The sequence below is a fragment of the Equus quagga genome, unplaced genomic scaffold, assembly GCF_021613505.1.
Source record: "Equus quagga isolate Etosha38 unplaced genomic scaffold, UCLA_HA_Equagga_1.0 268.1_RagTag, whole genome shotgun sequence".
Lineage (NCBI taxonomy): Eukaryota > Metazoa > Chordata > Mammalia > Perissodactyla > Equidae > Equus > Equus quagga.
Genome location: NW_025799869.1, coordinates 1,209,451 through 1,281,539, shown reverse-complemented (window position 1 = coordinate 1,281,539; position 72,089 = coordinate 1,209,451). Strand labels below are relative to the sequence as shown.

General features: G+C 44.6%; 1 protein-coding gene across 2 annotated transcripts; it reads right to left on the bottom strand.

The window, feature by feature from the left end:
• Window positions 1–40,541: 40,541 nt before the first annotated feature.
• On the bottom strand, window positions 40,542–68,112 carry LOC124233855 (GTP-binding protein Di-Ras2). Of its 2 annotated transcripts, none has more exons than XM_046651108.1 (2): window positions 68,074–68,112; window positions 40,542–41,177 (listed from the first exon to the last, which is right to left on the bottom strand). In XM_046651108.1, exon 2 carries the CDS (start codon window positions 41,139–41,141, stop codon window positions 40,542–40,544), a length of 600 nt encoding a protein of 199 aa, XP_046507064.1. In that variant the 5' UTR covers window positions 41,142–41,177; window positions 68,074–68,112. The 2 variants fall into 2 exon arrangements, with proteins under 2 accessions (XP_046507064.1, XP_046507065.1); XM_046651109.1 differs by lacking the exon at window positions 68,074–68,112 and adding an exon at window positions 67,869–67,975.
• Window positions 68,113–72,089: the final 3,977 nt, after the last annotated feature.

Genomic DNA, 72,089 nt, shown 5'->3' with positions numbered 1-72,089 from the left:
TCCTGAGGACCTGTCCAGCCTTGGCTCTTCAAGATTGTACCTACACGTAAGGGAATGGTATTCAGCTTTAAAAAAAGAAGGAACTCCTGCCGTTTGTAACAACATAGGTGGCCCTGGAGGGTATCCCGCTAAGTGAGGTAAGTCAGAGAGAGAAAGACAAGTGCTACACGACACCGTTTATATGGGGAAGCTAAGATAGTCCAACTCATAGAAGCAGAGAGTAGAACGGTGGTTGCCAGCGTTTACGGGGAGGGGGACACAGGAGGTGTTGATCAAAGGGTACAATGCTTCAGTTATACAAGATGAATAAGTGCTAGGGATTTGCCTAAAGCAGAGTCCCCACAGATAAGGATATTGTATTGCACTCTTAAAAACTTGCTGAGGGCAGGTTTATGTTAAGTGTTCTTATTACAAAAAATAATAACAATAACAATAAATAAGAGGGCAGGAGGAAACTTTTGGAACTGATGGATAGATTTATGGTATAGACCGTGGCAATGGTTCAATGGATGAATACACGTCTCCCCAAAGGACTTGAATATCTCTGGGGCCATTACTCAGCCTGCCACACTTGGTTTCATATGAACCACCCCCAAGCTTGTGGTCCCTCCTCTTCCCTACTCATAGAGATGATCCCTGAGGATGTATGTATAAGATAGATAGATAGACAGATAGATAGATAGATAGATAGATAGACAGACAGATAGATAGATAGATAGATAGATAGATAGATAGATAAACAGATAGACAGACATATATGCATACATATGCACACACATACATACATATAAACTATATACTATATGTATATGTGCATATAAAATTGGGGAAAGAGAGTTTTCTATTTTCAAAAATACAGTTTTAATTTTTAATTTGAAGACCAGAAAGGCTTTCCTTCCTCCTCCGAATTCTTCCTCTTTCTTATTTAGCTAGGTGCATATTTGCAGGAGGAGTGTCAGAGACTGCTGCACACAGCGGAAAGCTATTCTCGTGACCTCATAAGTTCAGAAATCATTATTTTATGTAGCGCCTCGGTGAGAGCTGTGCCCATCTTAGGTGATAATGTGTTTTGGGTCCTTTGTTTGTTTTTCCCAGATATTGCTGACCAGTTCCTCTGAACCAAGTGGACTTCTGGCTGAAAAAAGTTGTTCATATTTTGAGGAAATAAAGCCATGTGACTTGCTGGAATCTCTGTCCCTGTAGGTCTCTGAGTTGGGAGGCGTCATTTCATTCAACCTGCACTTTCGGCCCAGCCCTTGGTCTTCGTAGAACTAACTTATCCCTGGAGAAAGCGATGGAGGGGATGCTGGAGCTTGTGTATCCTGCCCCTTAATCACAGGCTTCCCTCCTCATCATGATGCTCCTGCCTTCTTCCTCTGGGCAGGATCGCTCAGCACCATGGCCAGCAGCAATCAATACCAGCTAGGAGTCAAGCAGGTGGGCTGCTCACCTCTTCTTTGTAGGAATCTGCTTCCTCCAGGGCTGAGGTCTTGCTTCGCAGAAATGGAATTCTATCCCTGAAACCCAGACCTTACATACAGATTCTATAACCTGCTGGTTCTGTCTCCCACACTCTTCTCCACACCTGGGATCCCCCTGACCACCATCTTTGTCTCTGAATACCCGCCTAACTTCCAGGTCCTGGAACTCTCCAAACTGGTCCCCCCGCCACTACCTGAGCCCCACTTTGCTCTGTACCACACAGAGGGTTATCAACCAAGATGTCTTCTCCTTTGACATTCAGCTGTCGATATTATTGAAGGATGGAAATGCACGTTCTATGCCTTGGGCAGTAGGCTTTCTGCCCTTCAGGGGGAAGAGATGTGTCTGGAATTGACTCTGTGTGGAATCAGGCATAGGGCCATGGTGGCAGACCAGAGGCAGGACAGGAGGAGGTCTGGGCAAAGGGAAGATGATGCTGGAGGAAACTGGTGTGGGATCTGCCCATGTGAGCACACTATAAAGGTCAGGATCTTAGTTATCATTTTACCCACTGAGAGTGAGGATTGATAAATGCTAACAGAAGGGGACCCTCTGTTCTAGTCATCAAGGTTAGTCACTGTCTATAATGAACCCATTACATATGAACTACTGTGTAAGGAAATACGCCTTCAGTGTTTTCTTTCATTGTTTTCCCACAAGTGTTGAAAATGGAACCAGTATCACGAGAGAGCTTGGTTCGAGGCCTGTCTTGACTTTATTTACTCTGTACCTTCGTTCTCTAAGTGAATCAGGTGACATAGTTACTTTTCTTCTCTATCTCAAAGAGGTTTAAGAGTCACAGTAATATTTGTCAACTAACTTTGTGGAATGCAAACTGCAACACAAATAAGTCCCTGCTAAAGAAGCAGGGAGTGGAGGGGTCTCCCCAGCTTGGTCTCACCCCAGCGAATGAAGGGGTGCTGGCGCTCGGGGCCTCGGGGCCCTGGGAGTTTGGTTCAGAGCAATCCAGCACTCTGGGGAGCTCTTCGGAAATGCCGTTGCTGTCACTAAGGACGGCCATCACACTGCTTCAGCCCGTCTCCTCAAGCCTTCATGCAGCTTGCACGGTGCCACCAGCCTGGTGAGGATAGAGGAGGTGAGGATGTGAAAGTTAACAGGGTCTATCTCAGGACAGCCAGTGAAGCCCAGCTTTACATTGAAAGAATCCGTCAGGGGGTGTCTGCACAGGCTCCAGTGTCATTGTTTCCTATGCAGAATCATATGTGGTTTCTGGATTAAGCAAATAGGCTCTTTGAATCCTTGTCTGTGAAACTGGCTGGAAGGAGTTGTAGTAACCTCATCTTCCAAGAGGGGAAAATGTAAGCAAATGAGAAGTCGAGGTCGTGGAAAGATGAGGTGGTATTTAAAAGGGAAAGGAGCCATTTAAATCACTACTGTGGTAATAAACTCAATTTCAGAGATTTAAAACATAACTAGTGAGCCATGCAAAAAGTCCAGTTGAGAGAGTTAGCTATAATCTTGATTTAAATAAATAGATTCCTGCCTTTTCTCATACCTAAACTATATCGGAAAGGTTTAAATATGAAAAATGAAACTGTGAAAGAACCAAACATTTTTAAAATCTTAGGCTAATATAGCCTTCCTGAGCATGAAGCCAAGAAGGAAATAACGACTAACAAACTTGAGGAAATGAAATTCACATACACACAATAAAAGGCGGTTGAAACAGTTCAGAGGCAAAGAATATGGGGTATATAAACTGACGTGGTAATATTCTTAGAACACAAAAAACCATCCTACAAATCATGAAGAAAAAGCCAACAACTGAATGAAGAAATGGACAAAGACTACAAACCAAAATTTCAAAGAAGAAAAATACTGGTGGCTAATGAACATAATGGAAATAAGGAAAAATTGCTCAATGCCACTAGTAATCACAGAAATGGGGCGCAGATATCTCTTCGAAGTAGTGATTTCATTTCCTCTGTGATCTCATTTTTCTAAAAGTGTGTATAGGATTGTATGTGCATAGGGAAAATCCATAATGTTATATATCAACTACAAAAAAAAAGTGTATCCTGGTGCATTAGTCAGGGTTCTCCAGAGAAACAGAACCAACAGGATGTATCTATATACAGACAGAGATACAGAGAGAGAAAGAGAGAGAGAGAGATTTGTTATAAAGAATTGTCTCCCATGATTGTAGCGGTTTCATGACTCCGCAATCTGAGGGGGCAGGCAGGCTGGAGACCCTGGGAAGAGCCGTAGTTCAACCTGGCAGAGGAGCCAACGCTTCACCCGCCTCCACTGAGTCTCCAACGGGGCAGGAGGAGCAGGAAGCACTGGAATCATGAACCCAGACCTGAGCACAGGGACCAACAGGTGCCGGGTAGCCAGCAAGGATCTACTTACTAAACCTGCCTTCCTCCTTCCCCTTCTTGCAACATTAAAAAAAATTCGTGTATTTGTGACGGGATGGAGATGTTAGCTAACCACTACCTAAATGTATCAAATCAACATGTTGTGCATCTTAACCTTAAACAATGTTATATGCCAACTATATTTCAATTAAAAACTGAGTCTATTTTTGGCCATGAAAATATGCAACATCACAAATGTAAAACTCAATCAGTTTGAGAAACTTCCTTTCAGCCACATTGATTAAAAGGAGATGTGAAAGCACAAGGGATCAGAAGAAAAGATTTTGTAGAAGAAAAACATAATGTTAAATTGCTGATGCTTTCTGTGGTTCTCTGCATTTCTTGCCTAAAGTCCTTTTACTGTGTTATAATGGAAGTGCTTTACGTGTAACAGCGCGAGTTATGCTAAATATACTAGGTAAGTGCAAACATCTTCAAGGGCTCTTCATCAGTGGTACAGCAAAGAAGTGCACTGTTCAACCTCAACAGACCAAAACATGGTTAAAACCAGCCAATCTCTCTGTCCTTTAACAAATATGGACAGTAGAAAAAAGGGATATTTCTGGAAGTCATCCTGGCTCAGTGGTCATTGTTTCATAAAGCTGACGTGGGATGAAGACCGTTTGCCATCCTTGACCTAGAGGTGGGCTCACACTCTTTCTGAGAGGATGGAAAATTCTTGTGGATTCATAAGGAGGATGAGGAAAAGGAGCTATATTTATTGAAAGTTTGCTAAGCACCAGGTATGATTCTAAATTCAGAGAAGTTAATTAACTTTCCCAAGGTCTTGAGACTATTAATTAGCAAATAGGAGACCATTTGCTCTGCTGATTGTGGTAACCAAGCTGGCTTAGGCTCAGTTCAGCTGATTACACTAAAGAGTAACTAGGTTTTCTGGATGAGCTTTGACACAGAGATCAACTATTTCATCCTGATGGGGATCATTCCTAAACCTTTACAATAACTATCACATTTTTTTCCCAAGTTCCTCTAATGGCTTCCTACTTTTACAGGAAAAAGCCTAAGTTCTGTAAAATTGCTTTAGCCAAATTTTTCGGCTTTCACTGTAGCACAAATTCTCGACTCCGGGCTGCCTGGTCTTTGTATCACCCTGACCTTAATAAAGTGCATTGATTTTACCTCTTTCTCCCGACAGGGACTTAGAACTAAAATCCAGTACAAATTCCAGTACGCTTTTCGAATGGTTTCTGTAGAGATCTCATGTTGATTTTTTTAACTCTTTAGTGGCACAAATAAATCATGACCTGGAAAAATAATTGCTAAAAAATCATCCAGGTGTTAAAGGTATCTTTTGGAAGTCACACGTTCTTTGTTGATGACATTAAATGTCCTCTGGCTTTTTCATAAGACTACAACTTTTTAAATATATATATGTGTGTGTGTGTGTGTGTGTGTGTGTGTGTGTGTATAACTACGTTACATCATCTGGCAATAAAATGAGATGGAACAGAAATAAATTCTACAAATTGTCACATCAATTCACTTTCTTTCCTGAGCAGAATGCATTCCTAGACAGGGCTGGAGAGCTGTTTGGCTCTAGCAAAGCGTTGTCATACACTGTAGAGAATGTTCTATTTTTTAACTAAGTTAGAGTCATTTTATTAGTTACTGTGAATAATACTACCACGAGTATATATTTTTTTTCTTACACAGCTTTCTTAAGAGATTTCGGTTTTATTTCATTTTACCCCCGGCAATAACGTCAGTGTTTGGACGCAGGAGTGACAGAGAACTGGCCCAAGATGGCAGAGTAACTGAGTTCCTTCCTTCCGGATCCACTCAATGCTCCAAGTTTCTCACTCTAAGGTTTTAGCCAACTTTGTTTAGTGTAGCTAAAACTCTTATTTCTTCCCGACTAATTTCAGATTGAGGAACAGCCTAGATCAGCCTCCAAGAGACAGATTGGGGCAGCGAAGATGAAACTTCAGGCTCTCAACCACTTTGGTGGTGTTCAGAGAAAACTAGAGAAGATGAGTGTTAGGGACTGAGAGTTTGGGTCCCTTCAAATTTGTGTGTTGAAGTCCTACTCCCTGATGTGATGGGATTTAGAGGTGCGGCCTTTGGGAGGTGATTAGGTCATGAGGGTGGAGCCCCACGATGGGATTCTTGCCATCAGGAGAAGAGGCCAGAGAGCTCCCTTGCCCCTTCCACCACCTGCGGATACAGCAAGAAGGTGGCCATCTACGTGCCAGGAGCAGTGAGGAGGGTGGCTGCCAGGGAGGGCTCGGGGAAGGATACCTGCCCGAACAAGACTGGCCGGGGCCAGGAATATCAGCTCATTGCGTGGAAAACATCAGCCGGGGGAGTCTCCCATCCGGGGTCTCAGGTTAGCCGTGTTGTCCGCCATCTCAGGACCAGATGCCAATGGTGGCGTTGGCAGCACAGGGATCTCCCACAACCCGTCCTGGAGCCCTCTCAGCTCCTCCAGCCTCTCCAGTTCAGTGCTGGGCCACCAGGGACTCTCCTGGTGCACATCGAGAAGGAAAGGAGCAGGTCGTCAGAGCCCCCCCCCAGGGGAAGGATGGTTGGAACTGTCTATTGGGCCATGCCCAGAGGATCCCCTTCCTGCATCTGTTTCCTATCGCCACTACGACAAATTACCACAAACTTCGTGATTAAAACCACACACATTTATTATCTGACGGTTTGTAGGTGAGAAGCCCGTTAGGGTCTGAAACCAAAGTGTCAACAGGCCTGTGCCCCTTCAGGGGTTCTAGGCGAGAATCCCTTGCCCTGGGCTTTCCCACCACTGGAGGCCATCGCATGCCCTGGCTTACAGGCCTTCCTATGTCTTCAAAGCCAGCAAGGGTGCAACTCCCTGACCGTTTTTCTGCAGTCACATCTCCCTGGGACCACAACCAGGAAGCAAATGTACTCTTCTGAGGTTCCTCGTGATCAAGCTTAGGGCCCACTCAGGTGATCCAGGATGGTCCCCTTCTCAAGGCCCTTAACTTCATCACATCTGCAAATCCCTGTGGCCGTAGAAGGCGACACACTCACAGGTGCCAGGGACTAGGATGTGGACGCCTTTGGGCGCCATCTTCCACCTACCACACTCCCCAAATGAGTAAGACTTCCCATCGTCAGGACTGTCATTTCAATGAGAATCTAAAGGAGGATGCATCCAAAGTCTCCTCCTGCAAAGGGACAGTGAGAGAGACTCAGCGTGTCCTCAGAAAGGAGACAGGGCTGCATGCGCCCAGACCTCGACCCTGCAGGGGACAGCCAGGGCTTCCTCTCTGTGTCCTTCACAGTGTTGACCTTCTTGCTCATTGAGAAGAGATGACATGTGCACTTGGACAGCAGGCACATTTTCCACTGGGAAAGAGAAAAAAGAGGCTGCAAGTTGTCACAGAGAGCTCTGTCTTGGAAAAAGAAATGTCCTCCCCTTTCCTCTGGCTGCCCAAACTCCTTGGTGTTGGTGGCGGAAAATACCAGCAACTAGGAACACGGTCTCAGAGGTCATGAGTCCTCACACCCATTTCCCTCCATTCTGAAGCCAAATGCAGGCTTTAGGAAAACATTTTATATAATGTGATCTGTTTCACCTGAATGTCAGGTTTCCTTTTCGACAGCTGGCATTTGTGGCAACAATGATTTATTGATTTCCTCATACACTCCAGCCGGAATGCCAGGGATTTTATGGGTTTATTTAGATTTTCGTGTAGCATTTTCTACAGGTTTTGCAAACATTTCATTGGGTCCTTTCGACCTGTTGAGAGAGAGCTAACAAGCACAAATGTCAGCTCTATTTTACAGATGAGGCATCAGAAGCTAGTAGAAGTTAAGTGTCACTTGAGGAAATGAAGTAATAAGTGAAGCCAGGCACCAAACTCTATCTTGTCATGTTGAATCCCAAACGTCCCCCATGGTGGCAGAATACTGGGCCCCAAATGTGTCCTAATACGTGGGACCTGTGAATCTGTTGGTTTACATGGTAAAAGGGACTTTATAGACGTGATTAAGCTAAGATCTTGAGAGGGGGAGATGGTCCTGCACGGTCAGGTAGACCCAACGTAATCACGAAGGTCCTTGTAAGAGAGAGGCAGGAGGGTCAGAGTCGTTGGAGAAGGAGATGCGCCAATGGAAGTGAAGATCCCAGTGATGTGGGGCCAAGGGCCGGGGAAGGCGGGTGCCCTCTAGAAGCTGGAAAAGGGATGGAACTAGATTCTCCCTGAGGGCCTCCAGAATGAGCGCTAACTTGCTAACATGTTGATTTTAGCCCAGTGACACCCATTTTAGACTTCCGATCTCTGGAACTGTAAGAGAATAAATGTGTATTGTCTTAAGTCACTACATTTGTGCTAATTTGTTACAGCAGCAATAGGAAATAATGCACCCACTGTCCCTTTAGTAATCCCAAATCCTTAATGTGCCTCTAGGTCAGACCTTGCCTCTAAGGCCAGGTCCACAGAACAAACAGCCATGTCCACTTTGGATGACCTCAAGAATATCATACCCGACATATCTCTAAGTTCTTCTAACTTTTCCCTGCCCCCAAGAAATCTGCTACATTTCCTATGACCACCATTTCCATGAAGGCTACGTCTGTTCACCAAGCAAGACCAACGAGCTCATCCCAGATTCTCTCCTTTCACTCACCCTCACATGTGTGTATGAGTGTGTGTGTGTATATATATACTACTTCTTTAACATCCTCTCAGTTATTGTTCTCATCTCCTAAAGTCAGGGCCTTACAACTTCCCCATTCATACAAGTCCTTGTTGCTGTATTGTCTTCAGGTTTAGGATGCTACAGCCAGCTGGACATCCTCGGTGGTGTTTGCAAAATGATATTCAGGTGCATTACTTTCAAATAAAGATCTAAAAGGCTCCTTTGTTCAACACATGGATGCAGTATATTAAGGTCCTGTCGATGGCTTCCCTAACTCTCTCTGGAACTGCTCTTGGGTTTGCCACGTCTAGTTAAAGCATTCCTAGCCGAAGCTCATTCTTACTCAGACTGGATTTGCCAGATGAGCTGTTCTTCGTCTAACAAATATCTCCGCAAATATCTCCTTTCCACAAGGAAACTTCACATGTAGACACACCAGTCAATGGTCCCAACACACATCAGAGTGAAGAGGCTTTTTACTGGCCCCAGCCCCCAGACATTTTGGCCACCACCAGCCATTACAGTGAGCCCGGGAAATCTCAGAGCAGAGACAAACCACACCCACTATGCCCTGTGTGAGTTCCTGACCCAGGAACAGGTGCACACACATAACAAAATGGTTGCTGTGCTACATTACTGAAGATTTGGGGTGGATTATGATGCAACTAGTCTAAATGCATGGATTTTCGCCTCTCAAATCCGTTCTCTACATTGCTGTCAGAGTGGAGTTTTTGAAATGCAAATCTGGCCAAGGTCAGCTTCTGCTCCAAACTCTGCAATGGATTCAATAATTCTTCACATAAACCGTAACCCTTAGCATGAGCTCCAAGACCTGGCCTAGAGGGCTGCCCTTCCCCAGTTCTCAGTCTCGCTTCATATAATTTATCATTTTCTTCTCTGTTACTGTTACATACTGCAATAGTTTGCTGGGGCTGCCACAACAAAATATCACAGACTGGGCGGCTTAAACAGCAGAGAGCTATTTTCTCACGGTTCTGGAGGCTGAGTCCCAGATCAAAGTGTAGGCAGGTTTGGTTTCTTCTGAGGCCCAAGAGTCTTAACCCATTCCAGCGTCCACTCTAAGTCCCAAATCTCATAAAATATCATCTAAATCAAGTGTGGGTGAGACTCAAGGTAGGATTCATCCTGAGACAAAATTCCTCTCCAGCTTTGAACCTGCGAATCCAGACAAGTTGTCTGCTTCCAAAGTACAATGGTGAGACAGGCATAGCAAGGACATTCCCATTCCAAAAGACAGAAATTGGAAAGAAGAGAGGGGTCCTATGTCCCAAGCACGTCAAATTCTATTTGGTTTTAAGGCTCAAGAATAATTCTTTGGCTTAATGCAATGTTCTCCTGGCACACTGGGTTGTTGGCGCCACCTTCCAGGCCCACTGAGGCAGCAACATTGCCCTTGCAGTCCTGGGCAGCAGCCCCACCCCCAGGGACCTACAGGACCCTGTCTTCAGTCCCTTACCAGATGCCTTGGCGCTGGAGGTGGTCATGCCTCCCCCAGACCCCTTGGGATTAACTGCATAAGCAGCAATGGGAGTTCATAGACTGTAAAATGGTACTGTCACCATCAGAAAAATAACAGAATTCACTGGAATGTTGCTGCTTTCCATTCCTCTGCTAGGATGTCCTTCACAAAGGGCAGGACCCAAGGGTCAACACACTTGGCCAAACCTCAGGCATCATCTTTCACATTTATTATGAACTGTTGGAACATTGCCTAAGAGTTGTCCCCTTTAGGTACAGAACTCTGGGAATCTCTTGCCTCACAGATACCCCAAATATAAATAAATATAAATCAAAATCACATTCATCTGTATAATTACTGTGGAAAACATGGCCTTGCCAAGACATTAATTATCCCCTTTGGAGTTATAGCATTACTGGCAGTAAGCAGGGCACAGATTTCACTTGTCAAGATAGACTATGCTGGGCCCTTGGAGAAGGGCATTCAATAGCACTCTCTCGTCTCATGTAGCACACAGATAGGTGGTTTAATTGAGAGACATAATGGTCTCCTCAGACCACTGAAACTCTTATTCAAATTCCCCTCCAGAAAATGGATCCCAATTGCTCACTCATTGGACCCAAAGACCTCACCAGCTTGCCCATCACCAACCAAACCACCAGCTGAGACAAAAGTTCATAGTAAATGACCAAATTAGAGGGCCTGCCTCCAGGCTATGGTAGATCCCCAACCTCAGTCTTATAACACCATAAAACCATGAAAACAAGACCATGCCAACCCAAGTCAACACCCGAGTGGGAAGCATACCCTAGTCCCACATCCCAAATGGCATCACCTCAGCCCAAGACATCGGCCAGAGACAGCTTCACCCCAACACTAAGCCTCTGCCCCAGAAACATGCATGGACGACCTCTGATAAGCATGAACTGGACACAGCACATTTATTGGTTTTCTTCTTTTGACATTAGGGATTCTTCTGTTTTGTTTCCTGAGCTCAGTCTGCTTAGCCCATACTCCTGGTAAGTTACTTACTCTCAGCAAAAGTACAGCCCTATGCTCCCGTGCCTATGGAAAATCGGGTAGAGGTGAATCCCCTGGGGAGAGGACCACCCACTCCCCAGCACCTTCTCCTACCCCTCCTCCAGCTTTCCACCATGACCTCTCACCCTGCCTCTCCCACCATGACCACAACTCACCACAGCCACTCCCTCCCTTTGGTTACCCTCATCTTTACATGTGCCTTACTAATTCATCAGTTCACATCTGCCAACAATGTAACTGCTGCACCTGTCACCTTGACCTGAGAAATACACCAAGATATATATAATATTTTTAACACACAACTCCACCAAGATATTGTTAGAGACACTGGAAATTTCAGATGTGTTTTCCTGGTTGATGCCGCATAAATGGAAAACTTAGTTATGGTCTGTCCTACAAAGGACTCCTCATATTGTTTGCGTTCCTTCTTTCCACTCTCATAATAAAATATTTTCTATGTGATTTAAGGCAACTTATGTCTTATTCACTAAAAGTCCCCACTTTCATCAATGCAAAGTTCCCTTAATACGACGTCAAACCATCACAGGCCAGTTGTACGAGGCATGTCTTTTTATTTTGATGCACTGACATCTTGGGAATTTGCTGACGCTGGAATGGACTGCCCCTTCAAGGACTAGCTAACTCCTGGCGAGAGCAAACATCTCAGCTGGGAGGGTCCCTTTCACATGAGAACCAACCCATCTGGAGCCCAGTCCCTCCTCTCTCAGGCTCCCTCAGGGCTCTCACACTCACGCCACTCTGCCCCTGGCCCAGCCACCCCAGGGCCAGGTACCAGACAAGGAAGGACGGCCCCCATGCCCCAGCGCTCACTGAAATTATTCCAACCGGCCAATCCTAAACCTGCTTACCCTGACTTGCCTGCAAAAAAAGAAAACACAATAAAGGCTCTTGCCCACGTTTTCTCCTCAGCCTCCTGAGCTCTGATGCTTCCCTGTGTGCCCCTGCTTGGTGTGCCCCGTCTCCTGTTTCTAGGGATTCCCGAGGGTAAAAACTTCTTCCTGTGTGACAGTCTTTTCTGTGTCTGTGTGTCTTACCCTATCTGACTAAAACAAATCCCAGACACACCTTAAAACCCAATAAAAGGTCTTATAGAGTAAATCTACTCCTGCCCATCTAGTTTTCACAGGAGAGAGATGAGCAGAAACAGCCATTTCCTGAAGGGGCCATGCTGAGTGAATGCCGAGGACCAGGGCTTCAGAGAGATTCCTCCTGCTCCTCAGATCTTTCCCATATAAAATCACCATAGGCTGAGTAATGCCCCTCCCCCAAAGATTTCTACATTATAATTTCTGGATCAAGTGAATGGAACCTTAGATGGAAGAAGGGACTTTGCAGATGCGATTAAGTTAAGGAGCTTGAGATTCTCCTTCTTTTTTTCTTCAACATCTTTGGAGAGTTTCTCAACATCTTCCAGGTCATTGATTCCATCTTTGTCTGTTTCCTTTTAATCATTCAGCTCTTTCACTAACATTTTCAGTCCAGCAATATTTTAATTTCCCAAAATACTATTTTCCTATTGTTCCCTTTTCATGGCAGCCTTTTCTTAGTTTATTTTAGTAATAATACCAGACACCTTAGATCTCTCTGAAGATGTTCAAATTAGTTAAATGTTCTTTCTTTTTTTCTTGGATTATTTATTTCCTCCAGCAAAAGTTCATTTTGTTTTGTTTTTGGTTTGCTTTTTAAATTCATCATGGTCTTTTTCTTTCCTTAAATTTTTGGTGACTCTTGGTTCATGCTTATGAATGTGAAGCGACTTTGATTGTTACAGATCTCTTTTCCATTTCTGAGCCTCTTTTTCTAATAGCTTTTTCTAACATGAACATTTTTGTAATATTTCCTGTTATAAACCTAAAAAATGAAACAGTATCTATTGAACGTCACTCCTGGTTATCTTTTATAGTACATGCCCACCATTCTTGATTTCTCTATTAGCATCATTTTTTGTTGGCCAGCAGAGTACTAACTAGAGAAGATTAGCGAGTGATGTAATTAATGGAACTTACATGATTTAGGTGTCGTCTCACACTCATTTTTTTTCTCATCCTATTTCTGTATAATCTGTTTTATTTTCTTGTACAGTACTTTTATAGACTAAAACTCCAAAACAAACTTGATTTTTGTTTCTTTACAGAAATCTTTTTCTTAAGTATTTTTTCTCTATTCTTGAAAAAAATTCACAAATCCCTACCTGGTGGTACGTTCTTTCCTTAATTGTCATCAAAATCACGCAAGGTCTATCCTCTACTCTCCAGAGAGTTCCTTGTCAGAGGATCGCTGCCTCTGTTTCCTGCCGGGCCTCTGCTGCCTGACCCAGAGGAAGAGCTCAGAAACGTGATGGAAGGAGCAGGGGGTGCGCCCTGGCGGCATTTCTTCCTCTGGTTTGGATTCATTCTTCTCTTCCTTGTTTGTATCCTCATTGGAGTCAATCAACCTCTGACTAGTTGACTCTGTGGCTCGCTGCCATCTTTGAAAATATGCAACCTTACTCTTCTCCAAAATGCAGCCACTGGAGGATATTCCAAGGGGATAGCCTATGTTCTGTTACGTTGTAAAACTCCTGAACAGAAGAGAGGAACAGGAATAAAAGAATTTGGGCTTAGTCTCTGGCAGTGTAGACTGTTTCTGGGCATGGCAACCAAGGCGAGACATGAGTGAAATAGCAGAAGTCTTCGTGGATGATGCGCTCTCACTGGGACATTCGAAGGCACGACAGCGGCCATTTGGATTTTCATGCTTCCCAGGCAGACACAGGTCCTGTGGGAAACCTGTCCATTTTGCAGGCATTTTCTTTCCCATGTAATTATGGCCTGTTTTTTGAGACTTTAACATTCATGGAATTGGTGGTAATTATCACCTCTTTCAAAAATTAATTATAAGATAAGCATAGACCCAACACATAGACCTAACCAATGAAAATATAACCATGCACAGAAGTTTGCTTGGGCACTGGCTGCACGAATAAGTGATGACATCTCATCACATTCCTGATTCCAAAAATTCTCTGTGTGTGGATCTCAATTCATCTGTTCATTCAATACCAAACACCAACTGAAAACATAGAAGGAAAAAATGGAGTAAACCATAAAGACACAACTCCACGAGATAAAAATAAGGATACATCAAAGAATACTAAGATTATGTATGAAACGGGGAAATGGAGCAAGGCCCAGAGACTGCAAGAGCTCTGAGAGTTGCTCAGAGTAGCTAACAATAGTTTGAACACAAGAAGACCGAAAGGTAGAAACCAAACCTGTGTGTTTTGGTCATAAACTCTGGATGTTAATGACTGCATTACACCGACTGAAGGATTGTACTTGAAGCAGAACACAGTAAACTTAAAAAGTAGGCATTCCAGTGAAAAATGCAAATGTTTTGAAGTCAATGTAAACCTCACCCTGTTTCAACCACTCTACTTCTTTTGAGATTTAATTGTCTTTCACTTGAAATAAAAGTGTTTGGTAAAAGCCTACATTTCAAAAGAAATACCACGTGTCCTGTGGGATTCCCCGCATGGGTGTCGAAAGTGAAGCATCTTCCCATCCTTTCAGCTATGAGGAGGCACAGAAGTAAAATGGTTCCTGCCCTCCTGGCCTTGATGTATTATTATACTTTAATTAGAACATAGTTTTTTGTATCCCTGAAGAAACGTAAGCTCTGTAGGAACCACACTGAATGATAGGTAATAAAGTTGTAATTAAGTTGATAGTTGGTGGTTTCCCACTGCAGGCATTGAACCCAAGGCTTAGGCTGTTTACATTATTTGCTCTGGAGCCCTCGCGGGGTCCAGAGGATATTATGCAGAATACAAGGCAGTTATTATCATGAAGAGTAACTCATTTAAGCTTTTCAGAACATTCTCAAATGCTGCAGCCTTTTGTTGGTAATTGGATTTTTGCTGTAGGAAGCAATGGGATGTTTCCAGGGGGCAGGCTCATCTGGCAGTGCTAACATGATTACAGAAGTCAGTCGTAAACACTTGGGTTCAAGATCCCAGGACAAACTGAAAAGTCATCCTATTTTTAAAGCCAGTCGGTAGACGGCCTTTCCTGCCACCCTCGTAAGAACACAGTGTAGAATTTAACTATGTCAGCCTGGACTGGGGCAGCAAGATAAAGCTTCTCAGAAGTATAGAAGGAAATCATACGCTGAGTTTTTCAAGGCTAATAACTGTATACTCCACAATGATGGCAGTAAAGTACAAAGAGATATTTTTGGATTTATTCTATTTTCCACATATTAAAAATACTGTTGTACCCAAATAAGCCTTTCCTTTTGAAATAGGGGGAAAAAAACTATACTATTTGGAGAAAACACTCATGAACTAAAGACTTATCTACACATTGTAAAATATGTGATCAATTAACAATTAGCTAGTATTAGTCATCTGTAGCTGCATAACAAATTACTCCAAAACTTAGTAGATTGAAACAACAACGTTTATCACCTTATCATCACTTGTCAACGCTTATCAACACATCATCTCCAAGTTTCTGTAGGTCAGAACCCAGCTACGGCCCAGCTCTGGCTCCAAGTTCCCCTTAAAGCTGCAGTCAAGGTGTTGGTTGGGGCTACAGTCATCTCAAGGCTTAACTGGGGAAAGTTCTGTTCCCAACCCCATTTGTATGGTTGTCGGCTGGAAGCATCTCTCAGTTCCTTGCAATGAGGGTCTCTCCTTAGGACAGTCAGTGTGGGTTCATCATGTGAGCAAGTGAAAAGAGCCACAGAGAGAGAGTGTGAGCAAGAGGGAGGTGTACGTCTCCATACCCATTCTCAGAAGCGACATCCCGCCACTTTGCCATGTTCTCTTGCTTAGAAGTAAGTCACGCAGTCCAGAGACTCAGAGAAGGATCACACAGGGATGTGAGCACCAGAAGGCAGGTCATGGGAGCCGTTCTAGAAGCTGCCAACTATGGCTTAGCATATAGGAAAACAGGCCATTGGGAATAAATAGAATGCCCAAATTGAGTAAACACTTCTCTGAGGTCCCTTATATCAATGTCCTCTTTATAGAGCATCATTATCCTCAGATTCAGTTAAACACAGCAAAATTAACTTTTCGTTTCTATTCCTGATTGGTGATAACATTAATGTGCTGTTCAAAAGAAGTCATTCAATGACAAAGAGCAATCACAATGACAAAAAACTTAATATTATGACACAAAATAATAAAATATGATTGATTAAAACCCTTAAATTTTCAGAACTATAACTATATCATAAAATGAAATATAGCAGCTAATCAAATATCTCTACTAAATTAAAGAAAGGTAAATTAAGATATTAATAAACTACTATTTTTCTCCTGTCACACTAGGAAAAAATAAAGATCGCAAATGTATACGCATATTTCCAAGTCTAAAAGAATATACACCAAAGTGAAATGGATTGAAGTGTGGGTGAAGTCAGATGTACAGTTACAATTGTAATGGGAGCATGTATTACTTTTACAAACCTGAAACTTCTTTAATTAAAAGACAATCAATGAGAGGAAATTCTACAAACGTAACCTGTCTGCTTCTTTATTCATGTGTGGTTGTTCAGCAATGAGTTCCAGGAGCCCTGTTGAGTACCCGTTATGTGTCATGGTGCTGGGTTCAAGGTCAGGTTACACACTAAGTGAAGACGTGCCTTCCGCCCTCAGGGGCCATCCCTACAGATTATTTTAGTCTAAGGGGACTGGCTTTGGTTTGGAATAGGTTGTATTTCCAAAGATTGTACCTCATAGACATCAGTGAAGTCAAATGGCTTTGGACGCTGAAAACTTGATTATGGAATGTCAAAATTATTCACAATTCCTCAAATGTTGTCATGAAAATCTTTTCTCAGAACCACATCCATCCCTTTCACTTCAGTGTCTTCCTGGTTGACAGTAAAGATGGTTTTGCGTAACTTCCTCAATCAGTACGGCCCATCGTTTAAATAAATGAACTTATAGAGGATGATAGTACCTGTCAAATGTAAAAAGTGTCTGATGGTCAAATGCATTTGAGCATCAACAACTTGAGTGAAATTCCCCAGTGGCTCTACAGGAGGTCCTTTATGAGGAGGGTGCTGAGAAGCACCTAGAACCTCTGCAGGAACGTGCATACTATTTCTCTCCAGACCTCTAGTCCACAGAAGTTCTTTCTCTTAGAGAATGGATCTAGTGCTCCATGGAACTAAAAAGGGGAAATGCAGCTGTAGTCAATACTCACAGTGATTTATGTAAAAGGTTGTCTCAATTCATATTTTTTATCTTCACAGAATATTTTCTTCTCTCCCTAGTCTGAGTGGTAAGTCTCCACTGTGACGTGCTGCTCCCTTCAGACCTTTGCAAAGGCATGGAAACAGCCCCACAAAATAACAAAGAAAAGGCACAGATGGGAAAGGATTGAGGCAGGCGTTGAGTTGGACACCCCTGCTTGGCCCAGTGCCCGCATGTTCCTGAGAGATGCACATGTTTACATCTCGGCAGGAAAGCACAACATCAGTAATGTCCGGTCACGCTCATATCTTAGATGCCCACAGAGGCCCAAGACTGCCCCACAGTGATCCATGATCCAAGGGGTCACTTGCTAATACTGAAACTAACAACTTTCCTGTTCTTGTGTAAATATTTATTAGACAAGGACACTTACCCATTTCTGTGCTAATTAATACTGGAACCAGAGAAAAATAACATAGCTACTTGCTCCAGGAAATACTTACTTGAAAGATTAGAATGTGAACCAACTATTGAAATAGCTTATTATCAAAACTGACATATCATCAATATCTTCTTCTCAACCTTCCCTCTCTGTGCACAGCAACCCAAGCCATAACCTGTACCCAGACCAACCAGTTCCCTCTTTGAAAGATTGCCTCAAAATCACCCACCCACATCCCTAAAATCCTACAGATTTCTTCCATGACTACCCCCCGAGACACTGTGACTATCAAGGTGGGGTTCTTTCATACTGCAATAAATCTAACAAAATTAGCTCTGCGTGATCAACAGGAATTTGGGTAGTGGTCTCTTTGGGGGAATGACAACTGACATTTGGAGACCATGAACCTATAAGAGATCCCTACAGGTAATACAACATCACACAATTATGTGAGTACTCACTTTGATTTGATGGATTGACATATTAAAATCATCTTGAAACTGGCCATTAACATGACATTAGGGTGACTATGTGTCCTACATTCCCTAGGTTTTTCAAGAGCCCCCCAAGACTTGGAGGTCTTAGCCTCTAACTGAGTAAAATTTGGAAAGAGTTGAACCTTTCAAGTACGCTGGGCTCTAGACGGATAGTCCAGGACTAGCAACATGAACCTCTGCCCACCCCAGCCCAGCTTACCCTTTGCAGGCCGCTTTGCACTGTCTTCCTCATACCAGCTACAGGACGAGTGATGACCGGCAGGGGACCCAGAAGATACCACTCAGTCTCCTCGGATTTAGCAGAATGGTCTCCTCAGTAGAAGGATCAATTGGGGAATTAGTTTTCATAGCAGCATCTCCAATAAGGAAAAGCAAAAAGCTATCTCTAGTAACCTTAGTTAACAAGTGGATTTGCATGTGTGCATGGGTTTGTGTATCTTTGTGCACAAACACATGTACGCAGAGGGCAGGTGTCAATAATCTCAACTCATGAAAGTTTCCTGAAGTTACTAAGTGGAGAGGCGACGGTTCAACGACCACGGCAGGGATCCAGTAACAGGGTTACAGCAACACCAGGTCTTCCTTTGACCAGGGCGTAATTTGCTTTATTGAAACTATAAATCAGTTGATCTTTCTGAAATAATGAAACAGAAATGTATGCACTTGGAAAATCTGCTAATAATGAAAGAGATACAAATTTAAGACAGCCATGACTTATGAATGGGCTGCTACGTGCCAGGAAACTTGCCAACATTATCTTAGGTTCTCTAAACCAGTGCTTCCCAAACTTTAATGTCCCCGAGGAGCTTGTTAAAATGTCTGATTCAGTGGGACTGGGGTGGGGTCCAGGAGTCTTTTGTGGGGATAGAACTATTTGTATTTTGATTGTTATGGGAATTACATGAACCTGTATGTTTTCAAATTCATAGAACTTACATGCAAAAATGAGTCACTTTTATTGTTGATACTTTTTAAATATAAAATTTAAAGTCAGACATGCACACAAAAATACATCATTGCCTCCTGATGTGAGGCCCTAGAAAACTTGTACCATCACTATGGAATGTTCCTTCTGAAATGTTTATCCCGAAATCTGGCCATGAAGAAATAATCCATTGTTCCAAACTGAGAGACATTCTATAAAACAGCTGGCTCAGGTTCTGCAAAGTTATCAATATCATGAGAGGGGAAAAATGAAAAGGCTAGAAACTGCTCAGATTTCATATAAAGACATGACAACCAGATTCAGCATGGGATTCTTGATCAGGTCTTGTGTTAGGAGAAAAAAGCACAGAAATAAATGATATCGTTGGGATAACTGAAGACATTTGAATATGAACTCATCATTTAGTGAAAGTACTGCATCCATGTTAAAGTACCCGAGTATGACAATACTATTGTTTACCTTGTTCTTCAATTAGCACTGAAATATCTAGAGGCAATGTGCCATGATGTCTACAACTCGTGTTCAAATGGTTCAGCAAAATGCATGTGCGTATAGGAGAAAATCAAGTGTAGCAGAACATTCAGCCAGGTGAAGAGCACGTAGCTGTGCCTCGTGCTACTCTTGCAACTACTCAGAAGGCTTAAAATTTTTCAGAATAAAAAGTTGGTGTATCTAATTTGCTGACTGCTATAACGAATTACCACAAACTTAGTGGTTTAAAACAACACACATTTATTACCTTACAGTTCTGGAGGTCAGAAGTTTGGAATGGGTCTGATGGGCTAAAGTCAAGGTGTGGGCAGGGCTGGTTCCTCCTGGAGGCTCCAGGGGAGAATGTTCCATGCCTTCCACAGCCTCCCGCATTCCTTGGCTCCTGGTCCTTTCCTCCACCTTCAATGCACATCACTGCAGTCTCTGCTACCCTCACCACCTCTCCATTCTTCTTGTGACTGTCCCGCCTCTCTCTTATAAGGACTTTGCGATTTCACTGGGCCCACTTGGATAATCCAGGATCGTTTCCCATCTCAAGATCCTTCACCCAATCACATCTGCGAAGCCCCTTTTACCATGTGAAATAACATTCACGCACTCTGGGAATTAGGATGTGGACATTAGGCAGTGAGGGGGAGCATCATTTAGCCTACCATAGTTGGTAAATGAGTTTTTCAATCCTTGTGAAATTTTTAAAAGCATAAATAATATATTTTGAACAGAACGAAAACCACAATACAACATATCAAAATCTGTGGGATGCAGCAAGAGCAGTGCTTAGCAGAAAATGCGTAGCGTTAAACGCTTACATGAGAAAAGAAACAGATCAACAACACATCACATTACATTCTGAACTATTTGTAATTATTTGGATTATAGGTATCTTTTTTTTTTTTAAAGACTGGCACCTGAGCTAACATCTGCTGCCAATCCCTTTTTCTCCCCCTCCTCCTTCTTCTCCCCAAAGCCCCAGGGACACAGCTGCATATTCTAGTGGTGAGTGCCTCTGGTTGTGCCGTGTGGGATGCCACCTCAGCACGGATTGACGAGCAGTGCCATGTCTGTGCCCAAGACCCGAACCTGCGAAACCCTGGGCGGCTGAAGCAGAGCACGGGAAGTAAACCACTCGGCCACGGCCATGGGGTGGGGCCCTGGTATTCTTATTTTAATGTACACTTGGTACTAGCAGGAGGCGTTTTTATTCCATTTTGAACCTGAGCCTATCGGAGGAGAGTGAGTAGATCCCCAATAATTTCACTAACAGTGATTGGTTGACATTAGATACCTATTAAATTTTCTATCATAGCTTTTTAATGTTACATACAGATGAGATATGCATTCAAGAGTGCATTCTAAAATATTGCCCCTTTTACAGTTTAAAAAGCTGTTGAATACAGCACCAAATAAGCGGCAGCAATTGGGTTATTTAGCTACATATTGCTTTTGCTTTAACTTTTTTATTTTGAAGAAATCATAAATTCACAGGAAGTTACAAAGAAACCCTTGAGGTGTCCTTCACACTTTTCACCCAGGCTGCCTCATCCTTCACAGCTATAGCACAATACCAAAACCAAAACCAAGGATGTTAGCATTGGCACAGTCCACACAACTTACTCAGGTTTCAGGAGTTGTATGTACACTCATGTGTGTGTATGTAGCTTTACGTCATGTTATCCCCTGTGTAGAGTCATGGGATCACCACAACAATAAAGATGCACAAATGAACCACCCGCACAGGACTCCCTCATGCCATCCCTTTATAGCCACAACTATCCCTCCTCCCCGTTCCTAACACCCGGAAACCACCAATCTGTCCTCCACCTCCATAATTATGTTAGTTCATGAATGCAGCAAAACAGCAATCATCCAGTATATATCCTTTGAGATTGGCTTTCTTCACTCAGCATAATTTTCTCAAGGTCCACCCAAGCTGTTGTGCATATCAATAGTCTGTTTATTTTCACCAGTGCACAGTATGCCCTGGCATAGAGCTACCATACCTCTCCCCCATTGAAGGACATTTGGGTAATTTCCAGTTTTGAGCTATTACAAATAAAGCTGCTATGAACCTTCATGTACAAATTTCTGCATGAAAATAAATTTTCATTTCTCTGGAGAAATGCCCAAGAGTGCAATTGATGGTTCATTGGGCAAGTTCACTTCATATTCTTTTGTATGTTAAAAAACATATATGCTCCCTGTAAGGTATTGGCACCAACTCTTCTCAAAGTAATTTCTGTATGGCTGTGTAAACCCCAAGACATGTGAACGAAGAGATATCTGTTTAGCGTGCAAGTTGGCGCCTATGCCTGAAGCATAGCGTTATCATCTGTGTCCACAGTCGCTCCTGACAGGGCTCTCCCCTCCCTTCTAACAAGGTCTCTAGTACTGGAGCAGAGATGGGAAAGAACACAAAGAGAGAAAAGACTTTCCTCCTTCTGAAATAAGGATTGTTGAGGACACCCTTTCAGAAATGAGGCTGAGAAGCCGATCAGACAGGACAGTTTAGCATGAATAAAATCTCCTTGGATTTTGTGACCGGGCTACCCTTTCCTCCTGCAGGTGGCCAGAGGTCTGGGGAGAGCCCACTACTCAGCGGATCCTAGCTCCAAGACAGGACCAACGTAGGGGTGGGAGGTGCTCTCAAAAAATGAAAGAAAATCACTGTTCCTATGAGAAAACAAGATTAGATGGTACCCATCTTTGTAAGCTGGGCCTCATCAGTGCTCACGTTGTCCAGACCTGCAGGCCACTTGTAAGTCTTCAGTCCCTGGTTATACCTCAGGGCCACAGTCACCCTACGCCATCCGCTGTCATCCCTGGTTACAGAGGCCTGGACTAAGACCCCTTCCTCTCCTCTGTAACCCTTACATCATCTGCTTTAACCCTTGGGTTCCTCCACCCAAACCGAGTATAGAATGGGACAGAAGCCATTGGCTGCCTGTTTCTTAGCTCGATCCACAGAATTTGGTGAAGATTCAAAGCTCACAAACAACTCCTCCATTTTCTGGAGGTTCCTATGTTGCTGACATGTTGCTGTTCCTTTACTATTTTCTATTTACTATTAACTTTTGGAAATAGAAAGCATAGCTATTCATTCTGAGTAATGTAAACAAAAGCCCATAAAGCCACAAGGTGTTTTTCACTTGCCATGGAAACTTCCCAACTACCATAGCTCAAGCTTGCTTTCCACCTTCCAGGCTTGTGTTACGGATTGGAATACAAATTTATGACTAGCCATTTTTATTGCATATATCATATTTCTCAAGGGACTAATCAATTTCTATCACATTCAATGCCACACAATTCATAGGAACTATAAGAATTTTCAGTCAAGTTCATGCTGATATCAGTTCATCCTGTTATTTTCCAAAGTGCGCAGATTATTTTGGTATCTTGGAGCATCCACTTATTTGTCCTTTCCATGTAGGTGGAGCTTACGTGTGTGAAGAGTGTGAACACTATTTCCACGCTTCATTGTGTTTGGAGGCTTGTAGAGAAAGACTCTACACAAACGTAACATGCCATCAGTACAATTCTCTTTTTTTAATAAAAATTTCCATTTCTCTGTAGTTTATATCTGATCAGTTTCCAGTTTCCATTTTTCACTTTATTTTTTTTGTTGTTGTGGGGGAGGAAGAGGCAGAAGTGCAAGTATTGTTATCTTTTGCCAGGGTTTCCATGGCTGCAACGACATTCATGTTTTTCTCTCGATAGTGCATAATAAAGCAGATGTTATGTAAATAACTTCAAATGCCATCTAAAATTATGTTTCCCTGCAGAATTAAACAGCTTGGAGGCTGCAAATGTCTCTTTTCCTTCAGACGATCTAGAGACCCTCTTCTTAAAGATGGTCCCACCTTCCTCCAACAAATTGCCGTGGCAACAACCTCCAATATCTGGAATCCACTCTCCACTAGTACTAACAGTCCTTGGATGCCGCTCCAGCATTGGCTGCTCCCTTGGGCCTCATTAAAATCACCTACCTCACTTTTCCCACCTTTGCTGGTGCTTTCATTCACAGGGAATTCAGATACCTGTCCTCTGTCTACCTCCTAGGGGTGCTCCAGCCTCCAGAACCTCGCTCAGCAGGACCACCTTCAACAAGCTTCTCTGATGAAAGCATGACTCTATGCCGCTGTCTAAATCCACAGCCAGGTGGATGGTGAGCAAAATTAAAGACAACTTGAACAAAATGACCAATCAATCTAGAGCAAAGTGGTAAGTGAGATAGGCTAGGAAGACACCATCCTCTCCAGGGGGTTCGTGGTCTCATTTCCCACCACAGTAGAGAGGGTTTTGCATCCTCCTTTGTAAGTGCACATTCTCAGTAAAGACTGAATCTACCAAGAGAAGGAGCGATTCCAGTTTCCCAGCGTGGTTTCACTGCTTTTTTAGAGGAGATCCTCACCCCGGCTAGAATGCTGGACTGGCGGGTGGTCATTAGCGCTCTTTGCCAGCTCTTTCCTCCCTCTCTGGCTTCTTCCTTCTAGGAACATGGAAGAACTATATTTACTCACTCCCTTAAGGTTGGGTGGCAACATGTGACTAATTCTGGCCAATGAGTTGTGGGTGGAGATACGTGGGTCACCTTTATTCCAGAGCTCCTACATGCCTGTCTCAAACCCTCCAGAGCTCTCTTTGCCTCTGTCACAGAATTCACAGCATTTAAGTCATGGCCACATTAACATCCTAGATCCTGCCAGAAGCAATGTCCAGGCTAAGGGACAGGATAAGAGATAAACCTTTGTTGTTTTAAAGCACAGAGATGCTGGGGCTGTTTGTCATCATCATGCAACACTGACTAATACAGTTGAGATGTTCAATTTTCAGAACTAACTTCAGACTTATTTCCAGGATCTTTTGCTGACACTGGGCAAAGAGCTGGTTTAGTCCAATGGGCAGAGGAGCGGCCAGAAGAGGAAATTCATTCAAGTCACGTTCAATGGTGAGAGCAGCTCTAAATCGTAGGTACATAAGGTGGGCCGTCAGGGCAGAGCAACAATGCCTTGTGGCCTAGGGGCATCCATGGGTCCAGTGGCCTCAGCAAGGGCCCATTTCTTCAAGGGGGAAGAGAGGGAATGTCCCGTCAGGATCAGAAAGAGAACAATATAATGTGACAAAAAAAAATACAAGTGATTCTGAAATGCCACCTGCCTTTCCCCTGCCTCCCCGACTTCTTTTTAGTGGAGACCCCCAACCCAGACAGAATGCTGGGATGGTATGTGGTCATTAGTTTCTTAAGGAATGGAGTCAGGAGATTCTGATGTTAAATTCTACAGCAGAATCATAAAACCGTACTTCCACCGAGAGGCTGGGGCACTCGTCTGCCTGACCCGGCGCTGGGTTTCCCAGGGTGCCCAGCTCTCCTAAGTCTTTGCTCCAGACGAGAGAACAGACGTCGTCCTTTCCCCATCGCTCTCACTGCAGTGCTCTGCAAGCCTCCATACTCAACGACGACAAACTAAAGCCCAAGGGGACACCTGATTAAGCTGTTTTATCTCTTAAAAATATGAGAGACGTTTATATGCTACTGCAAGAACCCGCTCTCTCCCTTCGCTCACCTCACCTCCATTCTCGGTAGCCAATAGGACCTGCCTGAGATTCTAATCAAACCCTTACAAGCAGAAGTTTTGCTTTCCCAAAGCTTGTTATGTTCTGAAGAAGTTTCTTATTTCAGATGGTACCTAGGGGCAAAATGTGATGGGAAAGTGGAGAGGGAAATAACAGGAGTTAATTGTTGTCACTGCCGGCAATAGTTGGAAGGTCCCCTGACAGGACATCCCACCTTGAAACCTCACTCATGTCTATGATCCCCTTGGCACCAAGGAAAATTAACTTTATTTCTCAACAGTGAGAAAGGAATGGAGGCCAAATGGCATCTGGCACACTCTAAAGTAATGATTTTTGCAATGACTCCAGGAGAGAAATGTGGTGGGAGACGGAAGCCGGGACACAGTGCAACCTGCCGTGGGCACCCTGCAGTGGCGGAATGGGAGCCATCGGTGCTGCCCTCATCTGAGAGCAGCCACTGAGGAAAAACCTGCTTCCCAGTAAGTTAATTACGCTAATTTGATTTTAATTGATTGCATAGTCTTGCTTAAAATTGCTGTGAAATTGTGTTTATGTTATAAAGACGCACAAAAGCCATAAGCTGAAAGAATTCAACCAAGTTCTACATTTTACATATTAAGTAACATTAAAATACAGTGTAGACCTGCCCAGAGGCTCCCCAATCTGTTTGCTTTCAGTCCCCCACTATCCTCCGGTTAGAGAAGTGCTGTGTGGGAGGGAACCAGGGAGATGCCGGGTGAGTGCTGAGGGTGAGAACGTATTGGGGTGAAGTTCACAGGCTGCTCCCCTAACGGGGGTCCTGAATTGTTGGTGGAGACATCTGACAACACCCATAACAGAAGTGGGCCAGGGATGGGGACACTGTCTATAGAGCAATCTCCTTTAGTTGCCCCAGCTGTTCATCTGATAGACACAGTTGTGCAGGGGAATAATGTGGATACAAAGGGACAAAGCCGGTGTGCCTCTCCTTTCCCGCCAGAATACCAACTTCACTGTGGGTGGCAACGTGCCCAGCTCTACCAGGCACCCTCTCGCTTCCCCCATGAAGGGGTGGCCACGGAAGACATGAAACATAAGCGCAGGTTAGGAGGCAGGGTTTCTGGAAAGCTCCTTTAAAGGGGAGCTGAGTCAGCACGCTCACCTTCCCTCGCCTTTCCTCCTGCTTACTGCCTGGGATATGGGGCAGCTACGGTGCCACAGCAGCCTTCTTGTGAGTAACCAAGATGGAGACGCCTGGAGAACTCTGAGGTCCCTGCAATGCTTCCCTTCCAACTGCCTGATGACCCAGAGGAAGAGCCTGTTGAGGCAGCTGTCACTGGGGTTTCCGTTATACGAGGCCAACCAGAGGCCTCAGGAGAGGGCGCAGGACTGTCACAGCCCTCTCTGATGCAGTGTGGAGCGGGCAGGAACCTATCACAGAGACTTTGACCCGCAGCAAGGGGCCACTGCCTCCACCGTCTCGGGTGGGCCTTGCAGCTGGAGGAGAAGGCAGAGACATCAGGGGGCGCCCCTGGGGTCTCCAGCAGGACAAGGGAGCAGGAGCCCCCGCAATCCATCCTCTGGAAGAACTCAGATGGAGGGGCCCTGTGGAGGGAGGATGAAACGATCCAACGGGCTCTTCCAGATGACCTATATTTAGCACTTCCTGAAAGCAGCTATTTCGAGTCGAGTGTGAATGAAAGCAAGTGGATTTCAAAAGAGGGAAGAGTGTGGAAGGAGGCCGTGAAAATGTAACGAGAAGCAAAGGCAGTGCCGATGACTGCATATCTGGGTTCAGTTCTGGCTGACTAGCAGCAGGCACGGCCTCACAATTCGAAAAGGAAAGAGAGGCAGAGGAGTAAGACTCAGGGCTGAAACCAGACATGGAGAGGCTGGCCCGGCACCCTGCCTGCCGACACCCCTCGCTCATGGAGACAGTCACTGCTGTGACGTTCTGAGTCTTTTTTTTTTTTTTTTCAAGGATTGGGCTAAACTGATGCCAATCTTTTTTCTTTGTTTTTTCTGCTTTATCTCCCCAAACACCCCCCCCCCCCCATGTACATAGTTGTATATCTTAGTTGCAGGTCCTTCTAGTTGTGGGATGTGGGACGCTGCCTCAACGTAGCCTGACAAGCAGTGCCATGTCCGCGCCCAGGATCCGAACCCTGGGCCACTGCAGTGGAGTGCGTGAACTTAACCACTCGGCCACGGAGCCGGCCCCACGTTCTGAGTCTTTGCTGTGTGACAACGCTGGGCCAGGTCTTCTACCTCTGGGGTCTCATGTCATCTTTACAGATATTGCTCCCATTACAGCTGAGGACTTCAGCGTGTCTGTTTGTCCCCAGTCACCACCAAGGGCAGGAGGGCAGCCGCCCTTCCAGAGCGGGGCCCTGACCTTGTTATTTTCTAGCCACACCAACCCCCCCGAGAAACAGCCCTACTCCAGAGACGCCACAAAGCTTCTTGTTTTAAACGTGATTGTAAAAAATCTCAATTAAGGGAGTCTTCAATTAATCGAGTGTTCTGGGTAATTTAATTTCCTGGCTTAATTGAGCACTAACCAGAAAAACTTTCCCATTAAAACACATTTTTCCAAAGTATATAAGGCACACTTCCTTGACTTAGTGAACTAGATTTTTTTTAAAGGAACTAATTTTCTTTTTCCTGTTTTTTTTTTTTTTTTGAGGAAGATTGGCCCTGAGCTAACATCTGTTTCCAATCTTGCTCTTTTTTTCTCCCAAAAGTCCCGGTACATAGTTGTATATTGTAGTTGTAGGTCCCTCCAGTTCCTCTATGTGGGATGCCACCCCATCATGGCCTGATGAGTGGTATATAGGTCCACGCCCAGGACCTCAACTGGCAGACCACAGGCCACCGAAGTGGAGTGCGTGACCTTAACCACTTGGCCATGGGGCCGGCCCTGGTGAACTCAGTCTAAATGTTATGTTCTTTGATAATTAAGTCGCTGACGGTGCCTCTGCCAACTGCTCCGAAAATCACTTCTCACCCCCAGCAGCTCACGCCCCGCGTGGGGTTGTATCTGACTTTAGGTTTTTTCCCATCTTCTACGATGTAAGTCTGGAAAGGACATCTCTGGGTGAAAGATTGTTTCTTTTACATTTCAAATTCATTTCAGGGGCTAGCCTGGTGGCGCAGCAGTTAAGTGCGCACGTTCCCATTTGGCGGCCCGCGGTTCACCGGTTTGGATCCCAGGTGCGGACATGGCACTGCTTGGCAAGCCGTCCTGTGGTAGGCATCCCACATATAAAGTACAGGAAGATAGGCATGGATGTTAGCTCAGGGCCAGTCTTCCTCAGCAAAAACGAGGAGGCTTGGCAGCAGATGTTTGCTCAGGACTAATCTTCCTCAAAAAAACATTCGCTTCAGCAGTGCCTAAAGTGGAATGTTAGGTCAACTGGGTCATAACACATGTTATAGTTTTTTTAACGATTCCAAAAATGTTTCCAAAATGCCGCACCACTTCTCACCACACTTCTGCCGGCACTCAGTGTTATAATTTTAAAAAAATCTTAGAGGGCAATTGCTCATGATGAATTTAACCATAAACTGGGAACTGACGGGCTGGGAGACCAGTGACGCAGGTTCTGGGTGAAGGGAGGATGAAGGTGGATGACAACGACCCAGGAGAGGAGGAAGCGCTCAGAGAACAGTCTGAGAGAGAAAAGAAAGAAAACACTTCGTCCATGCAAGCAGTGGTGTCCTGTAAATGCCTAACAATCAGCTCTCCAGGAAAGAAAAAAGAAAAGAAGGAAAGAAAGCCCTGATTTGTAGAGTTGGCAAGGAGTGCATGTTCCTGCCATGGCCCGTTTCAACTCATTTAACCCAGAGTCGGAAAGAAGTGGCCCAGTTGGCTCTGGTGGCTCAGTAAGAGGTGGCCCCAGCACACCACTGACTGCAAGGCACCAAGGGGACCATTAGAAGAGTCGTAAGGGTGAGGGTCCTTGGGTGTGGACATGCTACTACCATCCTCCACACCGTGCCATTTAAGACTTGCCACCCAATGGTTCTGGACACTTACAGGGATCCCTAAACAGAGGACTGGGGACCTGAATGCCCTGCGTGGTCAAGAGAAACACATGCCCTTTGACAACAGCACAACTGAACAGACCCCACAAGGAAAATCCCTATTTGTTGGGGAAGCAGCATCCCCAGGGGACCACCATGTCCCCTAATCTCTCCACATGGTTTGTTCAATCTGACCTGACAACAGACGCCTTGCTCAGGCAATGGATTTCATTGCATAGTCAGTATCCCTTATTGGTCATCTATTTCCCCCAAGTTAGAGAATCCTAACTCAACATAGTAATCACTCACTATGGGTGAGGGAAAGCGGTTGACTACTCTGGTGGACAGTCCTAAGGCCTAAGTACTGAGGTTGAAAATGGACGCAGAAATGACGAGATGTTTCTCAGTGGCCTCCATTTTCAGCACTTTATCAGATTTTGGTGAAGGAGCACACAGAAGCCAGAGGTTACGGGTTCCAGTGGCGAGATGGTGGCAAATGGACTCTGAATCTAGTTGCTTACTTCATTTGGCTTTAGAAAGTGCTTCCTCATGGGTTTTTTTCAGCATTGGGATATGGTTTTAAATTATTCATACTAAGACATTATTTCTTTAACAAACTCAGAAAAACATAAAATATTGGGAAAATGTTGATGATTAAGCCATTTTACCTTCTCATGAAATCTTGATATCCTATGCGTGGCAGAGATCGCCAGTGTAGGAACCTTGTCTTTTAATTTCTGTAATCTGAGCTTTGACATCTGGGGCCTTGTTGACCCTGGAGGGACTGCCCCCACACCCCCCCCCCCCATCACCCCACCACCAACCCAGGGCTAGATAATCCCTAGAGAAAGAAGGGACTCGCCCAGAAGCAAGCCTTTCATGTGCAAACCAACCAGTGCAGAGCCTGGACCCCACCGCCTCCTCTATCGCTGTCACACTCAGGTCACCATCCCTCTGCCCTAATCCACCCAGGGCCAGATACCTGAAAAACAGGGACAGCCACAAGGACAGCCCCGAAGGCCCAGAGCTCACTGAAATCACTCACACCCCCCAATCCTAAATCTTCTCACCCTTCCTTGCCTATTCCTTCCCCAAGAAACCACAACAAAGGCTCTTACCACATTTCTCCTCTCTCCCTCTGCCTCCTGGTGCTTCCTCATGTGCCTGCCCGCCATGGCATGGCCCGGCATGCTCCCCTCTTAGGATCTGTAAGTATAACAAACCATCTTTTCAACAGCAGTCCTCTCCGGATCTGTGGGTCTCATCATGCCTGAATAACAATAAAACCTGCATTTTCAAAGAGTCACTTGCCTCTCAATACCCCTTTTCCCCTTGTTAAGAACAGAGCCCCCACGTCTGTATAAGCACATTCCCTCCAAGATAAAAAGACAGGCTCTTCAAGTCTCCCTGGCACGTAGCAGCAGCTCTGTGAATAAGTTCTGCTCAATGAGGGTCCACAGAAGTGCGGTGGAGTACACATGCTTTCCTTTGCGCCCATCCTCTTATTGACAGCCTGCAGAGGACTTGATAGCTGGAGCTCCAGCAGCCAATGTGGGCCATTGGGATATGTCCCACAGCCTGGAGAAGGGGGATCCGAATCATCTAATGAATGTGGATCCCTTGTGAGTTCATGAAATCTGAATCCCTTTCATATGCAAAGAAAAAAGTCTATGTTGTTTAAATATTTGAGATCTTGCTGTTATATTCAGTCAGATAAGCTCACATAATGCACTACCTTAATGCAAAAAAACCATAATTTCTTGGCCTGAAGTCATGGGTTCAAGCCCGTTGAGGTACTCAATGTGTTCTAAAAATATATCAGTTGGTCATGCTACTGACATTATCACTATCAAAAAGGAGATAGTATAACTCATCTTTAACGTCAAAAACTTGGTAAGCCAACATACTCAGGGCTGAAAAGCCGCTTGCTAAGTGCCTCGCCCCTCCACATTTCCTACACGTAGAAGACTGACGAGATGCTGGCGGCCCCGATTGGATTATAGTCACAATTTTCACCGTTTCTTTGAACCACAGATCAAGAGCTGGAGGCTTATTGTTAACCACCAACTGCTCTGGACAGTAAAGCATACACGACTTGGCATTCAAGTGAAACCGCCCCCTTTCCGTGGGGCTCACAGTTAGTCCACACTGGGACCAACCCCCCTTTACCTTCTGCAGAGCATATCACCTCTTACAAAACAGACACAAGTTGATGACGACAACAGAACATCTTCCCCTCGAGTGTGGACTCTGGTGACCCCTCCCATAGCCCACTGGTGTGTCGTGAACTGACTCAAGGCTGGAACAGCATCAGCAGACCCTCTAATGTGCTGGTCACTGCTCTTCCACAGGGCAGGCCGTTAACATTACATGATATCCAACAATAAATAAAGGAATTTGAACCGAAACGCAGTTGTGCTTTCTCTCTGAGAACATCTGTGATAAACTTCGAGTCTGGCTTTACACACTTTTCTGTGATCGTATGACTTGTGTCTCTTTCTGCTGCAAAAAAAGCAATTTTTGGTTTATTCCATTTCTTTAACAATGATTCGTTAACTTTACACTTAAAACCATTATTTTTGCGTTTGTTCTGTTAAAAAAAAACCGGGATCATGATTGTTTTACTAATGATGGTGAGAGTTTGATGAATGAATAAACTTTCTTAAAAAACAACTCATTGGCCTGAGGAGTTCAACTCATAATATTGATCGAATCATCAGATATTTTGTCTTATTTCCTAAACACATTTCTTTTGGTTGGAGGAGAGATTCTTTTCCTAGAAAATTTTCATACTGACAGATTCATGCTTTACGACACTCTGAGTTTAGTATTTTGCTACTATTTTCTCTCTACTTTTATGCTTCATTAAATCATGAGTTAGACATACAAAGGAAAAAATGCAATTTAACAAACACAGGAAAGTATATCCCACAAGCTTGAAACTACGCTAGCCAAGATGAAGTGCACAACGTTAATAGAGCACCAGCCCGGATGACATGACTAAAGGCCCGGGGCCTCCGGAACGGCTGCTGAGAACTCAGCTGTGAGAACCCAATGGGATCTCTGTGAAAGTCAATTAGTTTTATTTTTCACATTTGTAAAATTTATAGGATTAAAAAAAACCTCTTTCACTGTCTTTTCCTTGAAAACTATGAACCTGCCTACAGGCTACTCAAGGGGCCACAACTTGAACCATACTGACTCACAGGACAAAAGCAAGATGCTCCTGAACATGCCTGAAGAGCTGCCATCCCACTGACCGACTTTGTGGCACCATTTCTGTAGTCGAATTCATTTTTATTGACACTAACCAACCTAAATTTGAGAATTTTTTTTTAATAATCTATCAAAGAGGATATAAAAACCACTTTACAAGTCCGATTCTGGCATGTTCTAAGAATTTCATCCTTCCTAGTACTGTGTTTATTTGTATTGTGTATATTTTATTTACTTATTTGCTATTTTAAGAGGAAAAGTTTGACAAAAAGGAAATGCTAATCTTTGAGATTACAAACGAGGAATAATGCATCAGTCAGGGTAGGGGGGTTACACTGCCGTAACAAACAAAGACTCCGAACATCTCAACGGCTTAATCCATCTCTAGAGAGCTATACATCCACAGGGGCCTCTGCCCCCGTCTCACCCTTGTCCTCACTCTGAGACGCAGGTCGTCGGAGCAACCCCTGTCGGGACAGTGTCGCTCCTGCGGGAGATGGGAAGGAGAGCTGTGGGGGGAGGGCCTTTTGTCGGCAATGAAACGCTCCAGTCTGGAAACGACAGGCGTATCTTCCACACACAGTGCCTTAGCCAGAAATGGTCAGATCCCACTCGACCGCTAAGGGACCCGGAGGTGCAACCCTACTTGTGCCCAGACGGGGCAGAATGGAGACGTTTGAAGAACTGCACAGAATCCCACCTTGAACATTAAGGTGGGGTTTGCTGCTCATTCTACTAGTGTTTATGGGGCACTTATGGGTCCAAAGGACAGTTCAGGTTGCCAAAGAGCCTTCAGCACTGACTTCAGGTTAATGGGGACGGAACAAATCAGGACACACGCAAAACTCACGTCAGCATAATGAAACGTCATCAGAGCCGAAAAGCACAGAAGAACAGGAATCAGGAGGAATTCCGAAGAATGAGAGAATTGTTTTGATTTGAATGACTGGGGAATGCTTCATAGAGGAGGTTATCGGATGGCAGCCTTAATATAGGAAGTTTTTTTTTCTATTTTACTTATTGAGATTATGATAGTTTACAACGTTGTGAAATTTCAGTCGTACATTATTATTTTTCAGTCGTATTGTAGGTGCACCACTTCACCCTTTGTGCCCACCCCCTGCACCCCTTCCCCCTGGTAACCACTAACCTGTTCCCTTTGTCCACATGTTTAACTTCCACATATAAGTGGAGTCATACAGGGATTGTCTTTCTCTGTCTGGCTTATTTCACTTAACATAATACCCTCAAGGTCCATCCATGTTGTTGTGAACGGGATGATTTTATCCTTTTTTATGGCTGAGTAGTATTCCACTGCAAAACAGGAGAATGTTTTAATATCCAAGGATGGACCAGGGAGACAGAAGGAAGGATTTCTGAGCAGAGGAACAGCACATCCAAGGTAGTGCATTTTAACACACCCACGTTATAATTGTGTTGTCAGTTTCACAGTGATGATGACATCTGGAAGCCCATTTCCTCGTCCTCCTCTGAGTTCCTAATACCCTGTGGCTGTCACATGGGGGTGTTGGGGATACGTTGCAGTATCTAACTCTGAGGGCTGTTGTATTACCATGGTTGAGTGTGTGCACATGCTGAGTGCTAGTGAGCACTTGGCACTTCATACTTTCAAGAGGTACTTCTTGAAAGCTAATACGTCTTTGTGATCAGACAGACTGCGAAGAGGATAATCTTAACTTTGACAAGAAGGCAACACACATGTCATATCTACTTTACACCTACGTCTACTTTGTTGCCCCAATAAAGAAGCTGCACGGCCTCCATCTTGCATTCCTTGTGAGAGGCCTGTCTCCACTTGGTTTTTCTCCCACCCAGATCTCCCTCCTTAGAGAAGTTCAGCTGGAAGTTGGTGGTTTCCTTAGTTTTCCTACACCTAGGCCACCCCCCTTCATGTTGCTTGAGGCAAAGGGAGCTGTGGAGCTATAAGAGCAAACCAATAAAAACAACAACAATAGTGATAGCTGTTATCATTAAGACAATAGAGGTTATATGAAAATATCTGAGGCATTGCCTCTCTGGGCACACCAACGACTTGTGACATAATGCGATGGGCAAAGGCTTCTTTTAGTTGAGAAAGGGGAATGGAATGGGAACGTGACTGAGAGCAACCCAGAACTTTGAAAATAGGAAGGCGTACGAGGCCATGCCCCAGTCTGAAGCAGGAGCAAAGGAGTGACGTGGAAATTAATAACAGAAACCTTAACTAAATTGGAGTCAGAAAGCCTGTAGGAGGAGCTCTCACCCCATCCTACGTCATCACTTACTCCAAATAAGAAGAGACCTACGCTTGCAACTCCAACAGCAAGTGCAATTACTTTAATAAAGGAAGATTTCTCTCCCCACCCGGCAACAGCCCAGCCAATGAGAAGCATTGCCCACCCTAAACGGTTGCTTTCCTCCAATGGGCTTTCCTTTAGGACAGCCCCTCCCTACTCCCCCCTTTTCTCTACAAAAGCAGCTCCCCTCCTTTGTCTGCTCCATTTGTCTGTGGTTCAACATAGCATGCACACCCCGAATTGCAATTCTTTTGGCTCTTCCCAAATAAACTTGTTTTGAGAGTAAAATAACAGGGAAATTCGCTTTTTAAGTTGACGCTGTGGACACAGCTGTGGCAGTAGCTACTGCGTGCTGAATGTAGGAAGCTCTGACCACTGAGTCAATTCATGGTATCCAAGGCAAGAGCTAGTCAGAGCCAACGCATGACAGGTAAGGGGTCCATGGGTCTTTGGTATCGAGGGAACTTCAGGAGCTGTCAAGAACAGAGTGTGTGCCACCCCGGGATTGGGCCAGGCAAGGATGGGACACTCTGGATAGCCTGGCGCTCAGACCCAAGACCAGCGAGTTCGCCTCATGCTCAGAGCTGATGGAGCTCCTCTAGGTGGTGCCGCGGGGTGGGAGCCCTATGCCTAGATTCTACTGATGAATAAATGACAGACAATAGGATATAGTGGAGTATATGAGGAAGCCATTTGGGTTAAAACTAATTCCGCCTGACCTTGCTTTTCCAAGAGGGCCTGAGGTGGCCTGTTGAGCATGCATTGTACATCTGCTTTAAACATTTACTGTGTCCCAAAGACAAGAATGATGCCCCTAAAGACAGGGACGTAGCCTCCCCCGTTATCGGCATTTCCTTAAGGATAAGCATCTCTTCCCGGAAACTAAAGATTAATTACCGACCTGCTGTGCCCGCTAAGCATCTCGTGACAGTAGTATAAGAGACATTCCTGTCATACGTGATGTATGCTCTTTGTTCCAAGATGGTATATAACCACTCTGTACACCCCACTTCTTTGGTGCCCTTCTTTCCTTGGAGAAGGAAATCCCCCAGCTAGTCCTCAGACTTGGCTTATAATAAACTCACCCCAATTGTGACTTACATATTATGGATTATTTGCTTTGACAATACTTTGCCCTCCTTGCCAATCTTGAAGACGCTCTACATAGAGGAGCCAGGACCCCCCACCAATTTCACCAATTTGCAGCCTGGAAATATTCATTAAAGGGCAACTCAATTCAGCAAGCAACCTCCCCCCGGGAGATTTAGGGAGCTGGCAGGCATTCCCCATTAAACTTGGTGAACAGCGGTGGCTCTCAAACTTCATTCCACATTTCAATTACCTGGCAACTTTTACACATCCCCAAGCCAAAGCCACATTTCAGACCTACTAAATCATGATTTCTGGGGTAGGGCCCGGGTGTTATTAGGTTTTAAAACTCCTCTAGGTGATTCCATTGTGCAGCCAAATTGGAGTACAAGTAGATTACAGCCTCGCTATGCAAAGTGTGGTCTGTGGACCAGTAGCAACAACATCACCTGGGATCTTACTGGAAATGCAGGTTCCCAGGCCCCACCCAGCCCTACTGACCTTTATTCACTCATTAAAGCTTGGTAAGTGCCTGATGGGATGTCCTTTATGGGGCCTAATGGGGCCTGCTGATTGTGATTACCTCCATGAACGGAGAAGCTCCTGAATAAGGAAGGGCCTGCTGAGATCAAGATCAGAAGCTGTTGAAGAGGCCTAAAGAAATGGAAAGTTTCTGGTTGATGGTTGCATCTGCACAGAGTAATTTTCACACTGCCTCAGACCTTCCAGAGACCTACAAGTTGGAGGGTTTTTGTTTCCATTGCAAGCTCGATATGGGACCAGACAGCTGAGTGCTTTGTGCTCATCCTTAACTTAGTCCTCAGGGCCACCCACGCAGCACGTTACTTCCCACTTTGCAGCAGCACAGCGAGGTTAGGAACCTGCCCACGGTCAGCTAGCTATTCAGTAGTAGAGGAAGGACTTTATCTTGTTTATAGTTATTGACTTGTTTTCCCTGTGTTACCAAAAGTCAGCTTTCTATTGTAGCTAGTGCCAGAAGGAGTATGGCCCGAGGGCATCAGGCAGAGACTGTGCCCAAGGACACCGACTGGGGCTGCTCGATCGGCCACTTCATAGCCAGGCCCTGGTGAGGAGGCGAGCGGAGAGGGGGAGATGGATGAGGAAGTTGTTTTTCGTCACTTCACTCCTATTCTGAGCCAAGGAGGGCCTCACCACTGCTCCTTCCCTTTCGCCTTACCCCGCCGGGAGCATCCTCAGCCCAGTGACGGGGACCAGATGGGATGACTTCCTTGGAACACCCCAGGGCAGCTGCTGTCGCCCATCCCAGACCACGCCAAGCCTGGAAGGTGCCTCTGTGGTGGATAGCACAGGGAAGCAGCTGCAGGAGAACCAGGTCAAGCCCATCACACACGCTCCACACCCTGAAGAATAAGGACCACCACCTTCCAGCCAGGGGGTCAGAACTGAAGCTTTATTTGAATATGTTTTGTTATATTCAGAACATCACCACTAACTAGAAACTTGTATGCAAGGGTGACTTTTATAACTGTCGAGTAGATAAAATATGATAATAGAGTTATAACAATAAATACACCTTAAATATAAATATACACATTGATATCCCACACGTATAAAAGTCATGCTCTGTAAATACTCTATGCACACGTCTTTGTGGGGTGCTGGGTTCCAGGACGGGGCTTCAAGGGTTTACATGTGTCCCATTAGCTACGGATATTTCCAGACAGCTTATGTAGGAGCAACGCATTACAAATTTTGAAAAAAATTAAGTATCACAGAGCAATTATTTTTAATATTTATTACATTTTTTTGTTCTATAAAGAATGAGCATTTCTTAAATATTACAAATGGTGAAACAAATATACTAGCTTACAGATATGTACAATGTACTACTTTATACTTCAAAAATGCAGGAATATAAATGATATATATAATATATATAATTTTAGATCTAATGAACAATTCAATATTGCTCTTGTGTTGGTCTTACTGTATTGCATGCATGCCCAGGGCACGCCCATGGCTTGTCACCAGATGGAGGAGGGACTGGCGGGACAGACGGAGCTCATGGAGCCCCATGCTCATCCCCAGAGAGCCATCATCAAAGCAATATTTTGAGTCTTGTGACTTACTGTGGCTGGGTCCAGAACTGCGCCCATATGCAAGGTAGGACATGTCCTCAAGAACCACAACTACATATTCAGGGATGGGGTCACATGGATACTCAAAACATGGATTCGGGGAAGGTAACTCCTCAAGCCCTGAGACGATTGGGGAGCTCCTAAAAGCTGATGTTGACATAATCATCAATACCCTCAGTACAGTTCATAGAAAATGACAGCAGAACAAAGACCCAGGATTGGTGTGTCAATAGCCTTCTGACAAACTCGGCAAGAAACAAAGGAACAGAATCTGTCCTGAATGAGATCTGACTTTCAATAGCTACAAGCTTCTCATGTGGACAAAGTTCTAAACACTTAAAATCACAGACACGACTTGAGAGGGCTGTAAGAACCCTGACTTGTGCCAGTAGGACTAGTCAGCAGAGAGAGCTCATCTTAGGGGCCTTAGGGACATTACAGCGCACAGCAGGTGTCACATCTTACTATTAGCAAAGAACTCACCCCAAACCTCGAAACCCCACTTTGGCCATGAAGTCCTGTTTCTTCTTCCACTTAACCCACGTCCAAATTACAAATCATAAAATCTCTGAGAATAGAAATAGAAAAAAAATAGAGACAAGTTGAAAGACAAATGTTCTAGAAAATCTGCCAACTAGATCTTGTTGTGAAGGCTGTGGAACAGCCACTTAGAACAAAGGAGCTTGCTGGAGGGTGGGTCCCTTAGGGCTCGAGACGGCTTCAGGTCTGGCCCAGGCGTTCTGGGCTCCCTCTCGCTGTGCCTAGGCCACCTGCACACCCTTCCTTCTCAGGTTTAGTTCTAGGAGGCCAAGGTGGTGGGAGACGGTGGGGCTGTTGGTTCTCCAAGGTGCCTCCCACACGCTAAATACATCACCAGGGCAAGTTACTAGTAGAGCTGAGAGGATGAGACAAAAGCAAGGAAATTTCACCAGAAACGGTTAATCTAGGATATGTTGAGAGTATGGAGCTGGGCAGCAAAGACACAGGAGGTGCAGGAGAGAGGAGAAGACCCAAACGGGAGTGTGGTGTGCAAACGTCCCCAACTTGACAACTCTGCCCAGGCTGGCACCGCTGCCCAGCAGCCAGGAAGGCCCCCTGTGCCAGCCCGGGGGGCAGCACTGCAGCATCCTCCGCCTGCCAGGCAGGCGACAGCAAGGATCGCAGAAAGGCGGATTCCGGAGTCAGAGCCAGCATGGGCCACGCCGACTGGAACAAACAGGAGAGTCACAGGCTCCGTCAGTGGGACTTTTCGGGAAGCAAAGGCAGAGCAATTAAGCCGATGCCTGTCTCCAGCCACCGTCCCGTCTCCATGCCAGCATGCAGGAACCAGCGGCGGCCGTAATTTGGTTTCAAGGATTAAGAACGCACGCAAGGTCATTAGGAGGAAAAGATAATTGTTTCCAGAGTGAACACTGCACTGAACAGCTCTTAAAAGACATTCATAATGGAACATTGATAATGGAGTCCAATATAAAATGTTGCATTTATAATGGAACATGCAAGTTAATCTAATATGGCCTGATCACATTTCCAGGAATACGCTCTGTCAGAGTCAGGTCATCAAAAACACCATGGACCACTTCTGTCTCAAAGTATTTCATTAAGGTGCAAAGTATGGCAGAGACAAGTTCATGTCACTTAGAAAAATGGATGTGCTTCTGGTCTTCAGATGGCCTTAGTTGGCTGTTACCCAACTGGATACAGATCGAGTTATTTAAAAGAAGAAAACCATCTTGGAGGGGAAAAGAAATTGTCTAAAAACAGCTACTTTAATTGCTTTTCTTTAAAATCTGAGGGCTGGAGGAAGTTATACCCCCTCATGGGTCAATGGGAGGAAACTTCACATTTCTAAAACTCTCAACGTATGACACAGGGAGCGTTATTGCGATGCTTTCGTCATGTCACAATATCCTCAGTCAAACACTGAAGAACTTCTGACAGGAGCACACTCTTCGCGAACTCATCACTGTACGTGGAAATACATACTCTAAAAGCTTAAAACGACGCCTGCTAACTAGGTCTGGCAGGTGAGGACACCCCTCAGGGTAGCAAGGCTCATGTCAGCTTGGAATAGACAGTGGACATCCGCTGGGGGAGACGGTGCTCTTTTATTCTTAATTCAGTTAAAGAACCATAGAGTCGACCAACTTTGGCCTGGCCTTCTCACCTCCTCCCGCCCCTCCCCTCCCCCAAGGATGTCAGTGGCTCTGACCCAGGGAAACACCTGGTCTGGGGGTGGGGCCTGCAGCTCCAGGTGAACATGCTCTCACATGCATGCAGACAACAGTTACTCCTCTCAGCACACGCTACTGCTGTGGGTACGAGCCCCACTGCCTTCTGATGGCAAACGAGGCCTTCAGAAGTTGCTGGCGCCTCTCTCGGCTCCCTGTGATGCCGATGCCAAGCATGTTGGTTTTCATTTTAACCGTCTGGGAGGTTCCCTGATTCTGGAGAGGGGGTGCTTATTGTTGGTGGTGTGAAATACCCTCTTAAGGACAATAGGGCACGTCTTGGTCAAAATGCAATATTTAACACGTGGGCATCTTACATGCTACCCTGACGACTGTGGGTGTCACCCGGGAGGGGGAAGATGAGGCGACAGGGACAGGCGAGTGCTCCTCCCGCGGGAAGGGCCTTCACATGATCACACATTTGCCCTTGAGCTTTTCTTTCCTCTTCTGCTGCTTGCTCTTTTTCCCGTCGATCTGTAGGCTCACGGTCCTGCGCTTCTCCAGGTTGAGCAGCTCCTGGAAGAGCTCCTTCACGTTATGGTTGAGCTTGGCTGAGGTCTCCATGAAGGCGCACTTCCACTTGCGGGCCAGGGCCTCGGCCTCACTGCTCTCCACCTCGCGGCTCGGGCTCTCGTCACACTTGTTGCCCACCAGCATGATAGGGATGCTCTCCACGTCCCCTTTGATCTCGCAGATTTGTTCGTAGATGGGTTTGAGCTCCTCCAGGGACTGCCGGCTGGTGATAGAGTAGACCAGGATGAAGGCGTGCCCTTTGGAGATGGACAGCCGCTGCATGGCGGGGAACTGGTGGCTGCCCGTGGTGTCAGTGATCTGCAGCGTGCAGATGCTCTTGTCGCAGCTGATGACCTGCCGGTAGGTGTCTTCCACAGTCGGGATGTAGCTCTCCCGAAACGTGCCCTTCACAAACCTCAACACCAAGGAGCTCTTGCCGACGCCACCTGCCCCGAACACGGCCACCCGGTAATCGTTGCTCTGTTCCGGCATGTTGCTTGACGGCTCCAACTATCAACCAGGAAGCACCTAGCAGAGGAACCAGATGTTTGAGAGAATTAGTAAAAAAGAAAAAAAACATCTGGGAAAGGATGGCTTTCCTCTGTTTTAACGGCACACACACATACAAAAAAAAGTTGAAATGATAAAGTTCACTTTCACTCTCCCAACATAACAACAATCAAATTTCACTTAAAAATTCTTTAATTCTAAATCCAATCATTATAGTCAATACTGGGTTTTTAACGGGGCAGTGGATCTACTCAGTGGCTAACTGGAACCATTCTGTTTCTCCTTACTGGACCATGACTCTGAGCATCTTCGCTCACACATCACCCTATGCCCAGGGGAAAGATGCCGAGGCAGCCCAAGAGAGGCAGAATCAAGGGAAGATGATGGGGAGATGGAAATTAACACCCCCCCAACACACACACACACACACAGTCACAGAATATCTTTATTGTTTTAACTGAAGTACTGTGAACACCTAATATACTGGTCATAATAATATGTGATTTCTTTTATAAGTACCGAGAGGGAGAAGAGAGGAGGAGAACGCTATTAACATTTATTCAGTGTCTACATTAACTCACGAAATCCTCACCACCTTGCAGAACTGGTGTCATTATTCCTGTGTCTCAATGAAGAAACTGGAGACAGAAGGAATCAGGGAACAACGTAATGTCCACCACTTCACACAGCAGTAAGGTGAGGCTGGGACACAAGCCCCAGGCTGGCTGTCACCTGGCCCGCCAGGAGAGAGGGCTGCTCCCAGAGGCTTGCATGCCACTCAGGCCGCGGTGCGCATGGTCTCACCAAGCAGCAAGAGCTGACAGTAACTAGGAAACTTGGAGGGTCCTTTCACCCATCAAAGTTAAAACGATTATAGATGCTTTATTTTAAGAAGCATAGGAATCCTGTTACCAAGATAGTAGTTTAAATAACTATTAATGGTCATTACAATGGAGTATAATGGGGTCTCCTTTCATCAGAGACATCACACCTACCCCAAGGGGTGAGGGTACTTTCTTCACTATAGGTGATCAAACGTCTTTCATCCTGTTCCTTCTTTGCTAAGGAAGGACACAGAACACACAAAAAAGTGGAGAAATAAGCAACATCCAATTATTTTCATAACCAAAGTAGACAAATAATATGGTAAAGTGAAGCATGGGATCCATTTTCTCCAGGCAACCGTTGTGCTGACTCCCATTTTTCTAATCTTAGAGTGACCGAGGGACGGTAATAAAGGCCCTGTACCACAAAGGCATCGTCAGAGGCCAGTGACGATTATTAAGCATAATGAGCCATGGAAGGAAATGGGTGTGCAGTGAATATGTCTACTGGCAGACAGAACTTCAAGTCAAAGCCCAGGACAGCGACAGCCCACGTTCTGATTTCTCTCTGGGTTCACCAGGTACATGTGCCTCCAAACCGGCTCGATTAAATACTCAGCTATTCTTGTGTGTGCTTTGGAATCCCAAACCTACTGAGGAACTGAAGAGGCATCAATGCTAACAGAGAACATAGAAAGATGTCAGGAAGTTCATTAACAGCAATGACCGTGAGAAAGCCTGCCCGGGAGTTTGATCAGTCTATTAAATGCTCATGAGATCATGTGATCAGTTCAAGGGTGCAGCATCGTGATAGACCGTTCTACATTTATAAAATGCAATGGTACATGGAGTCTGGTTTGAAACTTATCCCTGCATCCCCAGAATGAGCCTCTCTTTGTGCTCGGAAGGCAGGGTCCTCACTCAGCCTTGCTTGTGTTACGTTATTTAGCTGCAGACTGGAGTGTGAGCATCTAGCCGGAAGAGAACGTGTCTTAACAAGCTCTGTATCCCAAAGTCTCCAAAAAAGCTGTTGGTCTTCAGCTCACACTCTTTCTATGTTTAGTGAACATGTTGTCAGCCGTGCTAAGGTGTCTTCATCACCAAACTGGCCACCGAAAGATGGAGAGCAAGCGTTAAACATAAAAAAGGAGGAACACATAACTACTGTTATTCATTGGTCCAAGAAATAGCTATTGGGCTTCCTCTAAAGGCCAGGTTCTGGGCGAGGAGCCAGCAAACAACTGTGCAGAGGAGCGACCAGAGGCAGGGGCTCTATTGTCGTGGACCTAGGATCAAGTGGAGCGACAGACATGACAAGATAACTTCACAAATATTTAATCAATTACTTCACAGCAGTGCTGCAAAAGAGAGGTCTGCAGGAACTTGATCACTCCTGGGATCAGGAACAACTTCCCTAAGGAGGTGGCGTGGGAGCAGGAACCTGAAAGATGCACAGGAGACAGGCAGGTGGAAGAGCATAAAGTTCAGTGTGAGGGTATGGGATAGGCCTGGGGCAATGACTCCATACTGATCCTCAGGTCTCGAATGGTTTTCCCCAAACTGCGAACTATATTCTTCCACCTCAGAATCATTCATACTTTACAAGCATTTATAAACATCCTCTAGAGACTATGCAAAGTCAGTGCTTACCCAATAGAAGCTCCCACATTGGAGGACAGACACGCAGGGGAAAGGATGCATTACATCCCACCTGGTAAGTGCTGTGGAAACGCCATAAACCAGTCAGGAGAAGAACTGGTGGGGCATCTAGGTCCATCTGGGGCCTTCAGGAAAGATTTCACAGAGGGCTGGGATTGGCCAGATGGTGAAGTGATAGAAGGCATGTCAGTAAGAAGAAAGGACCTCATGGAGAGGAACAAAGGCAGGAACAGAGCAAATTTTCAAGCTATGGTAGAAAGCTGGTGAGAACTGGCATCTGGGGGCAGAGCTGAGAGAGCAGTGAGTGGTGGCACCATTAATCAAAGTAAAAGGTAGAAGAGAGAAGTAGGTTTGGAGAAAAGGTGGTGGACAGTGAGGAGGACGGAGCTGTGATTGGGTCAGGTTTTTAAGACAAACAGGTGGAGATATCTAGTAGGTGACTGAGTTTCAGTTTGGAAGCTCAGCAGAGAGGTCTAGTCTAGTGATAAATATTTGGGTATCATCCATACATAAATAGCACTATGATAAATAAAAATCACCCATGGAGAAAGCCTGCAGCATGAGAAAAGACCAAACGTCAGAACTGATGTATACTAGCAAGAGAACTTGGCAAATTGCTTCAGGTTTCTGCACTTGAGTTGCTTGAGCTAGAAAATGGAGATGATGACACCACTCGCCCCACAGAGCTGCTGTGGGGTTTGGTGAGATGAAACAAGGGCAGGCATTTAGTATAGGTGCTAGGGCAAAGTTCTCTGGCTATTTTCAGACAGGACCAGGCAGAAAAGGGGGTCACAAAGCAGCATTAAAGACGGGGGAAAACTGGAGAGAAAGTGACAAAATCCCAAGGGAGCAAAAAATGTCAAGAAGACATTGAGAAGATACAACTAAAGCAGTGCTTAGAGGGAAAGCATAGCTATAAACACCTATATTAAATGAGAACAGAGATCTCAAATCAGAAACCTAATCTTCCACCTTAATAGGGAAAAAGAGCAAACTAAGCCCAAAGGAAGAAAACTGAAGGAAAGATGAAATTACAGCAGAAATTACTAAAATTAAAAATAGAAAAACAATAGAGAAAAATCAATAAAACCAAAAGTTCTTTGGAAATATCAACAAAATTAACAAACTTTTATGCTAGACTAACCAAACAAAAAAGTGAGAAGACTCAAATTATTAAAATCAGGAATGAAAGTGGAGACATTACTACTGGCCTTACAGAAATAAAAATGATTATAAGGGACTCCTATGACCAACTATATGCCAACAAGTTAGATAACCTAGATGAAATGGACAAACTACCAAAGCTGACTCAAGAAGAAATAAAAAATCTGAATAAACCTATGACAGGATAATAACCAAAACCTATCCACAAAAAAAGCCCAAGTCTAGCTGGCTTCACTGGTGAATTCCAGCAAACATTTAAAGAAGAATTAATACCAATCCTTCACAAGCTCTTCCAAAAAACTGAATAGAATAGAACATTTCTCACTTTTTCTGAAACCAATATTACCCTGATATCAACACCAGACAGAGATATCACAAGAAAACTACAGACCAGTATCTCTTATAAATACAGATACAAAAGTTCTTAACAAAATACTAGGAAATTGAATCCATCAGTACGTAAACAGTATTATACATCATAACCAAGTGGGATTTATCCTGGGAAGGCAAAGTTGGTGTAACATCCAAAAATTAATATAACACAATATATCAATAAAATAAAAGACAACCTGATCTCCGTAGATACAAAAAGAAAAAAAATGACAAAATTCAGCACCCGATCATGATAAAAAAAAATAATAAACTTAAACCAGCAATAAAAGGAAACTTCTTCAACCAGATAAAGGGCACGTAATGAAAAACCTGCAGCCAACATAACACTTAACAGTGAAAGACTGAATGTTTTCTCCCTAAGATCAGGAAAAAGACAAGACTGTCCACTCTTGCAGCTTCTATTCAACATTTTACTGGAGGTTTTAATCAGGAGATTTAGGCAAGGGAATGATATAAAAGGCATCTACCTCTATAAAAGGAAAAGAAGAAATAAAACTATCTCCATTGCAGATGACACCACCTTGTAGATAGAATATCCTAAGGAATCCACTAAAAAACTATTAGAACTAATAAACTAGCTCGGCAAGTTTTCAGAATACAACATCCATATAAAAAATCAGTTGTATCGTATCTCTACACACTTCCAGTGAACAATCTGAAAGTCAAATTAAGAAACCAATTCCATTTACGATATCATCAAAAGAATAAGATATTTAGGAATAATTTAACAAAGAAGTACAAAACGTACACTCTGAAAATCACAAAATATTGTTGAAATAAACTGAAGACATGAAAAAATGGAAAGACACCCATGTTTATGTATCAGAGGACTTAATATTGTTAAAATGGCAATATTCCCCAAGTCAACTACAGGCTCAATGCAATCCCAAGAAAAATACCAACTGACTACTTTACAAAAATTGACAAGCTGATCCCAAAATTTATACGAAAATTCACAAGGCCCAGAATAGTCAAAACAATGTTGAATTAAAAAAAGAACGAAGTTGGAGGACACATACTATCTGATTTCAAACTCACTACAAAGACATCATCACCAAGATAGTGTGGTACTGGACCAGGACAGACATAGATGAATGGAAAAATCCAGAGTCCAGAAGTAAATTCTCATATTTAGTCAATTTTTTGGACAAGGGTGCCAAGAAAATTCCATAGAGAAAGAAAAGTTTTTTCAACAAATGATGCTGGGACAACTGGATATCCACACACAAAAGAATTAAGTTGAACCCCTCCCTTATATCATATACAAAAATTAACTCAAAATGGATCAAAGACCTAACAATAAAACCAAAAATTATCAAACTCTTAGAAGAAAATAACAGGCCTAAATTTTTATGACCTTCGATTTGGCAATAGTTTCTTAAATGTGATACCAAAAGCATGAGCAACAAGATTAAAATTGGAAAATCTGACTTCATCCAAATTAAATACTTTTGTGTATCAAAGGATACTATTAAGAAAGTAAAAAGACAACTCACAGAATGGGAAGAAATTTCTTCAAATCATATATCTGATAAGGAATTAATTCCAGAATATATAAGGAACTCTTACAATTCAACAACAAAACTAAAAAAATGGGCGAAGGACTTGAATATACAGTTCCCCAAAGAAGCTATACAAATGGCCACTAAGTACATGAAAAGACACTTAGTATTAGTAGTTATTAGGAAAATACAAATCAAAATCACAAGCAAACACCACTTCACACCCACTCAGATGGCTATAACAAAAAACAAACAAAATCCAGAAAATAACAAATGTTGGCAAGGATGCGGAAAAATGGAACCCTTGTGCACTGCTGGGCTAAATATGAAAGGGTGCAGCTGCTTTGGAGAACATTCTATCACTTCCTAAGGGGGTTAAACCTAGAATTACCATATGACCCAGCAATTTCCTCTCCAAAGTATATACTCATGAGAAATGAAAACATAGCCACACACAAAAATCATATATGAATGTTCCCAGAAACATTATTCACAATGGCCAAAAAGTAGAAACCACCCCAATGTCTGCCAACTAATGAATGAATAAGTAAAACGTGGTATATCCATACAAGGAAATATTACTCAGCAATAAAAAGATATAAAGTACATATATGGCCTACAGTACAGATGAACCTCAAAAATATACGCTAAGTGAAAGAAGTCAATGACAAAAGACCGCACATATTGTATGATTCCATTTACATGAGATGTGCAGAAGTGCAAATCTATACGGACAGAAAACACGTTTGTGGTTGCCTAGGGATGGAGTGGGGTGGGCATCGAGGAGAAATGGGAAGCGACTGGACTGGTAAAGTGCATGGGGTTTCCTTTGAGTGATGAAAATGTTCTAGAACTGATTGTGGTGATGACTGTACAACCCAGTGAATATACTAAAAACTATTACATTGTATACTTTAATTGGGTGAATTACATCTCAATAAAACTGTTAAGTAAAAAAAGAGAGACACTGGGGGGAGTGGTAATCCACTGCATATGATGTCACTGTCTATGGATTCTGAAACTGACTCACAGACAGAGGAACCAGTCCACAGACCCCAGTGTCAGGAACAATGGCCTAAAGGTAACAGGCTCAGCTTTGTTCCTTGAACAATATATGCAACATCCTGGTTGAAGCTGACAGTTGTGATGTACAAGGCAGCCTGGTGGGTGCTGGAAATGCCTATCTTCTTGTGGGTGGTGGTTACAAAGGTGTGAACACTGCGTTGTTGTAGGGGAGAAAGGAATATTCCTCCACCTTTCTAGGTCCTTCTGGCTGGGCTAAGAATTAAATTGATGTGAAAAACAATAACAGAAGAAAATCAAACAAATTTAATAACATGTATAGATGGGAGAAACCCAGGAAAATTGAGTAACTCCCCCAAATGGCCAAAGCTACCACCTTAAATAGCATCATCAGCTAAAAACAAAGGAGGATGTTGGGGGTGGTGATTCAAGACTTCAAAGGGGAGGAAGGCAGTTCACATGGAGATGGAAAAGCAAATGTTTGGTAAACAAATGTTTGTCATGCCTTGCAAAGACAATGATGCATGGGGAGGACCTTGATCAAATGCGCCTTGCTAGGTTCCCCCCTAACTACCACACCTAGTTCACATTATACTATAGTTGTCTATGGTGAGAGTTCCTCCCTGGGACAGGCCTTCCATCTTAATTCCTTTGGGCAGTTCAGGGGAAGGTCAAAGTTTCTTCCAGAGTCTTTTGTTCTTAAAAATAATCAAGTCAAAGAGACACATTTTGGGGTGACAAATTCTGATCCCCCACACTGTTACTGTTATAAGGTGGTTGTCCAAATCATTCTAAATGAGTTTATTCTTTTAAAATCGTCATGGAAATGAAATCTCAAGTTTTACAAAAATCATAAAAAACTGGGAAATCCAATAGGATTTGTTCTCAGACCCCAATTAAAGGAATACTATTGTTAGAGATCAAGTATGATAGAAATAGAAAGTAAGGCTTTGATTTTGGTGAGTAGGAGATAGACAAACACAGGCAAAGTTTCAGCTGGGTGGTACGTGGCGGGACATGAAGAGAGTTGAAGTCGTTTTGCAGTGGATTTGAGAGTGAGAGGAATTGATAAGATGGCTGGAGAGACAGGAAGTGTAGATTTCTCTTTAAGGAAACCTGGGGATTAAGGAAGAAGGAAGGAACAATTGGTACAAAGGGGGGTGGTTTGAGGACAGGGAAGATCATCTGCACAGGTCTGGTGATGAACTCTGACGGAGCAAATCTGGGAGAAAGCAGGAGCCACTGGCATCCACAAGGCGCATGGCAGGTTGGTCTCTGAGGAGACGAAAGTGTCGGTGGAGGCACAGGAAGCTCCCAATGAGAGCTGCGCAGACCAACCCCAACCACTCTTGTGGTCTCAGCTTAAAAACTTTCCGACAAATGAAAAATGACACAATGCACGTACTTGATTAAAAAAAAATAAAGGAGATTATAAAACATTCTTTATCCACAGCCAGGCCCTTGCTTCAGCAGAATTAACCACTGTTAGAAAAGAGTGGAAACTCAACTGTGTTTCCCAGCGTGCGCCATTGTAATTTTAACCCATGTGCTACCTGCTTGCATAATAGATCCTAATGCCTTGACTTGTTGACGTTGAACCATATGCATGAAATTAGCACAACTACCTTCTTCCACTGCCTAATTTTTGTTATACTCTATTTTAAAGCACATACCAGTGTTGAACTTTTCCAGACATAATATTTACAGTTTGTTCTAAAATTTAAATTAAGCCTTCTGTGCTTTGTCCGCAGGTTGTTTCTAAATCCTATCAATAAACAGCATTAAAAGGATTTCGTAAAGATTTTTCACTGCAGACGCAGACAGTAGGGCTGGACACACTGAGAAAGAAAGGCCATTTTCATCAAACTTGGCTGAATGAAGCGTAATTTCCTGTATCCGCAGCACTTGGGTCTTACCATTTTTCCCCTATTTTTTTTAGCTTGTTTTTTACCTAAGTAATGCTCAGTTGCCAATTTTTGTATTTCAGTTTATCACCTTCACTGGATCCATTTTACGTTTTGGTATAAACATGACTGATAAACTCTTTTCGATGGTGCTAACATTTCTCGGTTCATGCCTTCTCACTTGACTGATACAGTTCTGCAGCCAAACTAAGTTCAAATTCTTTTTCCTTCAGATTTTAAGGATTATTTAATCTTTAACTTTATTATCCAGGGTTGCTGATGTGAATTCCAAAGCCAGTATGATTCTCCTTCCTTCCTAAGAAAGTTGGCCTTTCCCCTTCTCTTTGGTAGAGCACCCCTAAAACTGCTTTTTAATTGTGGGAGTTGGGGCGGGGGGAAGGGTTAGAAACCTGATGTTTTCTGCAGCTTGAGGAAATTTTCTTCTATTTTTAAAATTACATCATCCCAGCCCCTGTACCTTTTCTCTCATTCCGGAACCTCTATTAGATGATGGACAGATTGTACCTAGCCTTGATTTCTCGAGAACCTTTTCCCTTATATTTTCAATCTCCGTCCTTGTACTCTGGTTTTTCCTTTTTCGCAGAAGCACTTTCTCATCTTAGGTCAGGTGACACCACGCTGAATTTCAACAAGAGGCCAACTGAGGTTCCTTGCCACTGTGCCCTCTTCTCCGAGATATCTCTGGTTCTCTTTCACATTGTCAGTTTTACCAAAAGCCTGCTGGTCTCTGGCTGTCCACTGACAGGTGAAAGAATCATGATGTTGGCTCGTGGAGGCAGCTAGAGCGGCTTTTCTTGATGGTGCACAGATCTGTCCACCACCCATCCAGCCCCTGAATAGGAAGGCTGTCTGGAACGACTTTAAATACACCCTTCTTCTTTCCTGTTCTTGAACTTGCTTGGACTAGACTATCTCTGCAGGCCCTTGCACTTCCAAAAAAGCTTATAGACAGACAGACAAATGAGGGGAAAAAATCAAGAAAAGGGAGTAAACTACCCATCTTAAAGTGTCATAAAATGTAAAAATGTGTTCTATAATAAAGAATTCAGAATAAGACATTTTAAATACTGAAAATGAAGTTAGAGATACAATATTGTGACTCACAAGATATATATATTTGGTCATTCAGATGACCAAAATATACTTCTCATGTATATTTGGTCTTTGTCCACGGTTCCTGGCTCACAGTTCCCCAAACCCTTGGAATTTCCTGAGCTAGAAGAGCAATGGGAGCATCTTTTGTTATATTTGGTCTTTTTCTTTTTAGCATTAGTGGGAAGTGCTCTGTGAGATTAGACGGTCTTGAGGGGATGGGACTCAGGGCCTGTCCCCTCTGCAGCACTTTATTTTTTTTAAGGTTTGCTTTTTGGTGAGGAAGTTTGGCTCTGAGCTAACATCTGTTGCCAATCTTCCTCTTTTTCTTTTCTCCCCAAAGCCCCAGTACAGAGTTGTATACCCTGGCTGTAGGTCCTTCTAGTTCTTCTGTGTGGGATGCCAGCACAGCATGGCCTGATGAGCAGTGTGTAGGTCCACACCCAGGATCCAAACCAGCGAACCCTGGGCCACCGAAGCAGAGAGCACAAACTTAACCACTTGGCCGCGGGGCCAGCCCCATATTCGGTCTTTTGTCCTCAGTTCCTGAAAATGCTTCAGAGCCATAAAGGTGAAATGGGTGTCTGTCACTCATAACAAGCCCTTTCCACCACCATGTTATGTTTTGATTATGTTGTTATATTATGATTTATGCTAATGAGGTGACTTTTGGAAAGCACCTAAGGATGAGAGGGTGGTTACCATGGGAAACAACCATGAATAGAGGGTTGGGATTTTCAGTCCCCGCCAACCTCCTCAATGTCAAGGGAGGAGAGAGGGGCTGGAGGTTGAATGATTCACCAATGGCCAATGACTTAACCAACCACGCCTATGTGATGAAGTCTGCATAAAAACCCAAAAGGACAGGTTCACAGAGCTTCCAAGCTGGTGAACACATGGAGACTAGGGAGCTCAGAGAGGGCGTGGAAGCTCTGCACCCTTTCCCCGCACCTTGCCCTATGCATCTCTTCATCTGGCTGTTCCTGAGTCATATTCTCTGATAACAAACCAGTAATCTAGTACATACCATGTTTCTCTCAGTTCTGTGAGGCACTCTAGCAAATTAATCAAACCCAAGGAGGGGCCGTGGCAACCTCTAATTTACAGCTGGTCAGCTGGAAGCACAGGTAACAACTGGGCTTGCGCCTGGCATCTGTAAAGGAGGGTAGTCTTGTGGGACTGAGTCTTACAGGCCTCAGCCTGTGGGATCTGATGCCATCTCCAGGTAGTCAGGGTCAGAATTGGGTTGAAGTGTAGGACACCCAGCTGGCGTCAGAGAATTTTTGGACATGTGAGGGAACCCGCTCCGCATTGTAACTGTGTGCAGAATTATTAGAGGCTATCCCAGGCCTGGAGGCCTAGATTCTAGGGAAAATGGACTTTGATTTCCTGAGTCACAAAAATTGCCCAGTCAAGTATCCTATGGAAGAAACATCAGATTCATGCGAACAAGGTGGAAGAAACTCCTTGGGTAAAACCACATCTTTATCTGTAGACACCCTTTATCAAACCCACTTCAAAAACAAATAGTTGAAACCAGAGGATAATCACTGATTGGAAGAATTCAGCTCGTTGAGAGCGAGCATTTAGAAAAGTCTGATAATTTAGTGCACTGTCCTGCCAAAATCACCCATCACAGCCTGAGCTCAGAGGAACATGTGCTTCCTGAAGATCAAACAAGCTGTCCCTGCTCAGTTACTGCCTTGGTTTTCCACAGTGCTGTCTCCTCAGACAGATTTGTCTTTATTATAACACCTAAACCTTATTAACTTTAAAGAAATTCCTTATTTAAAGTTGGTACTTAGAGCCTATATTTAAAACTACCACTAATAAAAGGTAAATGGTTCATTTAAGTAAAAATAAAGAGTATTACCGATATGACAATATAAATAAGGCTATCTTAAAAAGATATTAACAATTTTCAACAGAGCATAAGTTCTCTAGGTAAGAGAGTGTACTTTTATATCTAATTAGAAGCTCAATTTAATTAAAGATTTGTTTCATGTACCTTCTTAGCTGAACTGAAAAAATGAAAGATTTGTTAGTGGGGAGCGTTTGCTTGATGATAAACAAGAGTTAAACACCCATGGCTCATCTTTCCCCAAAGAAGCAGAATCCTTTTGCAGGAATCTTGTTTCGTGGTGTTATGGAGACACCCCCCCCATGCAATGTCAGGGCAGGTGCTGAAGCAGGTGACACACCTCACCAGGTGACAGAGCCACCATCCCATATGGGGGTGGGGACAGAGTGGGGGGTCTCAGGTACTCTTTGCAGGACTCATAATATCTGCAAGAATAAAATAAGTGGAGAGAAACTGGGGAATTTCTTGGAATGGAAGGGGTAGAATAAATTATTCTCTAAGAGTTTCATCACTGAGAGGCAAAGAAGCCCACAGCTTAAGCACAGAAATAAGACTAACTGATGTTTGTCTGAAACTACCTCATTTGGAGAAAGTTCGATGGCCAAGAATCCTAAAGAGCCAAATAAAATGCACTGATTGACACTTCAGAAGGCCAAGAGCCTGACTACATTTTGGCCATTATCTGCTTTATGCCTTTTCTTTCCATGCGGGTAAGGGAAATGAAAAGGCAAATCACGTGAATGAAAACAATACCATCGTCCTGGTCAAAAGGACCAGTTACCAAGTCTGACCCTAAATGCCCAATGCAGCATGCAGGCAAATACAGCCAGGCACCGCCTAACGACGGGGATGCATTCTGAGAAATGTGTGGTCAGGCAGTTTCATCACTGTGTGAACATCACAGAGTGCACTCACACAAACCTAGATGGTATCGCCTACTCCTATAGGCTATACGGTACTAACCTTATGGGCCCACCGTCGTCCATGTGGTCCATGATTGACTGAAACCTTGTTATGCGGTACATGGCTGTAAATATCAAAGGATGAAGGCAGATGGAGCACAGAAACTGCACATCACAAGTGTTCAGTGCCACGGGTGACAGCTTACCGTGCCGCCACGCGCAGCCCAGGGTCCTTCCTTCAACGTCAGCACAGGGAACACGATACTGTGTCTGCCTACTTGGTTAGGTGGATTTCTAGTTTTAGCTAATTAAAACTTTACGAAATTGGCAAGTGGCTAAAAACGATTCCTTCAGACAATCATGATCTATTTTGCTTTTGGTGTTATATCTAAGACTCCATCGGCAAAGCCAAGGTCATGAAGATTTACCCCTGTGTTTTCTTCTAAGAGTTTTACAGTTTTACTTCATATATTTAGGCCGTTGATCCATTTTGAGCTAATTTTTGTATATGGTGTGAGTGGAACCCAAACCCATTCTTTTACCTGTGGATATCCACTTGTCCCAGGACCACGCGTTAAAGAGACAATTCTTTCTCCATGAGTGGTCTTGACCCCCTTGTCAAAAATCAATTAACTGTAAATGTGAAGGTTGATTTCTGTCTCTCAATTCTTTGCAATGGTCGATATGCCTATTCTTACACGAGTACCACGCTGTTTCATCTACTGTAACTTTGTAGTAAGCTTTGAAATCTGTAAATGTGAAGCCTCCAGCTTTGTTCTTCTTTTTCAAAATTGCTTTGGGTATAGGAGGCCACTTGGTAATTTCATACAAATAGATAAACTGGACTTCGTCAAAATTAAAAACTTTGTGCAACAAAAGACATTATCAAGAAACTTAAAAGAGGATATACCAATGGGATAAATATTTCATATATCTGATAAGCATCTAATATCCAGAATATATAGAGAACTCTTACAACTGAACAACAAAAAGATCAACCAACCAACTAAAAAATGGACAAAGAACTTAAATAGATAGTTCTCCAAAGAAGATATACAAATGGCCAATAAGCACATAAAAGATGCTCGGCAACATTAATCATCAGGGAAATGCAGATCCAAACCACCATGCAGTGCCACTTCACACGTACTAGGATGGCTACTATCAAAATCACGACAAAAACCCAGAAAATAAAGAGCAAGTGTTGGAGATGTGGAGAAATTAGAACCCCATGCATGGCTGGTAGGAATCTAAAATGGTGCCACCACTATGGAAAAAATTAAATATAGAATTACCATAAGACTCAGAAATCTACTTCTGGGTATATAACCAAAATAAGTAAAATAGATATACAATTGACATGTAGATATACAATTGAAATAGTTGAAGAGATATTTGTACACCCACGTTCATAGCAGCATTATTCACAACAGGCAAAAAGTGGAAGCAAACCAAGTGTCCATGGACAGACGAATGGATACACAAAATGTGGCGTATACATACAATACATACATACAATACAATAAGAGAACATCATTCAGCCTTAAAAGGAAAGGAAATCCTGACACCTGCTACAACGTGAATGAACATTGAGAACATTATAGTAAGTGAAATCAGCCAGCCACAAAAGGACAAATACCATACGATTCCACTTATACGAGGTCCCTACAGTAGTCAGAGTCACAGAGACAGAAACTAGAATGGTGGCTGCCAGGTGCTGGGGGGGAGAAAAGAACAGGGAGTTCATTTTTAAGGGGTGCAGAGTTTCTGTTTCGCCAGATGAAGCTGGGTGGTGGTGTTGTTTGCACAGCAACATCAATGCCCTCGATGCCACTAAACCGTACACTTGGAAATTGTGAAAATGGTCAATGTCATGTCATGTATATTTTACAATAAAAACACGTGATTGTAAGTGAAAACACTGTTAGCAACAACTAACGCACAAATTAAAGCCCACACTCATCCGTGAGCACAATGAGCCCCATCATCAGCAGCGCTGGTGGAGCAGACAGGCCCCTCTCCTTTGTCATCCACATGACACAGGAAGCAACGGGGTCTAATCTGATCTGACAAGGCCAAAAAATCTAATTTCCTAAGAAGACCAATTAAAATCTGCACCTACTTCCTGGCCCTAATTTCATCTTGTATTAATGGTCACGTGAAGCCATCACTATCAGCCATGGCATTTAAAACTAAGCCTGGAGACTGCGCTGTCCAGTACGGGGGCCACCGGCCACTGGAAAAGCAGCCAAACCAAAGGCGACGTCCTGCACGGGCTTTTGAACGCCTCCCGCAAAAAAGAATGTTAAATGTCGCACTCAGAATTTTGATATCGATTACTAGTGGAAATGACATTTCATACACATTGGGTAAAATAAAATACATTATTTAAATTAATTCTACCTTTGTCTTTCTACTTCTTTAAAGATGGTCACTAGAAAATGCAAAATTACGCGTGCAGCTCATATTGCATGTTTATTGGTCTGCACTGCTCTAGGACATGAAAACAAACCTCTACTTGCTTTTTTTTTGCGCAAACTTTAACAACACGTCATACATAATCCAATATGTTACAAAATTTAACTAAACTTGATTTTTTAAAAAGTGCTTAGAATCCTCTTCTTATTAATAGCGAAAGGGAAAAAGCCACAAGCCACTGGAAAAGTCTTATTTTTCCGCTGTGGTAAAATATTTAAAATAATACACCAACATGCATGACGACAAACTCAAACGCATTCCTCTCTCAGAATCCTACAGGAAGAGAAATAGAAAATAACGCCGCAGACGCGAGGAAACCAGGATGAGAAGTTACACAGGGGAGAGACTGGCGAAACAGTGGAGCAAAAGTATAAATATTCCAAACACACTTCAGAGCATCTATTTGCCAGAATGATTATCTTTAGCTAATAGGATTCTTTAGCACATATATTCTTCTCTCGGTATTTAACTATTATTCCTATTTTCTCTCTCCACCCCCCCCCCCCCCCCCCCACTAATATCAGTGCCACGAAGGCAGCGTCCCTGTGCGAGACATTCACCAGCATGCCAAGGCCTCCATCCCAAGGCCAGACACACCGGAAATACTTAGCACATACTAACTGATTATCTGCTGTTGAAACACATTTTTGTGGGCCAACCAAGGAAATTGTACCAGAGAAGATAAAGGAACTCTTCAAAGAAACAAAATAAAGTTTTGAAAAATCTATGTAAGAGTAACCACTCGGAGGTTGGCAATATCGACTGACATAGAAAATTACCAAAGGAGAGGTGGTACCAGCACAGACACACAACCAGAGGGGAATGACTGCCTCACGTCGTTCACCAGCAAGCTGTTGCAGCAAAGAAGCTGAAGCCAAAAGTCGGCAGGAACTACTGGACACGCATTTGGATATTTTATTTATTTTTTAATATGTAAAAGAGACCTTTAAGATATAGTAGATTCTTTACAATATTTCACATGGAGATGAGAAGCAACCACAAAAATATTGTTGAACACACAATGGTTCACTAGTTATCTCGCAGCAAAGGAAATATAAGTGTTGCAGAATTAAAAGGCAAGTGATGTTTTTCTTTTCTACAGAAAGCAACTGAGGTAAATTCATTGCCATTTTCCGTGTGGCGGGTGGCTTTTAGCAGTCTGCCATAGAGCAGCTATTTCCCCAAAATAAGCACACTCCCTCCTTCCCAGTAATAGAAAGGTGACATTTTAAAGACAAGGGAGGGACACAGTACCTGCTTGGAAAAACCATTGTCCTTTGGAGAGAGCATTTTGAAAAGAGATGTATAAAAATGCTTCCACCAATATAGGATTTTGCCAAAAGGAAAGGAAACGCATCCCTAAAAAGCTATGTGCACAGTCAAAAACTCAAAAATCACATTTTTTATCATTTTAAAGGTCTCCCAAATGAAGGATTTCCATGGGTGTGGGCGCATTTGATAAAAACACATCAACGCAATGTGTTTCAGTTCTATTTCGAGAATGTGTGGTGGACATCAGAGATGACATGAGGCCAGAGAAGGGCTCCCTGGAAAGCTGCCATCTGAGCAAAGATTTGAGAGGGGTGACAGTGCGAACTCCACATACCTGCGGGAAGAGACCCTCACAGGGAGAAGAGCAGGTGCCAACACAGATGCCAGTGTCACATGTTCTAGGAACTTGCAGGATTCCAGAAGGCAGGGAGGGAGAAAAGTAGATGAGGCCAGCAAAGCAGTGGGCACAGGTGGGCAGGGGTAGACGCAGCTTTTACCGTGAGAAGGACGGGAGGCCACCGAGGATTTTGCACAGAGAAGGGACAGACCTGACCCCGGCTGTCCCAGGACCTCGGCGAGGACAGAGGGAAGGAGTGGACTCACGTGGCCCTCTCTCCCGGACATCTCCACCCACTGCCTTGGAGACATGTGCAAAATGGAACCATCACCCTCTACCACCCGAACCACTCCCGTAGACTGTGTTCATCTGGGTCCGTGGTGATGTTTTCCTTCCAGTCGTCCAGGCCTGACCCCGTGGAGTCCTCCTGAAGCCCCCGTGTCCTCTTGTACCTCATGTCCAATCCATCAGCAAAGTGTGTCAGTGACGTCTTCCAAACACGTCCAGACCTAACCACGAATCACCTTCCCCGTGGCCCCCACCCTCTCCAAGCGACCATCCCCTCTTACCTAGATCACTGCAGCAGCCTCCGCCAGTTTGCTTCAGACCTTGAGCCATTCCACTCATCTCCCCAGCCAGGCACCAGATCACGTCATTCCTGTGCTCAAAACCCTCCCTCGGCCATCCTGTCTCCCTGAGAGTGAGAGCTAAAGGACTCTGCCCCCACCGGCACCCTCTCCTCCCTCCTCCTATTTTACCCTCAGCTCATGCCATTCCAACCATATTAGTCTCCTTATTGCTGCTTGGACATATCTGCATGCTCCTGCCTCAGGGCCTTTGCACTGGCTTTTCCCTCTACCTAGAGCACTCTTCCCCCTACCCCTTCCACAGGCCTATGTTCATACACCACTTTCTCAATGAGACTTTCCCTCAGCACCCCAACTGAATTCACAATCCCAACCTCACCCTGGAGTCTGTAACCTCTTCCTGCTTCATTTCTCTCCACAGCACGGATCCATTTCTGACATACTATGAATTGACTCTAAGATCTGTGCTCACCTCCACTCTACTGTGAGCTCCACAAGAGCGCTGTATCTGTTCTGTTCACTGCTGTCTCCCCAGGGCCTGAACACCACCGGCCCATAAGAAGTGTAGACTAAGAATCTGATTGGTGTGTGAAGGCATCTGTATTTTACTTTAATGAACAGCTCAGCAAGGCCAGGTTGAGCAACATGCCCCAGGTGACAGCAACATGGGCAGAGACTTGGGTGTCATCACTACCTGGCCATGCACCTGTGGTTGCCATATATGTTTCATTGGGCTAAGTGGGACCTCGACGTGGCTGCAGGCTGAAACAACAGAGGAGGAGTGTGGACCACACCTAGGCCGCTAGTTCCACGACAGGGTTGCAGGCAGGGCTGCTGCCAGTGATGTCTCCTAACAGCCAGACCAGGACCGTGTGCAGGCGCCACAGAGGGAGAGGCCTCCACAGACTGAGGCTCCATCCCCGGAGGCCTCTGATTGTCAGAAGGAGGGTGGTGTGACCGCCACAGTCAGCACGGGGGAAAGCAAGGTGAGGTGAGGCTGGAGAGTGAGGCACGGCCAAGACCCTATAGACCTTTGGAGGGCAACATGCAGCCACTGAAGGGGCCTGGCCTCAACAGAGAAAGTGCAAGAGAAGTCCAGCACTACAAATCAGGCCAAAAATGGGCAGCTTGGACTAGAGTGACAGCCAGGAGGGAGCTCAGCTGGTGATGGTTGGTGAGGGAAGGAGTTAAGATGTGGAGAGAGAACGTGTCAAGGAAAACTCCCAAGGTTTCCACTCGGTGGAACTGAAGAGATGGGATGAGATCATTTCCTGGGGGAAGGCTGGGCAAAGGTCAGCTGGGGGGAGGATGGTGAAAGGGTCTCTGGGACCGTCGAGGGCTCACATCTAGCGGGCAGGTGGATGATGGTCCGGGGTCAGCTGTAGGATCCGGGCCCAGAATGCACAGTTGGGAGTCATCTGTGTTGAGGCAGGGATTGCAGGCCAGAGTGTGGATGAGATGGCTTGTGAGGACAAAGAGAAGGGAGCAGGGGACTCAGACATGCCACAGGAGACTCTAGAATTCAGTGTTTGGAAAGACGGTGGGTCTGCGAAGAATTAAAAGAAGGAATGGCCTCAGGGTAGAAGCCCCTGAAGTGACGGCCCCCGCTGTGGAAGCCAAGGGCAGTGAGGACTTCAAACCAGAGGCCCGACAGCCTGAACTGGGACTAAGAAGTGAAGCACAAGGAGAACTGGAGAGCACCCCCAGTGGGAAGCACTTGGAAGTCACTAGCAAGAGACACTGTGCTGGCACCACGGGCGGAAGCTGGACGGCAGTAGGCGGAGGAGTGAGCACGCGATGCAGAAATTCACACAGGCAGATCAGAAATCGTTCCCGAGACTTTGGTTGTGAATGGGAGGAAAGGCTGTGAATTGGTGGCTGACGGATATCCAGTTTTGATTTTTAAAAGAGGGTGTTTTTTAAAATTCATTTTGAAATACAGAGACATAAGCATGTGTAAATGTTAATGGGAAGATAACAACTGAATATGCTGGCAAGATGAAATGTAAGTTCTGGGCGAGGGTTGAGGAGAGGTTGAACAAGCATGCTGTACAGACAGGATGCTGTGGTCAGGCAGGGATGCTCCACTGTCCCTCTGGATGTGGCAGAGGACCCGGACTGACCAAATCCCCTCTCACTGTGACTGTGGGTGTGCCCCTTACGAGGAGCGGAGGAAAAAGACTAAAGTCGCCCTGGATGGCATGTGAACATAGGCTGAGGAAGGACACGGAACTAGGGGCCAATGCCCCTGCTAAGCAAACGAGAACACCCAGGAGGTCAGAAGCTGATGGAGTGAGAAAAGGCAAGGGCGTACAGTCAGGAGCTGTGAACCATTAATCAATGAGTATTTATTTGTGTCTGCTCTGTGGTTACTAGGAAACTCAGCACAATGTGCTATAAAAGGCTGTAGCTACTGATGTGTCTAGAACCCAAAGACACATAACATCAGATAGTCCTTAGCAACACCTGCCCTCAGCAGGCTCCCAGTCAAGCCCGGGACCCCCAGAGTCATGACACAGATGAACAGCTCAAGTCTAGAACAACAAAAATCTCAAGCAGGGGATACTCTTGCATATTGAAAACAGTGTGAATTCAGTTACAGAGTCGGACCTGCCTGTGGGGAGATGAGCAGGGGCAAGGAACAGAGGAAAAGAGCACTAGTGAAAGAAGGAATGCAGATTTAACCAGATACGAGATGGGGAGTCCCCGTGGGTCTGGCTCAAAGAGAAAGATGTAAAGAAAAAGAGTCAATATTTTAAGATTAATTGGAGAGTGCGCATACTAGGTAGATGAGGAAAGTTTGACGCTGGAGGCCAGGAATCCATCCAGAAGCAAAGAGCAACTATGAGCCGTTGGGCTTCACGCCAGGTTGTAAAGGAGAATAAATCTGAGACGGGGAGAGAGGGGAACCGTTGTGAGGCTGCTCAGATGGCAACCACCCTCACACCCCGGAATCCTGACCCTATAGCAAGTGTTGAGACAAGCTTGATCTTCAAAACATCTTTGATTTAGGTATTAATAGCCCCATTTTACAGATGAGGGAGCTAGACTCTGGATGGTTAAAGCCACAGTGCACTGTTGCAGAGCCGATAAGTGGCAGAACCTGCATTTCAACTCAGGTTTAGGAAGCCGGGAAAGGCATTCAGGCCAATCCAAGCTAGCAACCACTGAACAGGAGCTCTGACTCTGCAACACTGAGGAAGGAAGCGCTTTATGCTGACCTGCAATATTGCCAAGCAACTTCCAGACCGGGATCATATTAATTTAAGAAGTGCAACAATGATGTTAGGCAGCTAATAATGAATGACTGTGTATGTTCTATGACTCATCAAAAAAGTCATAGATGCCTCATAAAAGGTCCACACCAAAAGCTGCACCCTCAGCAACCAGACCAAGTGGTCAATATAACACCCGCTTGCAGAAAAACACGGGTCATACTCACGTCACAGGGTGTTTCAGTCATTATTTTAATGTAGCCCTAACACCATGGGCAAAGAGGCCTAACAAGGCTGACCAATAACCGCCCAGGCCACAGGAGACTGGAGTCGGAGTAGGAGCTCTGATTTTGCTGGTCTTTGCAGGTCTTAGGAGAAGGAAAGGTGGTGATATGAAAATGCTTAGGATTCACGCACCTTTCAATGCTGGGGTAAAATAAAGACTCACAATTCCCAATTAGTACAGATTTCTAATTAGCACAGTTCCCAATTAGCACAAGGCCTATAGTTAGGGTTGGGTCGCACTGGCTGTCTCAGGGCTGTAGAGCCCCAGCATGGCTTGTGTTTCCATGTGGAACAGCTTCACTGGAATCTAGAATTGTCCTAAAGGACAGAGATGGATAATCTCAAGACAGAAAATTCTTAGAACGTCCATGGAAGAATGAAAATAGCACAAGAAAGTTACCAGTGCAAATATCAACAATATCTCATGTTTGGAAATGCAAAACAATAAAAGACAAAGTCATATGCTTTTCCAAGGTATTAACTTGGTTGGGCTCATCGTTCCACATTAATTCACAATGGCAACTTACTCAATATCATTTCTGTCTCAATCACCAGAAATAGCCTCTTTCCCAGAGCTAAATAGGATGGGAAGGAGGGTTGGTAATGAAACATTTACCATGTGAGTTACAAGTTGAGCGGTCAATGGTAAGGAAGCAGCATCATAGTCGGGTGTTAACAAAATGGTATCAAGTCAAAGAGAGACAGATATCAACCACTAGCTAATTAGTGAGAAAGCCAGAAAGACAAACGGGAGTGCAGTGTCCACAGTGTTTCACGTACATCTGTCCATGTCAGTACATACACCGACATATTGTGCTTTTTAACAACTGCATAGGACTCCCCAGAGAGCTGGTTCATCATTTATCAACCAGTTTCTCACTAAGTGCTTTTTTTGATTAACAAACAGCCTTAAACATAAATACCTCATCACATTTTTGCGTCTATCTGTAGAATAAATTCCCATTAGTGGAACTGCTAGATCAAAGAGTATGTGCTTTTTAAATTTCATAGGGATCACCAGGTGCCCTCCAAAATTACTTTTTTTACTTTTACTTTGTTAAATTTGGCTACATACGAGATTTTAAATTTCTGTTCAGAAAAAAACAAACAATAAACCACATCAAAGGACAAATGACAGCTAGAAACAAATATTTACAACCTATTTCAGATGAGTTCTAATTTCCTTAATACAGTGGGTCTCAAAGTTGGTGAGCAACCAGTCACCTGAGACTGCTGGGTTCAACCCCGGAGACACAGATTCAGTGGGGCCCAAGCGGATCCAGCCCTGTCCCGGGTGAGGGAATGGTGAGGTCTGCCGAGCACAGTGGAGACCCACAGCCTTACCCAGGATGAATACCATCCTTGTAAACTAATGGGAAAGTGAGCAGAGGGAAGAACATGCAGATCCCAAAGATGCAAATTACTTTTAACATACGAGAAGACGCTCAATGTGACACAAATAAATGCAATTAAATGAGTAATGAGAAACAGACTTCTTGTTACCTTGGAGAGGATCAAAGCATTTGATAATGCACTGGACTATGTGAGGTGTGAGGAAATAGCCCTCATACACCGTTGGGAGCAGGTGAAAGAAATCATAATTCTCCTAGATTTACAACTTTATTCTTTATGTTTAAATATTTGCTCCAACAACCTGATTTATTTCTCCATCTGAAATCGTCAATAGATTCAGAGGAATTTAAACTAACACTCAAAAGTATGGAAGAATGAAGAAGAGATGCACGGAGTGTCATCTGTAAATCTATCTGGGAAAATCAAAAATAAACAAACATTTGGTTGTCATGATATTCTGGGAAATTTAGGTTCTTTTCAAAATCTACGTCACCCAGTCATTTCTACCATTCAACAGTTGCAACCTCCTCTTGGCTTGTCAAGACTTACACGGATCGTACTAAAACAGGAATGCCACTCTGCAGTCTGCAGTGCTCACCCATTCATTCTGTGGTCAAGAACCCAAAGAAGTCCAAAAAGGCATCAAAAGAGAAGCACAGTCCTCTGTGAGTGAGGGGACTAGTCCACAGGCCCCTTTCTTTAAATCTCAGGGGACTATTTCCTAGGCGAGCAGGCAATGATCTTAGGCATGTATGTGTAATTGGGGGCCCTGGGAGAGGCAGCTGGGTGGTAGAGTTGGGGAGATGAGTCCAAGTTTATACAAAAAGGAAAATGCCATCCAGCCGGATTCCTGTAGAGCTGAGTGACTCCTGGCTTTGCTCTGGATGCAGGGACCTGGACACTGATCACTTTCCCTTTTTGCTCAGTATCATCCAAAAATAACCACCACACTCAAAAGTCACAGAAGTGCCCCAATAAAACGATGGGAGTGTAAAGATGACATAGGAAGGAAAGCCTCCCCGTGCAAGGGCTCCTGGCCGAGCTCTGGGGAGCATCCCTTCTGGAGCCCAGCTTCAGAAGCTAAGGGGGGAGAGAAAGAGACTATTATGGCAAGTCCTAATGGGAAGCTCCTGTGTTCTCCTATTTCCCCAGAAAAACAATCACTTTCCAGACACTAATTAGCTTCAGAAAAACACTGCACAAATTCCTTTCATACAAAACGCCGCTCTCTTTAAATCTCCCATTGTGATTTCCAGGATGAGAGCCCGTGTGATGGAAATGGTACCCACCCCTCCAGCACCCATTGATCACAGAGGCTATCTGGGGACTGGGTGGAGACACTGACACCTTTTCCCTAAGGTCCTGCATTTCTGCATTTCAAGGAGTCAGTATTCACGAGTCAGTCAATGATAAAGCACTACATTTCTCCAAACTTTATCCAATGGTGTTGAAATAGATAGAAACATCGAAAACACACATTCCAGTGAAGGATAACGTGGAAAGATGTGTAAAGCATCTTCAATCACCCAGTAAATACTAGCTCACCAGCTGTTTATCGATTTTACAATATGTTTGCTGCTATTTGCCCAATAAAGCAATTTAAATATGGAAATGGAATGACTGCTAACGGGACCTGGGGGCTCACTTGCTGACGTCTGTAACTGGACGGGACTGAAGCAAACTTGGTCCGAAGTGGTGACGCCCATCCTAGAAGTGCCCCTTTGTTTCTGCCACAGGAGACCCTGTGTTTAAGTCTCTTCACTCATTATACTTCATAGAATCAGGGACTTATTTGACCCCATCCTCTTATTTCACTGATAAAGACGTAAGTAACAGGTTCAAAATTGTACCACTAGTTAATGGCAGGGAAGGAGGGACACAGGTCTTACAGCAACTGAGGAGCATTCGTATATTTATTTTTAATAATGTTCAAGTGGTTTAATTTATTGACTCCTGACTTTTCAGCACTTACATTGCTTTGCCGAAAGGTTAATCTATAGCCGTGCTGGCCAATACCCCAGCCACTCGCCACACAGGCTATCAAGCTCTTGAAACATGGCTAATCCAAACTGAGATGTTCTGTAAGTGTAAGACTTAACAAAAAATTGTAAAATATCTCAATAGTATTTTGTATTAGTTACATCTTTAAATGGTGATTTTTAATGTATTGTTTTAAAGCAAATACTTATTAAAATTAATTTTACCTGTTTACTTTTATTTTTCTGATGTGACTATAGGACACTTTAAATGATGCGTGTGGCTCCCACGTTGTTTCTACTGGACAGCACTGAGTGACGGGGAGGCTCTTACTGCACTGAAGAGAGAGCTACAGGAATCTTGCTTTCCGGAATCTGCCGGTGGCGAGAGCAAAGGAGAGGGAACGAGAGGACCTTTGTGCCAGTACTTTAAAGAATACTAACCTGGTCAAGGAAGAGAGACTTGCAACCACATAATGAACTAAAAACTAAAGCATTATTTGAAATCAGTGAAACGATTTTAAGTTAATCCTTAAATGTGCATGCGTGTGTAAATTCAATTTATAAGAGAACAATAGCAATTGTGACATGACAACCATCACCTTCCCTTTGGATTAAGAACAGCTATTTTCCTATAAAAATTATAACCACAAACAATTAATGGCATAGAAATCAGGTCTGCCTTTAAAGAGACATCTGTCCATTGTAAATACCCATACGAAATACATGATAGATAGAAAGATAGACGGTTGATGGGTAGATAGATGACAGACAGATGGATCCAGTCCACCTTATTAGTGGGAATTGGGCACACTGGTTATCCGAATTGAAAGTTACAGGGCAGCACCGAGCCCTTTTAACTTAAAACAGCCAGCAGGCAACCGCCTCACCCCAGACAACCAAATGCTTCTTTTTGTAACAAAGAAATTTGCCTTACTGCAAAAATTTACTGCATTTATCTTGGGAGAAAATGAGGATTTTGTCTAAATCAATAGGCTAGTTTCTAATATACTAATATGTCAACTACGGCCACCAAATCAGCAGAATGAACAATATGTTTTTCTTATCACAGAGACACTCTTTGATAAAAGAACCCCCCTTATTTTCCAAAGGCTTTACTTTCCCAGTAAGATGTGCAGGCATCAGAGCAGAGCCAGGATTCACCCTGAAATAATACATTTCCCACAAAGTCATGTGCGGTTTATAGGATGTGTACAACATGCAATTAATACCAAGCCCTCTCTGCTCCTCTCACGGTGAAGCGGCATTGCCGATGGCTGAGGATGCTAGATTGTTAGACACACGCTCAAAGGGGACTTCCACAACTTGGAATTCAATTTGGGTGTTTTCTGAGTCTCCTCTTAGAAACAACTCTATTAAAGCTCTAACAAAAGATTCTGGAGGTTTCTGCAATAACCATGCATATATATCTGCCATCTGCAGAGAGAACTGAGGACCGAGCAGCAATGCCGTGTCGTGGTACAGCCGGCAATCACTTTTCTCTCTCCCCTCCTTTCCCTGTGTTCCCCAGGGACCATCATCCCTAATACCAAATGAAATGTCATGTGTTAAATGAGATGAAAATGTTGCCTTGCCTTCCATCTTCTGTTTCTATAAGATGAACTATGGGTCTTCCTGCGCCACACAGGACCTCCAGCATTTCCAGAAACAGAATTGTTGACAATTTGCAATTTCAGACAACTGAAAAACTAGTATGATTCCCCCACAAATTTGTTAAATTTATTCTAATTTTATCCTCCCCTTTTCTATCCCTCCCACTCCACCTCTTCGAAGCCAAATGCCACTGGAGAAGCAGCACATTTGGACTGATCTGGAATGTAAAATGCTCCAGCCTTTTATTGTTACCTACAAAATCACCCTTAAAAAGAATATTTTTAAAGTTTTTAGTTCAAAGCAGAAAAGGTCCCTAAGCTAAGACTAGCTTCTCACATGGAAGGGGATTGTTCAAAAGATAAGAAGGCAAACATGTAGGATAAATTCCTAGGGAAGGTAAGTTGTGTCACCGCACAGTCCAAGACGCTGAATCCCAAACGTTGTATTTCACCGTTCATGGCTATAACACGATTCACAGAGCTGCTCGTGTAGAAGTCACCCAAATCCCCACAGAACGTGCATGCATTGGAGTTTTAAAGAGAAAAACAGCATTTTTCAGGACAGACAACTCAGGCAGGTCCCCACCACTCGAGAAGCCAGCAAAGCTTTGCAGGTGAGCCCGGGAGCTGTCAGCAGTCATTGTCATCTATGGGAACCACATTCTTACAACTAAAGACGGGATTGCTGTGCCTCTCCTGCATCCTGCTCTGACAACAAGGATACAGGAAGAAACACACGTAGATATCACGAAACGCATTCTTTTTTAAAAGAAGAATTAGAATATTCAGCCAAGTCTCGGCCAAGCCCATGAACCACTGCGGTCTAGCAGGAAAACACGCTGAACAAGACAGCAGCGGCTAACGTGCTCCGCATCTTTCTTTCGGCCACATCTTTTTATGACTTTCGTAAACCCATCAAATCAACTTCCACATTAATAGGAACACCTGCACCATAGAATTTTCTAAAACGCTAATTCCTGTTTTGGAAGGGATCCCAAACAATGTGTAAGATACAGGTTATTTTTTTAAAGAACATGTTTTAGACAAAGGTATCAAGATGCTCACACTCCCTGACAAAGATACAGAAATGCAGCTTTTTCCCCTCGCCAACTCCAATATTTATTTTGCTGACTCGCCCACCCAGATAGTGGCAATCCCTTTTCAGGGCTGGCGAACACGAATGCCAGCGCCGTCAGTGCCCCACTGCGGACGCAGGGAAGCCACAGCAAAGGAGGGGACATCGGTTACCTGAGGAAGAACTCCGCTCCGCGCCTCTGCCGAGCTCGCCTCGCATAGGACAGGCCAGCGCAGGCTGTGCGGATGCGGGCTCCTCCCGGAGGCAGGCGGGGCGCGCTCCCTCGCGCCGCCGTGACGATGCTGTCAGCTGCTCGCCCGCCCGAGCGCCCCGCGCCCCCGCGCCCCGCGCGCACCTGCGCCCCGCGCCCCCGCGCACCTGCGCCGCCCAGCCCGGGCGGGCCTGGCACGGTCACAGCCGCCCCGCCGGCCCCCGGCCTTCCTCCTCCTTCGCCCCCTTCAATCTCTGACTTCTCATCTGTGCCAACGGCTGCAGCGGCGGCTGCTCCTGCTTAAATGGCGCCTGCTCGCCTCCAAAGAGCTTTTAGGTGCCACCTACTGCATGCTCCTGGAATAGATGGCCAGGACTGAAATTTTCTGAGAAGTCAATGAATTAAAATAATTTCATTGAAAGTGCACCAGATTCTTTTGTTTTAGATCGTGCACATTACCAACTGTAATTACTACTAACCGTAAGCCCTCCTTTCAGTGCCCAGATAGTAAATTGAAAACCTACTCAGTTAGAAGGCGGAGGAAATCAGACCATGCCCAGCAGGCGACCATACTGTACCGACAAACACGTTCCACTTTAACGGGATCCTGGGACACACCAGCGTTGGCAGTCGGGGGCTAGAACTGCCTTTTCTCCGAGTAGTTTCACATCAGCGTTTCAAGGAAATAACCAGGTTTATTTTTTGACATTGATGAACCATTTTGTCAAAGAAGCGTTGATTAAAAACGGGTGAAATCAGCAAGAAATAAGATTTATGGCTAACAATTCTGTGCCGACATTTTTCAAGTGCTTGCCTATAACATTGATCCATAAATTGAAACTATGGGTTTAAGGAATATTTCTTCTCCTATTCTAATGCATTCTTTTTTAATACCAAATTTCCAAAGAGAGTTGGCAATATTAATATTTTTTGTCTTTAAATTTGATTTAGCTTATAGAACCCCACTTACCCGTTCTAAAGCTGTTGTGAAATTTCTGTATAATTTCAAAGAGCGTTCTCCTTCAATATTCATTGGCAAAGTAAATTTTGGCTCTGTTATTCACAGGAAATATGTGTTTTCAAAACCTTACTTAAGAATTATAATCAAGAAAATTTATTTTGCTGACCGGTTCGTCCTGATTCTGACCTTGAAACTATGGCCATTGGAACCTGAAAAAAATTACACCATTTTTGTCCAAGTCATTTAAGGCTGCCAATGGCAAATCTACCCAGTTGCAATGAGGCCTGAAAGCAGGGTAGTCACTCCATCCCCCTCCCGGTCTCCTCTTCATTACAAACGAATGGATGGCCATTGCGCAGCCATCCCAGAGGAGCCCCGAAGCACTGAGGAAGACTCTGGGCACCGCCTGCCGCCTTTTCTGGAGACTGAAAGGACCCTCCAGGCTAACAGAGCGGATGTTGTTTTCTATGACAACCCAAAATGTGGGTTATCAGGTTAAATGATAAAATGGAAGTCCAGGACTAAACAGAGAAGGGTGAAAAGATTTAAAGAGGTGAAAATATTGAAGTCAAAAGGCCAGTTCTAGGCCGGAACTGGTCGGGAGTGAGAAGCTGGAGCCGCCGGAGGGAGCCGCCTCGGGCCTGCCAGCTCCACACGGCAGAAGCAGCCTGCGTTTGCCACCTGTAAGCGTTTTTGTTCCGAGAAAGGGAAGCAGGGGCCCCAGAGGCCCTGTTTAAACAAGGAATAACACACTTAAAATAATGTCCCTGGCCCCTCTCTCACTCCCCACAAGCCCTGGCTTTTCATCTGTTGGAGGTGAAAAGCTGTAGGCCCGCGTCTGTCTCAGCCTCTGGCATGCATCAGCATCACCTGGGGTGGGGGGCTTGTTAAACACAGCCAGCTGGGTCACACGGCTGGGGCTGATCCTGCAGGGCTGTGGGGGCGGGGGGGCGCCCAAAATGTGCAATTGTAACAGGTTCCCTGGTCCTGCTCATGCTGCTAGGAACGGGGACCCCCTGGGCTCAGCCACCCAGGTGACGCAGACACTGATAACAAGAGGTCATGTGCTCAGGTGCGAGAAACAGAACATGACTCTATTTTCTAAAGATAATTGAAACTGGCTCAGCCAGTCTGGTGTCCCTCATTTTGAGGAAGCCTCATCCTTCTCACAGACTCACACCTGCACCCCAGGAGCTTTTGGGGGCCATAAAAAGAGCCTCTTCAGCTGCATTCCCACTTTGCTTAGGATTCTACAAGCTTACACTTGGCCTCTATGCAAATTAGGAATAGGACCCCTCTCTGGGTGGGCACAACACCCTCCCCTCTCCCTCCAAGACGGTGCATGGCTTGAGGGGCAGAGGCCCTTTTATGCAAAGGGCAGGTGCAGTCCACTCCAGGTGCCCAGCTGGGTGAGTGGGGCACCTGCTGAACTTCAGCCCCACTCTCGCCCTCTGCTGGTCACCTTTGTGCATTTTACAAACTGCACAACCAAACTCAACAGCCTGGCTCCTCCCCGAGGACAGCATGGTTCCTGTGAGGGCTGGCAGCTCCACTGAGGACCTGCCTCCACGGGTCCACAGAGTGCCAGACACCATCCAGGGAGATGCAGAGCCAAAATCTTACACTAGGGGCACGAGCTGAGGGATAAAGGGGAGAGGCCCCAGCTGGCTGCTGAGCAAGCAAACATAGAATGAATACACAGCTTGGGACTGTGTTCCTATGTGTCTCGTTGTCTCACTTCCATCCTGTTTTCTCTAAGACACTGTTTCTGGGCACCAGCAGCATCAGCATCACGTGGGAAATTGTTAGAAATGCACGTTTCAGCCGGACCCCAGACCTACTGAATCAGAAACTGGAGGTGGAGCCCAGCAATCTGCCTTTTAGCAAACGGTCAGGGTGATTCTGATGATGCATAGTAGTTTGAAACCTATTGCACTAAAGTGTGTTTTTTAAATTATATTTTTAACAAATGCCATGTCAACATATCTCCTTAAAAATTGTTGAAAGTGGGGGCCAGCCCCGTGGCCAAGTGGTTAAGTTCGTGCACTCTGCTGCGGTGGCCCAGGGTTTCGCTGGTTTGGATCCTGGACGCAGACATGGCACCGTCCATCAGGCCACGCTGAGGTGGCATCCCACATGCCACAACTAGAAGGACCCACAACTAAGAATATACAACTATGTACTGGGAGACTTTGGGGAGATAAAGGAAATAAATAAGAAATCTTTAAAAAAAAATTGTTGAAAGGGTGCCATCTTGATAGAAGGTACTCAGGGGAGCAGTGCACCCCACACCCAGAGGTTTCTGGTCCTGTAGATTCTCTCAGCATCACAACCCTTAGTACCTGTCCATGCAGCCCTCCCTTCTAAGGTTTCACCACGTGAGGGTAGGGTGCAGGCTCCACTGCCCAGAGGACACCCCATTTCTCAGCATTCTTGTCCGCAGTCAGGATGTCCACCTCCAGGGCTGGCCCATGACCCTCTTCAACTCAGACTCCCACTGCACCTTCTCCCCCACGGAGGCACTCCAGTCTAATCCCCAGGTGGGCCAGACCCTCCAACCTAAGATCTCGACCCTGAAAGGCAAAAAGCTTTTCACATCTGTTTGGAGAAAGGGAAGCTCAGCCCCCGAAAATAAAGGCTTCTCCGAAAAGGGAAGAAGAAATGACGTTTCCCTTTGGTTTTTGTCCATGAGTTCACTGGCCCCGAAGTAAGAGCTCTGAAGTTGGATTGGCCCTTCAGAGATGTCCCACACTGAGAGCCAGCCCGGATCAGCCACGGTACATGTGCTGTCCTCCCCCCAGGTCCTCTTGGAGCAAATTCCCAGGAAGGGGTCAGCTGAGAGCCTTCAGCAGCCGTGCTCCAGCCCCTGGGCAACCAGGCTTCAGTTTGAGTGGTGGGGGTGGTAGTGCCCCACAGCACCCACTTCAGTCACCGGAGACGATCTGTACAGAATGGTGTTAACTGTCAAGAATGGAGAATCTCAGAGACAGGTCTTTGTGCAGAGAATAAAGATTCTGTGTTATTCCGTTGGGTTTGATCCTGATTCTGTATTTTTACTCATCCCTTCAGCTGTATCCAACTGTATTGGGTGCTTGTAAGTCTAAGGAGGTTTTGCCTCTGGGCTTCCTCCCCTCCCTCGATGCCATGTGTACCCCATAAGGATGAGGGCCCACACTTGCTATCTGTTCTTAATCTTTTCAGCTTACGCGGGCTACACAGATG

Coding starts and splice junctions, on each gene's coding strand:
- LOC124233855 (XM_046651108.1), bottom strand. CDS start 41,141: ATGCCGGAACAGAGCAACGATTACCGGGTGGCCGTGTTCGGGGCAGGT.